The 67,505-nt window shown below is 42.4% G+C and overlaps 1 protein-coding gene and 1 long non-coding RNA gene across 9 annotated transcripts; one reads left to right on the forward strand and one right to left on the reverse strand.

The window, feature by feature from the left end:
* Positions 1–10,104: 10,104 nt before the first annotated feature.
* Positions 10,105–60,263, reverse strand: MFAP3L (microfibril associated protein 3 like). 8 transcript variants are annotated; one of them, XM_033215682.1, is made up of 5 exons: positions 53,233–53,871; positions 32,839–32,876; positions 32,446–32,757; positions 17,684–18,528; positions 10,105–12,028 (listed from the first exon to the last, which is right to left on the reverse strand). In XM_033215682.1, the coding sequence occupies exons 1-5, from the start codon at positions 53,277–53,279 to the stop codon at positions 11,960–11,962; spliced, it is 1,311 nt and encodes a 436-aa protein (XP_033071573.1). In that variant the 5' UTR covers positions 53,280–53,871; the 3' UTR covers positions 10,105–11,959. The 8 variants fall into 8 exon arrangements, with proteins under 8 accessions (XP_033071573.1, XP_033071574.1, XP_033071572.1 ...); XM_033215683.1 differs by lacking the exons at positions 10,105–12,028; positions 53,233–53,871 and adding exons at positions 59,349–59,537; positions 60,064–60,263 and having other exon boundaries at positions 12,799–18,528; XM_033215681.1 differs by lacking the exons at positions 10,105–12,028; positions 53,233–53,871 and adding an exon at positions 53,910–54,256 and having other exon boundaries at positions 12,799–18,528.
* Positions 30,772–37,796, forward strand: LOC117086120. The gene is made up of 3 exons (XR_004438207.1): positions 30,772–30,957; positions 34,235–34,389; positions 37,271–37,796. It is a non-coding gene; the product is annotated as an uncharacterized LOC117086120 (long non-coding RNA).
* Positions 60,264–67,505: the final 7,242 nt, after the last annotated feature.

The following is a 67,505-nucleotide window of genomic DNA, read 5'->3' on the forward strand; positions in this document are numbered from 1 at the left end:
TGGCTGCACTATCCTGTGCCAGTTTGGCAGTGTAAGGAGGGTTTGCTCTCACATTCTCCCAAGAATAAGTGTTAGCTCTCTGGTGACTTAGAATTCCCTTCCAAATGACAACTGTGGCTGGAGAGCCCAGGAACTTTGTGCCAATCAGTCCTCGTTTCTATGGCTACGAAAATCCCTTGAAACAGTGACAAAAAATAAGAGCAGATTCTTCTCAATTTCTGAATTCATTGATATGAAATGTTAACAAAAATCCACCCCTAAATTCACTCTCAAGGTGATTATTTTCTCTTTTGGTGTACTCCTGTGGTCATGCTCTCTCTCTCTCTCTTGCCTACTGTTGGGATTGTAGAAATATCACTTGTTGCTCCCCAAATGCATTCATCCCTCCTGTACCCCTTCCTCATGTAAGCCCTCATATAACCTCTTTTTTTTTTTTTTTTGACAGGGTCTTGCTCTGTCTCTTGGCTCCCTGCAGCCTCGACCTCCTAGGCTCAAGCAATCCTCCCATCTCAGCTGCCAAGTAGCTGGGACTACAGGCACATACCACCATGCCCAGCTAAGTTTTGTGTTTTCTGTAGAGATGGGGTTCTTGCTATGTTGCCCCGGCTGGTCTCAAACTCCTGGCCTCAAGAGATCTACCTGCCTCCCAAAATGCTGGGATTACAGGAGTGAGCCAGAGCACTCAGCCTGCCCCTTTTAGTAGCTATTGATTTCAGGGAAGACTGGCCCTAACCACAGGGTGTTTACTATGGTTGGTGTAAGCCAGTGACCAATTTAGGGAAGAGCATTTCACTCAGTGCTCATCAATGAGATGGGAGGGGAAGTCTGCCTGGCACACTTAAGAGAAAAATTTTCCTTCCTTAAAACAAAATGAGACAAACAAACAAACAAGAAGAAGCAAAAACAGTCCTTTTGTGTTTTCATTTCTAAATGGCAGGTGTGATCAGATAACACCTGTAGGTGCTTTGGCCATCTGGACACCATAAGGGAACCTAGTTGAAAGACCAAGGAGAAAATGAGACTGTGAAGGCTGGAGGAAAACCTTGGTACTTAATTGTGCTGATGAGTTTGCCAATCGGGAAAACTCTTTACTTCCAGAGTTCTTGCTATGTGAGATTAAAAAAAAAATCCTAATATCGTTTAAGTCATTTGAGTTGGGTTTTCTCCTACTGACTACTAAGCTCAAAGCATCCTAAACAATTTCATTTCTCCTTGTTTGCTCAACCTGTATTTCTAATTCCCCTCTCTTCACTGGTTTGGGGACTTCTGAACAACAATGAGACTTTCTAGTAATTATCATGTCAAGTTATCAAGATGTTAAGCCTCCATTTCCAACAGAAGTCTATTTTTAAGTGCTAGAAAACTCAGTGTTTTTGTATTGTATTTTCACTATATAACATGCCATTGCATATTTTTCTATTTCAGCAGGCCTTGAAAGTCCTGCCACATGAAGAAATCCAAGGACAAGAAGATATTTGATAATCCCAAATGTACTGGGAGAAAGAAAACATTTCTGTCAAATCCCATGTTTATAAATATATCTATGTCACTCTTAAGTAGCTAAAATGGATTTTTAAAAATCACAATAATAACTTATAACTGTTCCAAACATTCTCTTTCCTTTATGTTCTCCTCCCTATTTCTGCTAATGGTGCTATCATTCTCTTAGTCATCCATACTTAAAATCTCTGATAAATCTTTGGCTCTTCCCTCTGTCTTTTTTTTTTTTTTTTTTTTTTTTGAGACGGAGTCTCACTCTGTTGCCCAGGCTGGAGTGCAATGGAGTGATCTTGGCTCACTGCAACCTCCACCTCCCAGGTTCAAGTGATTCTCCTGCCTCAGCCTCCTGAGTAGCTGGGATTGCAGATGCATGCCACCATGCCCAGGTAATTTTTGTATTTTTAGTAGAAATGGGGTTTCACCATGTTGATCAGTCTGGTCTCGAACTCCTGACCTTGCGATCCACCCAACTTGTCCTCCCAAAGTGCTGGGATTACAGGCGTGAGCCACCGCACCCGGCCTGCTCCTCCCTCTCTGTTGCACCAGAAACCATCTGTTGCGGGGTCCCTGATGATGCCATCTTAGAAATCTCTCTTACAACCCTTCCTTGTGAACCACCTTGCTGCCACTAACCTAGGTCAGACCTCATCAGCAGCCTCCTGAACTGCCCTCTTGCCTCCACTTTTTCTCCATTCATCATTCTAAAGCTGGGGTCTCTCAGTTCCACTCACTTCTTAGTGAGTCCACACTGTCCAAGTGGTAGGGCCAGAGCTTGCTCACAGGCATTCAAGGTCTCTGAGCCAGCTCCAGGTGATGCTGCCCAGCGTTCTTCCTCACGCCGCCCGCATCACATTGCAGAGTCCGGTCAAGTGCAGCCTTGCCCTTATGACCATGCCCTCTTAGTTGACATTGAGTCTCTTTCTCGGAAAGTCTTCCTTCCTTACATTTATCTGTTCAAATCTTATCTACACAGACTATCTGAAATTATCTTTTTCTTCACAAGGTTCTCCTGATTCCTCCCAGTCAGAAGTTATGTTATGCCTTCCCTTGAATTTCACTAAGATTTTATCTCTTTATCAACGAAGGCATTTATTACTGGTAGTTACTACTTTCTGTTTATAATAGTTATTCGCTGCAATATCTGATGCAGTCTCCAAAAAGGTGAAGTCTTCAGGACAGGAACCATTTTTGTTCACTTTTGTGTTCTCTTTGGAGCATGTTATTTCCCTGACTATTGCAACCCCAATAAAGAAAGTTGAATCACTGCAAAGTGACTGGCTTTCTGCTTCTTCTGTGTGTCCAAACCTTATCATCTGATTAATTAAAATATAATAAAGAGAAAAGGAAAATTATTTTGCTCAGCTGATCAGTTATGAGGGAGATTTCTTTAAGGAGTGATGAATTGAGAGTTACGCCAGCTACAAAATAGGATACCTTAGTTCTCTGTTTCAGAGATAGTCTTAATCGGAAAGACATTTTTAATAACATAAGTGCTTCAGGATTATTCACCAAATTTATAAGTACTTTTATGGCTTTCATCTGAAGATTATTACTTGAACTTTATAAAAGGATGATTGCTTTGCTTCACTGAGAAACATTACTTTCTGGCGAGTCAAGATGTATCAAGATGAGGGATATTTTTATAAAAACAAATTTCTATTTTTTTCCTGACCAACTTTTCTACTCATCAGAATTAGTGCACTACTGTTCACTTGTAGGAATCCTGATGAGACATGCAATTACCTAGTTACCAATTAACATAAAGAACATCCTATGGAACTTCGGGAAGCCCTAATCAGCTGGTCTGCAGAAAAACAACGCAACACACAGGCAGGCATGGGGGAATTATGAGAAATACCTGGAATCACTGTCCATATTTTCTTATCCTTACACATTTTTCCAGCTATTTATCTTAAATTTAATACACTACAGTATGAAGTAGAAATAGACCCAGGGTTATTAGATCAGAGAAACTGATCAGGATAAATACGCCCTATTCATTTCTATGAACTGATTGCTTACTGGGTAAGAAGAGAATGTAACTCCATACCACAATAGGATTTGTTCCCACTCAGTTTAAGAACAGATTACAAAGTAAGCCCTTTTATAATTGGTGAAATTAAATTCCTGAGTATTTAGTAAGAACAAGGAAGATTTTATTTGCAAAATATTCTCATAAAAGTAAAAACCAATTGAGTCCACCTTCCATCCATATCTGGATCTAACATTCCTTCAACAGGTGGTGATAAAGAGGCCACGAGGCACTCAGAGAAGCACAGCAAGTAAGTAGAAAGAAGTGATTTACATGGAGAGTTCAAAAGAATTTCTACCATTTAGTTAAATAATACCTAGAGTCCAGACTCTTGTGACCCTGCAAATGCCAGGAAAGAGGATTTACAGCGATGTTGGGCGGGGCTGATGTTACATAAGAAAGCAGCCACTGAGCCACACACACTGCCAGATGCCAGGTCAGCCAGGAGCTCAGGGATCCAAGGCCCTTCTCAGACTCCTGGAGCAGTGATTATAGAGTTCAGTCATTTAGGAGAGTGTGACAGAGTGGCGGCAGATGGCCTCTAGCAGAAATAAGTTTTGAACCTGGCTCTGAATCCCACCCTCACTACTGCCTCTAGAATGTCATTAAACTTGAGGAGTGTCAGAACCAAGACAAAGAACTGTCTTTGGATGAGGGGGCGTTTCTGTCCACATGCTGTGCCATGCAGGACGTGAGAGGGGATAGGGAGGTTTCACATGTGTTGTAGGATGATGGGTTCTGCTATTATAAGATCAGTTCTCTTGATATAGTTACTGTTTCTGAGAACAATCAGAATGAATCACCAGCCTGTCAGTACTTCTTTCTCCTCCTTACCTGCCTCTGGCTGCAGTGAAGTGCTGGGTTGAAAATGTGTGAAGTGTGTGCACGTGCACACATGAACACGTGCAGGTATGATGGGAAGGGGCAAACAGGTGTGTACGCAGTGTCACATAGGGAAGCAGTTCAGGGCCCAATAGCTTGAGGCCTCTGAGATGAGTTTACTTGTCCTGAAGAACAAGGGTGAACAAAGGCAGGGTTCTCATGGTGGTGACAGCAGCGGGGTGCATGTCAGTGGAGGCTCAGAAAGGGAAAAGTTAAAATGAACTATGAGGTCCAGGGATCAGGACAATAAGAAGGAGTCAGGTCAGTGGAGATAAATTAGGCCTGATCCCCTTGAAGTTTGGGAAGAGAGGTGGAATCAAGGAGATACACAGGCTTATCCTTCAAAGCTCCCTAGAAAATGTGGAAAAATTAACTCAGCATTGAAAACGAATGTTTGGACATTTTCTGTGTGTTAGGGCGTGCATATGGTGACCAAGAATGTCTGGAGGTGACCAGAGATAACTGTGGCAGAAATATGAGAACCAGTAAAAGCCAATATTTCCTGGAGGATATCAGCAATTGTCTGTGTAAATTTAAGCACTGGCCTGTCTGTGAACATCTGGCTAACTTTAAGACATAAGGAAAACAAAGGAATTCATTACTGCCTGGGGGCTGAGGACAAAGCTAGGGATCTGGTCCAGCCTTCCCCATAACAAGACCAAGACAGAGAGGCATATGAAGACCAGAAACATTGTTCTCCAGTTCCATCCATGTTATGTTCAGATAAATAAGCCAGGAAGAGTATGGTAAACAGGCATGTTCTCACTCATATGTGGAAGCTAAAAGAACTGACCTCATAGAAGTAAAAAGTATACAGAGGAGACTAGAGGCTAGGAAGAGGAAGGGTAAGGGAGAGATAGGGAGATATTTGATACAAGGATACTAAATTATAGTTAAATAGGAGGAATAAGTTCCAGTGTTCTATACCACTGTAGGATGACTAAAGTTAGCAATTATATATTACATATTTTCAAATAGCTGGAAGGAGGATATTGAATGTTCCCAACACAAAGAAATGATAAATGGCCAGGTGCAGTGGCTCACGCCTGTAATCCCAGTACTTTGGGAGGCTGAGGTGGGTGGATCACCTGAGGTCAGGAGTTTGAGATCAGCCTGGTCAACATGGCGAAATCCTGTCTCTACTAAAAATACAAAGATTAGTGGGATGTGGCGGTGGGTGCCTGTAATCTCAGCTACTCGGAAGGCTGAGACAGGAGAATCGCTTGAACCCATAGGGTGGAGGTTGCAGTGAGCCGAGATTGCACCCCTGCACTCCAGCCTGGGCAACAGAGTGAGACAACGTCTCAAAAAAAAAAAAAAAAAAAAAAAAGAAAAAGAAAAAGAAAAAGAAAAAAGAAATGATACATGTTTGAGACAATGGATATACTAGTTATCTTGATCTAATCACTGTACATTTTATGTACTAAAACATCACTATGGTGCCCCATGAATACGTGTAATTATTATCTGTCAATAAAAGAAGACAAGGAGAAACTGGACTTCTCTGAGGAAGTAAGAGGTAATGGTAATTTCTTGGATAAATGAATTGGCAGCAAGGTGCAGAAGTCCTTCTTCTTTCCATGAGCGGTGTGAACCGTGCTCATGAACACCCACAGGCGCTGGCTGGGTAAAATGAAATGTGATCAATATCAAAATGCACAGGCTCCAGATTTTGGAGTCAATACATGCTTAAATTGGCATATCATGCTAGTTATGTCTATATCTGCTCCCGTCTCAATCTTGAAATCATTCCCTCACTTAATGAGTTGTATTTTCCTCTTCTTGCAGCAATGAGATTCATGTCCAAAGCTGCCCTGTTTATGGCCTGAAAGCAAATCATGGAAGATACACACCTTCTCATTTAGGAAAGGAAAACTTAAACTCATCAGCTGCTTGTGGGCTTTCTTTCCTTTCTCTCTCTCTCTCTCTCTCTCTCTTTTTCTTCAGAAAAGTCTCGCTCTGTTGTCCAGGCTGGAGTGCGATGGCATGATCTCGGCTCACTGCAACAACCTCCACCTCACGGGTTCAAGCGATTCTCCCGCCTCAGCCTCTTGAGTAGCTGGAATTATAGGCACCCACCAACACGCTTGACTAATTTTTGTCTTTTTAGTAGAGGCGGGGTTTCACCATGTTGAGCAGGCTGGTCTCACACTCCTGACCTCAAGTGGTCTGCCCGTCTCCGTTTCCCAAAGTGTTGGGATTACAGGCGTGAGCCATCGCACCTGGCCGGTTACTTTTCTACTGAAGGCAGTCTAGCTTGATGAGGATTGCAGAAAAGGCAGAACAGGGTCTAGAAACTGGATTCTGCAATTCTGTTTTCCACTAGAATTTTGCTTTGTTTCTTTTGAGGGAAAAGAAACCTAGAACACAGGAGGGGACCATGGGCAGTGAATGTGTTAACCTAGAGTCGCGGTGCATTTACCATCCCTGACAACATCTGCACTGCAGAAAGGATGTGGTTTTATTCTGCTCGACCCTCCAGTGACTGTCAAGTGCTTGGAGAGACTATGACATGTAATGACATGAAAGCAATTTCAGTGTCACAATTTATTTCTCTTGAATTCACTGCAGATTTCTAATTGTAGAAAATAATCTCGCCATGACAAAACTAGAGTGGACAAAAGTCTTTTAAACATCCCTTTCAAATGTTAGGTCCAAGTAACAAAGAAAAGAAAATGGTGGGGCGGGGGCGGGGGCGGGGGAAGTTACATTCTATTCTGGAAAAAGGAAATCTACCCAGAGAAACCATTGTCTTAGTCTCTCTGGGCTGCTGTAATAGCATAGCCCGAGTGGATTATAAACAACAGAAATTTATCGCTCACAGTTCCAAGGCTTGGACTGGATTGCTGGACTTGGACTGCCCAGCCCAAGGCATGCCAGTAATGTCTATATCTGCTCCCTTCTCAAGAAGTAATGTCTATACCTACTCCCTTCTCAAGAAGTAATGTCTATATCTACTCCCTTCTCAATCTCCCTTGAGCTCAAGGTGAGTTGTAAGTTGCTTGGAACTGTGAGCAGTACATTTCTGATCAAGGTGCTGGCTGACATAGTGAGGGCCTGTTTTGTCATAGATGATGACTTCTTGTTTTGTTCTCACATGATAGAAGGGGCAAAGGAAAGGGGTCTCTTTCATAAAGGAATTAATCCTATTAATGAGGGCTTCACCTCCATGCCCTAATCTGCTCCTAAAGGCCCACCTTTTTATTGCACTGGGGGGACACAGATATCCAGACCAGAGCAACATTCCAGGAAAAGGGGTCTGGACAAGCATGGTTTTAGATCCGAAGAGTTTCTTCAAAACGTACTTTTAACCTTTCACTGGGCCTTATGAATAAACACATTTAATCCAGTCCCCCCAAATCCTAATTAGTGGAGGACATATCGTTTTCATTTTATTAAATTTACTAAAGCCAGCAATCCTTAAAATTCCCTGGGAAGCATTGTGGAGATAGGGGTTTGATCTCTGCTTGTACAGAGCTCATAGCCAGTAGCTGCAGAATCTGTTACGGACTTGGGAAGATTACTTCACCTTTTCATTCTTTAGAATATGGAACTATCTGTTACTTGAGCTGAACTACCTGTAAGACAACGAGGAAGGAGAGTGAATATTGTTATAGAGGGTAAAGCAAAGACTTAAGGGTTTACCTGGCTTTATCTAAATACTCTTTGATACCAAAAAAATGATGGGAAATGTTACATCCTGCTGTTGATAAATGAGTATAAACACTTTTGCAAAACTGAAATACATCATGTGCAGAGAAAATAGAACAAAAGTTAGGTATTACTGAATAAAATTAAACGTCATAGTTGGAGTGTGAACTCTAGATTTTTGTGCTTAATCCTGAGTTTTGAGTGGAAAATACAGTATAGCAATGTTATTGATGCTACAAGTATAAAGAACATTTTTGAGCTTAGTGGAAATAAAATATCTTAGTTTATCACTTTCAAAATAAATGAGCATTTGAAGAATGCTTTAATGTTGCTACTTAACTAACAAGCGGCCCTCCACTATCCCAGGGAATAATTTCTTGGAAATGATTTGACAAGTTAACTTTTTTTGTTTGTTTTTCTTGAGACAGAATCTTGCTCTGTCACCCAGGCTGGAGTACAGTGGCATGATCTTGGCTCTCAGCTCACTGCAACCTCCACCTCCCTGGTTCAAGCGATTCTCCTGCCTCAGCCTTCCAAGTAGCTAATTTTTGTATTTTTATTTTATTTATTTTGAGACAGAGTCTCGCTCTGTTGTCCAGGCTGGAGTGCAGTGGCACCATCTCAGCTCAACTGCAACCTCTGCCTCGTGGGTTCAAGTGATTTCCGGCTAATTTTTATATTTTTAGTAGAGACGGGGTTTTACCGTGTTGGCCAGGCTGGTTTCGAACTCCTGGCCTCAAGTAATCTCCTGCCTCCGTCTCTCAAAGTGCTGGGATTACAGGCATGAGCCACCGCACCCAGTAACAAGATGATTTTTATAACAGGACACCAGATAGCTTAGACCAAAATGCTTTAAGGATTTGAGGTTTGTATCATTGAGGAGACAACCAAGATTCAGACTGAAGGGATATCTTGACTAGAAATTAGGTTAATGAGTATAACTTTCTGTGATTGTTAAGGATTAATTTACATTAAGTAGACAGATTATTTGCTGTATTTTAAAAATTCATTGCTATCCGGGCATGGCTGATCCTGGGGAGCAGGATGAAGTAGAAGTTATTTTTCAGTTTTCTCATGCTTCTCCTAGGCAACTCGTGTCCTGCGCTTCCAAGAGGTCCCCATTTCTGATGCTTTCTGTTTGTTCAGGTCCTCCAGCCAGGCCAGCCCTCTCAGAAGTCCTGCAGCAGTGAACATCCCTCTTCTTCTCTACCCTCTTCAACATCCCGGTCCCCCTAGGCTCTCTGATTTCAGTGGGTTGTTAGGTAGAGTCATAGGATTAAATCAGCTCATACTACAAATAAATAATTCCTGACAGGGGCTAATGGTGATTACAAGTTTAGAGCATTTGCATTTAAAGAACAACGTTCTACTGAAGAAATAAGTCTTTCATGGTGACATTTCAGTGGCTTTGAATGAGAACCCTTCCAGTGTCATTGTGACCCTGTTCCAGCGATCTCTCTCCTAAAGAAACATGTATAGATCACCCACCTGCTCTGCTTTTATAATCATACTGTAAATCTCTCATTGATTCAAAATGATTGGGAGTAAAATGTTTGACTAATAAGTTACTGAGAGTTTGTGAGCTTGTATGAAACACAGCAATTACCAATTTCAAAGGATTCAAAGAAAGTTGAATATATTTTAATCCAATCACCTCAAATTCATTATGGAACGAGATAAGGTAACAAAATAGTCAACATGGCCGGGCGCGGTGGCTCACGCCTGTAATCCCAGCACTTTGGGAGGCCGAGGCGGGCGGATCACAAGGTCAGGAGATCGAGACCATCCTGGCTAACACGGTGAAACCCTGTCTCTACTAAAAAATACAAAAAATTAGCCGGGCGTGGTGGCGGGCGCCTGTAGTCCCAGCTACTCCGGAGGCTGAGGCAGGAGAATGGCGTGAACCCGGGAGGTGAAGCTTGCAGTGAGCTGAGATAGGGCCGCTGCACTCCAGCCTGGGCGACAGAGCAAGATTCCGTCTCAAAAAAAAAAAAAAAAAAAGTCAACATGACACTAAAATATGTATTTTTAAATTTGGATTTTTTTTTCAGGATCTGACAGCGTTCAGAAATATCATTAGTGCATCTCAACTATTATTGTGAAAACAAATAATTTAGGCTGAACTGATACAGAAAGTTACTCTGCACATTAAACAATCTAACAATCACAGATTCCTCTTATTGACTGCCATATTTTCCCTACAAATAGAATGTAGACTATGCAATTAAATTTTCTGACGTCTTACCACTTTCAGATTATTTAAAACATTTTCTTTTTTCTTTTCGCAACAATCATCACAGATCAAATTTCTTATTAGATGAAAACACTTCCATAAATTTGATGCCAGGTCCTAGTTTTTGTAAGGTTTTAAATAATTTCAGACACACACAGCATTAAACTGATAAAGGGCCTGCTACACAGTAGATGAATTTTCTCTTGGATTCTATTCTATAACCAAGCATTTTACATTACGTATAAGAAGTTGGTCTGCTGGTCAGACAGCTGAGGTAATGCTAGCAGGAAAGAGAATAGAAAACACCAGCTAACTATGAGGGAATCTATGCAGCTGTTGCAGGATTACTTTACCTTCTTCAGACACATGTTTTTCTTTCCATTTTGTGTAAAAACTGGTGGTTTGTAGAATTATGACTCCTCGCAAAGCTTTGGGACTTTGTCCATGCATCTGACCAAGTGTCTAAACAGAAGTCTACAGCAGCAGCAGACACAGTAGTAAATCTGACTGAAATCAGAGGCACTCACCACTTAAGGGGTCGCCAATGTACATCAGCTTCATATAAATCATGAAAACTTTCGGGAAATAGATGCTGTGCACCATTTATGCTGAACAGCGAAAAGTCCCCTAATTTTGTTGGATTTCTACGCTCAGGTGATTTTTTGCATGGTTCACTGGGATTTCTACTCCATAATGAACTTTAAAACACAAATCAATGGCAAGAAAATCCACTTCGTTTAGTTAGCTGCAAGGGCTCACCAAAACTATTCACCTCTTTCAATGAACTGGGCCAGAGGTAGAAAATACATCAGTAGCGAGAAATTTGTTTTTGAAAAACTCATTATTACTGTATCAACCTTCATTTTAAAGATTATGTAATATTTGTTACTTCATATTTTAGGAAAATTATTTTCCCCTTGTGTCTTTATTTTATCTAACAGTGTAAATGCAATTGGTGCCGGCTATACTTCAATTGCTATTTTAAAATACGCCAATATGCCACTTCACACACATATGTATCTATAGCTGTATCTATCATCTCTCTCTCTCTGTCTCTCTATCTATCTAATCTGTCCTTCTTTCAGGAAGTCAATTCTAATGGTCCTTCAAAAACATACTAATCAACTGAGGCAATTAATCTGCTGGTTCACTCATTTTCTTCCCTGGTTACTGAACAACTCTTTAAGGAGCTGTAGCTTTACTGCATCTCAAGGGGTGAGGGGTATAACTGATTCTGTCTTTAACATCCCTGTTGGCAGAAACCATTCACTCAAAAGGGTGTTTACCACATGGCACATAACTAATGTAGTAGTATCAGGCGCACCCAATCTTTTTTTGTAATCTTTTATATATAATTTCAGTTTTGTCTTGACAGTAAAGACGATTTTATTGTGGCAGGACTAACTCATGCTTCCAGCTCCAGATGTCTCAGCAAGGACTGGTGGGGTACTACTATTAGGATTTTTGACTCAGCACTTAACAGCTAACAACAGAACACACATGAGATCATATGCTCCCCCTTTCTCAGAGATTTTCAGACAGAGCTGAACTAGTACTTGCCAGGGATATTGTAGAATAAATTTGTATAATACAAATCTTGAAATAAATCAGATACCCTCACATGTATTTTCCAACTCTGTGACTACACGCTTCTTTGAAAATCATTTGTTAATGTTAAGCCTGGCTGATACATCCCTTTTAGACCCACGTAGAACACGGCATTCCAAAACCTGAAAAAAAAAAAAAATTAGCAGTTTGTTCTGGTCTTGAAAATAGGGATCACAAGAATTTCCCGTTAGAACAAAAGTTTCCTGTTTCCTCGTTTGTGATGACACGCTGTTAATTTTGCCACTTATGCCAGTGAAATTTGCTTAAATCCTTTTTTACCTGAGCAAACCTGTGGATGGCTACAAGCACAGTTTATTGGATAACTCACTCAGCTATTTGGTTTGCCTGTTTGGTCTGCCCTGCCCAATACTGATTTGCCACCCATTTCTTTTGTTGCACTCTCCATTTGGTAGTCTCCTTTCTTGGTTCACTTATATACACTCCACAAAATCATCTCATCCAAGAGGAATTTCATTTCTGCTGTTTACTGATTGTCAAATGAACCTACTTAGCATGTTCTTGGATTTGGTACTGTTCAGGTGTTTTGTGGCATTTCTGCTACTGATGCCTTCTCCCTGTGGAATCTTTTAGGGATGTGAGTTTCTTTCTTGGATTCTCTAAACCTAGCTCGATGTGATGTGCTAAAAATTATTTCTTGATAGACATTAAAATCGATTGCTATAAGATTTGTCAGGACAGAGTTAGGCTTCTGTAGTGGGACAAAATTATGCAGGTTTTAAATACAAATTACTTCATTTTTCTCTTTTTCCAAGAAATGCTGCAGATGCACAGGGTAGGGGTAAGAACACACTGCAGGTTTTATACCACTGGAAAGAATGAGTCAAGAAACAGTTACACACCCTTCAGGTGGGACACAACACACATTCCACACACCTGTGCAAACCCTTTATTAAAGCATCAATCAAAATACAGGATGGATCACATGGTTTTCTGTTTTTGCTACTGTAATACCAACTTATGTATGAGTCATTTGTTTACATCTTTATTTTTAAAAGTGAACATTTTACAGTTCACAAAATCACCAGATTGACATTTCTGTCTAGAGGCATTTTTCCATTTTCCAATTTTAACAAAGGACATCCAGAACGACTGAAATACAACAAACGAAATCTAAGTACAAGCATCTTCCTTGACTCTCACTGTTAGCAGCTCTATGGTGTCTGAGATACACATTTGGAGGCTATTTTATTGGCTAAATAAAAATAATTTATGCCAGAATATTCTCAGAACTATTTACTTTCTATTTTTACATTCTCTAGCTTCAATTTTGATTGCAGTATTCTTAGTATTAGCCTCTTTATAAATTCCATCTCCAAAAAATCTGTAAAAGATCATTATCATCCTCATATGATATCTTCTTGAATAAACGATAAATGCTCAGTCCTTTAGAAAATACAATAAGCAATTGTTTTATTTGATTTTTCCCCTACAATTGATTTGTTTAACCCAAACCTGGCTGATCAATGAAGAAACCCTAAAAATGTCGTTAGGAAAATAAACGTGTTATCTACTGAAGGATTTTTTTAAATAACCAGTATCTTGATGCCCAAGATATGGGTGTGAAAATATAATGAGATTTGGTAGGTATTTAAAGACTATGAATAACTTGGTTTAAAAACCAAGAATAGAAACATTTATAGAATTACTCAAGTGACTGCCAAAAGGATATGTGAAGAGCGGTAAAGGAAAGTATCTGAACAATGCTGAGAAAACAGAGTATCTGAAATATAAGGTAAATGCTCCATTTTGGTACCAAACGAAACACTGAAAGGAAAAGAACCACAGTGTCTACTACTGAAGAGTTTTAGGACTGATCAACACTGTATTTCCTAGGGCAGAATAAAAGGTATCTGGTTTGCCTTTCTAAACCATTTCTTCCAGCAGCTGGAATTGATGTTTCTACAGTCAAGTCAATCTGTGTTGGCTGCACTGGGCTTAGAGCATGCTGTTCAAAATATGCAAATGTCCTTTGTACCTGACATTTTCGTCATGTACTAAAGAGCTGAGCAGATCCTAGATCACCAGTAAATAAAGATCCAAGCATTAGACTTGAAACATCTTACCAGTCCATTAAAATAATTTACATAGCCATGGTTAAATTCATCCAGTCTTTCTATCACATTGCTTTCTTGTTATCTCACACTTGCCCTTCAAAACAAAGTTTAGACAACATAGATTTGTGCAATTAAAAATGAAACAAATAATAAAAACAGATAAATGAGGAAAGGGGAATTCCAGAACCCCATGGTGTGAGATGTCAGGTCTTTCAGCCTTAGTTGTGAAAAAGGAATGCTCATAAGCATCCAAGACAAATCATTCTGGACATAATGACACAGCACAGTAATGCTTGGGATGGATGAGACATTCAGAGATTTTTAGAGTGATTTCTATAAGTTATATATCACATGTATCACATTTGGTTCCTAGAGATTTTAGTCAAGTATTAGTATTTCTTTTTGCTAAGTATGGTATACAAAAAGATGAGGATAGTAGATGTGCCCTAAAGATATGAAAATATAATATATAAAACAAAACCATTATAAATTACATAGATTTTCCATATAAAATTGTTTTCCCCATTTAGAATAAATACCATCCAAGTTTACGGATCATCTAAGTGAATTAAATATACACACATATTTGAATCATTTTCAGAATTTCAAGAAAAACATCGCTAGAGATATGACCAGGATGACTCAGAAGCCAGAAGTTGATTTTACGAATGACTACATACGACCCAAAGGACGAGGCTTTGGATTTAGTGTCAAGCTTTTAAAACTGCCCAAATGAGTCCAATGTGCATGAGTGTGTATGCATACACGTTCAGTCACGCTCACATGAATTACTGTGAAGCTGAACAGTTCACTTTATGTTTAAAAAATCAGCTGAAAGTTGTGAGGTCTTCTGCATTTCATATTCTAGCAGGAGGGCCTCTCTTATTTCATAAAGAAGCTGTAGGATGGATAGGAAGAGTGTAGCATTTTTGGAAGGAGAAATCCCCATTTTAAGTCAACCTCCCTTTATGTCAGCTATTATCAAAACTGAGAGCATTACGATGCCTTAAAGAGGGAGAAAGTTTTGAAAATCTACATAAGCTCTTCCCACTGCAGTCTAAAGCAGCAAAACCAATCGGGAAACATTCTTTGGCCACGTATTTCTGCTCTTGCTCCACTGAATATCTGCCCACTTTTAGCTTATTATCACTATTCAATGTCTAGGTGGAATGGATGCCTTCTCCTGTTGCTTCCATGTGGAAACCTGCACACGGGTTTGGGTGGAATGACAATGGAATAGAATGGGGTAACATTCATACATTATCACAAAATGAACGTAAGTCCTCAGTTGTCGCTTTGGGCACATAAACCCATGGTAAATAATTTGTGGACCTCCATGACAACTGGAAAATTTTTATCTCCTAAGAGGTGGCGTTAAAACGTTTCCGCAACCCAAAAACATACGATGCTAGTCCCGAGAGCCTGAATAGGAGTCATAATTTCTCATTTCTCACTGCTCATTTCTTTATGTGACTGCCCAAAGCACTTCTAACCAGAAGTCAACAGTTCAGTACTTTTCAAGAGATGTCTAATCAAACTCCATAACTAGTCCTATCACCTTCTACAACAGTTATCTATACATAAACAAATCAAGGCTAGGTTTAAAGCCAAGCCCACTGCCCTCCATTACAGAGCCAGATAATGTTTGTTGTAAAGTTTGGACGGCAAAAGCATCCAACTTCATGGACCCATTTTTGCTTGTCTCATGCAATGGGGGTAGGTTATCCTCGAAGACTGCAAACTTTCCATGAAACTATAAATGTTTCAAATAGAAAGGATCCTGTAGACCCTCGAGTACTACCTGCATATTTTACAGATGAAAAAGATTAAACCCCAGAGAGAGGAAAGGAGTTGTCCAAGGTCACTTCCTCAGATGGTGACAGAGTGAGGACTAAATATCTGGGTCTACTCTCATCACCAATGTGGTCCATGCAATCTTGGACATCACCACCCCACTACCTGATGTGGCCAAGGCCCCTGTGAGTGCATTAAGGCTACTGTCTCCTTTGCTTATAAGGGAAAATTAAATAACACCACTCATTCTCACCGATATTAAATCTTAATTGCAGATGTGGTCCTAGTGGTTTTTTTTGGAAGGAGAAGATCCACAATTTGTTTAAAATGCTACAATTTCTCAAAACCAACATATTTAAGTAATGCAGCATGAAAATGTTAGGTGGACCGAGAGATGAATGCAAAACACTTTAAAGTGATTGTGAAAAGGAGCAAGGATGTTAATATCAGCTTGGTTCTGTGAGACAGCGAGACCATTTCAATGGTGCTCAGAGCTCATCTCATCTGCCCCTTCTACGGATAAGGGACCTGAGGCCCAGACGTGTCCAGAGTCAGGTAGCTGGTTATTGGCACAGTAGGTATTAAGCCTTTGGATGACTAATTTTGTCTTCTTTCCATAAGGTCATGCACCTCACATATAACCACTTTCTTGCAGGACTGAATAATTATTCAACCATTTTGGCATAAAATTTGATGGCACAGTTCCCTTTGCTATTACCCTAACCTTTTGCTCTCCCCTTTAAGGACAACCAAGTCAGCTATGCAGTTCACAGAAAGTGGGCCTGGTTATACGTCATCCAACAGCATTTGGTCCCTGCAAGCCTGTTTGGAAGCCAACCAACGTTCTATAACCTACAGGAATACATTGAATCCTATGTCTTTGGAAGCAATACATTTTCCAGGTAAAGAACCAGTCTTTATTTGGAGGATGATGTAACTTCAACATAAAAAGTGACTTTCGTGGGTGGTGTGGGTATATTTAACCTTTTACAATCTCCCTCTACATCTCAGCTGAACTCACTAAAAGGCTCTCTGAATCAGACAGGTAAACGCATTTTTAACTATTAAAGTGCTATTCCGGGGCAAAGTTTTTCTCAGTTTCACAACAGCAGCTTCGTTGGAAACAAACAAACAAAAGCAATCTATGAAAATAGGCCTGGGGAATGAAAAAAAAAAATAACAAGCCTCATAACTACTTTGGAACATGACAAATGTAATGTGACTTGTAGATATCAGCCCTGGTCCTGGTGACTGATACCAAAGTCTCTGAGGTACGTGTTCTAGGGAAAAATGAGGACAAAAATGGCAATGAGGACTACACCAGAAAGAACAATTAGTATTAATAACAATGACCCCATTATAAAGGAACAGCGAAAGTAATTAAAACTGAGAAGAAAGTGCAAAAAACCCACGTACGTGCATTTGCTATTGTAGCAGACCTACACTTTTTAAAAGGAAAAGCAATGCAGGGTGCATTGGACAGGGTTCTTGAGCTCAGAATATCTTACAGTGGTGTACTCTTTGCCAAGAAGGCATCACCAATTAAGGTATTTGGCAGAGATCAGCCTCTAAAACTCATTATCACATAGACACCTTCTGTCTGATACCAATTCTGCACCCTGATGTTTCTCGCATCCTTTTCTACTGGGGAAATTCCAGTCCCATTCACTGCAGGCAGGTGTTTCTCCTTTTAAAGTGGCATCACTCCTACCTAAGGGATGAGAGTCTCCTGGTAAGGCTTAGCGGCAAGTGCGTACTACATCTGTATTACAAGGAGCAGCCCCTGATTTTCTTGATATGCATAGCTTTTCGGGGTTGGTATTAGACATGGCTTTCATAAATAATGCAGGTGTTTTTGTCATGTGTCACTGCTGGCTCTGTGGCTTCCAGGTAAGCTGGCGGCAGTACCTTATCTGGTACCTCAACAGGCGTTGGCTCTTCTGATGTTAGCTCAGTGGATGTGACATCAGTAGAAGGCTCTGCAGTTTCAGGGGAATGTTCAGCCGACGGTTCTGTCTCCTCTACATCTTTGACTTCAAACTGTCCAACCTCTTGGTCATCTGCATGCTCTTTTTTGGACTGTGGGTGAACTGACACCTTGATGGCAATTTGCTGAGGCTGCTCATGCAGCGATGAGGCGTCTGAGTCGGCGGCGGGGGAGTCGCTCCGCTTCAGAGAGTTGGGGATTGTGTAGACCTCATCCCTGTCTGCAGCCTCCTGGCCCTCTGGAGTATGCCTCACAAAATTCTGCCCCTGCTCCTCCAGCCCAACCACCTCCATAATCTCCTCCATGATAGTCCTGCAGTTCATAATGAGAGGCGGCAGAGGCACGCTCCTGGCGAGCTCTTCGATGTAGCGGGCGAACTCCATGGTTTTGAACTGGGTGACTTTGGCAAGCTCTAGAGTTTTGGCAGAGGTGATGATGGGGATGCGCTTGGCAATCTCGAACGCCTTCTGCAGCTTCTCTGCACCTTCGGTCCTAAAGAACTCATTGATGGCCTTCTCGGTCTTCTTTAGGTGGCTGCTCATCATGCACAGGCGGGTGATATTGAGGACCATGACGATGGTGAAGGCCACCAGGCACACGACCATGTAGTAGACACCCATGTCTCCAGAGGTGAAGATGACGCGCAAGGTCACCGTGTTGTTCACAGTGCCATAGATGTTAGAAGCCACGCACGTGTATTTACCTCGGTCTGAGAAGGATACCTTGGTGATGTTCAGAAGGCCGCTGTCGTGCATTTGCCATTTTCCTGTCGGAAGCGAGAGAAGAAAATTCAACTAAGGACACAGAGCTCCCATGACTACAAACTGATATGTTTCTAAGAATATCTACTACTATGAACATCTACTTCACGTGCTTACTATGTGGCAGGCAGTGACATGCATCAGCTCATTGAATCCTCACAATAACTCTGCAAGGTGGCCCCTGACACTGCCTCTGTTTTACAGGATGAGGAAACTGAGGCACAGTCAGGTTAGACAACATTCCCAAGGGCACCAGCTTGGAAGCCATAGAACTGGAAGATGAACTCAAGTTCCAGAGGCTGCACTCTTAACTACCAAACCATATCGTCTAACTCCACATCCTCGTGAAAAAAGAGAGAAACAAACAATCTGGAAAAAACTGTGCTCTTATTGAAGAACTCCTTAACTTTAAAAGCAACTGATTCTCTAACCTGCCAGTAAGCATGCCTCTATTGAATATATGTTCACTGGGGAGGTCAATGCAATTAAATTGTTTACTTGAGTTTCTCTAATTTAAGACTGAAGTAATCCTTGTATGATCTCAGTTAATTAAAACATAATTTGTGTCATTCATTTTGAGACTCCGCAATTATCTATACTATTTAAAGTTACAAGCTAACAATGTGAGTATTCAGAGGCTGGATAGGAATTAATATCAATTTGGTTTAGCCTTGCAAATAAATTACAGATCCATCAAGTTGAAAATAAGCTTGACACGAAGGAGGACACATATTGATAATACATGCGAGTTTTCTTACCCCCACTGCCCTCTCTGGAAAGGATCTAGCATCGCCTCAGGAATGATATTTTGAATCCAGTGAAACACTTTGGTTTGAATTTAGCCTGCCCATCTACCTGCAGGTCAAAGACCGCTGTGAAACATGATACTAGCTGTGGCTTCAGGGTGTTAGGTCTGAGCCATTCTGAAACCCTGCTACCTCCCTGGACTGTCCCATAGAGCAAATGAAGATCCCAGTTAGGTTTCTGGGGAGTTCTAAGGAACAGGCAGATATTTCTCCATAAAAACATTCTAGTTCCCGGAGCTGACTAGAGAAACCTCTCCTGAGAGCTGGGGCAACTGAACACATAGTTTCCTTTTAAGTATCTATTATTGCACTGGATACTACTTGTTTGCTCTCCTTATGGTACTGTTTTAATTCTAATAGAAGGCCTGGTAATTCCCAAAAGCATTCCTTTTGTTGTTTTGTTAATCCAGTGTTCCAGTGGACTAGGGAATAAGGCAACAGAAGGCCTGTTTTCCCGCAGTGTCCTCTGCTCCAAGGAACTTTCTTAAGGAAGCTGGAGGCGCCAATGAGGTACCTCCTGGGGTTCTACAGTTCCTCCTGCCCACTGGCCAGGGCGAATCCGGCGGGAGCCTCTTGGTGGATGTTGTCACATGATTGTGCCTTCTGAAAGAACATCTGTGAAGAGCAGTTTCTGGTGTCCCTGAGTAACCCTCTTCTAACAATTCAGTCAGTGTATTTCCTCCAAGAGTAGAAAACACTGGTTGGGAAAATTGAGTGAATTTTCAGCTTCTTGTGAATGTGTATGAACAAACCAACCTACTCGGTCTGTGAAATTCTCGCTAATTCAGATGGGGCATGGGCAAGGCTTCTACCACTTTCATTCCAGGAACACAAATTTTGATATTTCAGCTGCAGATTTATTCAAATATACAATGACCTGAGGCCAGGAAAGTTACCCTGTCAATTTATTTTCTTATAATTTGCATGTCTCATAAAAGTAGACTGCAGCAGGCACGGACAAAAACAGAACAAAACTCTAACTGATTGAAAGCTTATTCCATACAGAAGACATTGGGTTCTAGAGACTTACAGGCTATGCTTGCAGTTTCTCATATTTACCTTCCTTTTGTTGGAAAATATAGCAGAAAATAGAGTGGAGGAGGGTGAGAAGATGAGGTTATTTGTGTGAAGAATGGTTAGGATCAGTTTGTTTACCTCCTCCCCATCTGTACCACTTTTTGGAACAATTATCTATAAATATAAGGAAAAAGTAGCCTGAACCTGGATACAGAAGAACAGAACACTAACAAGACAGGCATCTGATGGTAATATCAACAGCTTGTCCCCCAAACCTAAGTAACAACTTTAGTAATAATTATGTTCTAAGTGTTACAGAAAAATAAAATGTGAAAATACTAGTTACAACATCCCAATGCTTTTCTCTATTGAATATTTAAAAATGTTTCTGAACATGAACTTTTAGAGTTTTCAGATATGCTTTTGTCTACTGATATGTATTCATGTAATCTACAACCAAACAGTTCAATTCAGACAACTACTGATAGACCCTTCAAACGTTTTTTGTGACATTGTTAAAAGGGGCATAGCTTGGAATCAAATGCAGTCTAATTCGGTGACATGTGTAGTTCATTTTGGGGAAATCTGTGAGATGTCTAACAGATAAATTATTACTTAGGAGTATATTCAGATTCTTAATCCAGCACAGTGGGTCCCCAGACTTAATGGTTTTCATATACTTTATCCAATACTTAATTTTATTTATTCTGAAAGTTTAAAGCCCAGCCATGTATCTGTGAACTATATTAACTATAAACCACGACAAATATGAATGCACATATTATAATCCTAAAGCACTTGGGTTATTACCTATAGCGCTGTACGCTAACAAACTAGCTAAATGAGATCACCACAGCTCTCTCTGCCAGCAATTTCCTGTTTCCAATGGAGGACTAGGATACCAACACGTCTCTTTTGTTTTCAGTCCATTACTAGATTCCTCTTGAACAATCATCTTTATTTTATGGGTTAAGGTAATTTTTTTTTTTTGAGATGGAGTCTCACTCTGTCGCCCAGGCTGGCATGCAGTGGTGCAATCTCGGCTCACTGCAAGCTCCGACCCCCGGGTTCACGCCATTCTCCTGCCTCAGCCTCCCAAGTAGCTGGGACTACAGGCGCCCGCCACTACGCCCGGCTAATTTTTTTGTATTTTTAGTAGAGATGGGGTTTCACTGTGTTAGCCAGGATGGTCTCCATCTCCTGACCTTGTGATCCACCCGCCTCAGCCTCCCAAAGTGCTAGGATTACAGGCGAGAGCCACCACGCCCAGTCTTTTTTTCTTTTCTTTTCTTTTTTTTTTTTGAGACGGAGTCTTGCTCTGTCGCCCAGGCTGGAGTTCAGTGGCGCGATCTCGGCTCACTGCAAGCTCCGCCTCCCGGGTTCACGCCATTCTCCTGCCTCAGCCTCCCGAGTAGCTGGGACTATTGGCGTCTGCCACCTCGCCTGGCTAATTTTTTTGTAATTTTAGTAGAGACGGAGTTTCACCGTGTTAGCTAGGATGGTCTCCATCTCCTGACCTCGTGATCCGCCCACCTCGGCCTCCCAAAGTGCTGGGATTACAGGCGTGAGCCACCGAGCCTGGCCAGGTTAATGTAATGTTAATGTCACTTAGAATTCTGTTGGGTGAGATATGGTAAAATGAGTATGTGACCTGGATGAGAATATACTATTACCAGACCACAAAGCAAGTCCAACTCTTTGCAAGTCAACACAGTTCTAAGACTAGCATAGAAGGAAACTAAGGTCCGGCAGCCTCGAAGGTTATGTATGTCTGTATTCCCCACCCCCTTTTTTTGTAAAGGCCAATACATTAATTTGTTCCGGGAACTAAGACTCCAAATATTTCCTCTCAGCCTCAGCCTGCCCTTCTATTAGTGAAAAATAAAGATTTCTGCACATTCTACTGCCATATACAGCTCTGAAAACTAAAGATGGTGCAAATTGTTTGGAGACTCCTCCCACATCAGCTTTGGACTCATGCTCAAGAAGAATCTCCATCCACACGGTACCTGTCCAGACAGGAACGTCTCGAAAACGCTCTTGTTGCTGTATGTTACCATTTGCATCCGTCTATAAATACCTGGCCCTGCGACTCATTCTAGAAGGGTCCCGACTTCAGCTGCCAGAAAGTTATACAAACACCTACGGTGACTATCACACATCTTCGGTGCTTTACACATGAAGTGGGGATACACAGTGCAGTCCCCATGTAGTTTAAACTGTAACTGAGTGGGAATGTCAAGCATATGCACTGAATGTTCATGAAGCTGCATCACTTCAGCACAAATAAAATCCAAAATGTCAGCAGCGGATGCCAACTCAGTTCTACATGCGATGATTTTGGAGGAAACAACAGACGCAGCCATTTCGCTATGACCTTCTGAATAGAAGAAGAAAGACTCTCACGCTCCTCCTGCACTTGGGCTCAGTCACACACTTCCTGTTCCTTGCGCAGACTGTAGCCACGCCCCACCCCCAAATACCCTTCTTCCATCCCCTCTCTCTCTGCTTCTGTTCTGGAAGGTGATGCACACCTGAGGCTTTAGACTAAAATGCTCACACAAGCTGCAGGACAAAAGCTGCTGCATCTCATGTCTCCTGGAGACTAGAAATTGCCAGGGACCTGTCATAGTCTTCACCAAGAAACTCCAGGCACAAGAGTTAAATGTGAAAATCTCCTAGAGGTGGATAACAGTGTTGTGGTGATAGTCTCTTCTTTGCAAAGACAAAAGCTAGCAGATGTTGTTTCTGAGCTGTACTGCAGTATATGGGTTATGCCACACAACAAAGCTGACATTTGTAGAAGGGCAGTGATATTTTTTTATCTTGTTCACTAATTCAGTCAACAAATATCATTGAGCAAACTGTCTACGTTCCAAGCTCCATGCTGGATGATGAGAACACAAAGATGAGTGAGACATGACCCCTGACTGCAATAAAAAAAATCAAGTTCCAAAAGAAAAACAGACGCGGAGACACAACCACGGCATCATGTGGTAAGTATAATGGCATCTGGGAGGGACCAAAGGGGACAGAGAGCAAGGGCTTCCTACAGGAGGCCACTGCTAACCCAGATCCGCTGGCACAGGTAGGGAGAGGAATGGGAGTAAAAGAGAAAGAACTTTTGAAGTCACAGGGAGCACATGAGCACAAGAGAGAACACTGTGAGCCGCTGGAGCTGACCACTAGAAAACTGAGAAGGGCTCAGATGGAGGAAGGCAGGGCCGGATTACAAGAGGGCCCCCAAATGTGCAAGAGCTTTATATCTATCCTGCAGGAGAACGGGAGCCCCGCCTGCTTCCCAACCTCATTTACATGACTTTTACCCTGACAGGTTTGCCTTACTGTATTTCTTAAGAAGGGCCACAGGACCTTCCCACATGCTCCCTTTCGCCTGCAAGGCCTCCTTTCTCCCCACCCCAAGTCCCAGGCTCACACACTTAGCCCAGTTAAGACCCCATCCTCAAGTCTTGCTCCATTTCCCAATAAGGCCTTGTGTGAACTCTGAATAAATCAGTGGAGGAAACCCGAAAGTCCAGAAGCAGATGCAGCCAAGCATAGGAAGTTTAAAGATGAAGACAACTGCGTTTCAAATTGCGGGGTTGGGGAGGTGGGGTGGAAGACTATTGGGATAGATGACTGTTCATCTGCAAGAAAATAAAGGCAAATTCCTCCTTTATGTGATACATAAAAATAAATTCCAACTACTCTGAAGATCTAAATGTAAAATTAAAAGTATAAAATTAATAGAAGATATAAAATATTTTTATAACCTTGAAATAGGAAGTCCTTTTTAAAGCATTTCAAGCACCTCAGAAGCTGTAAAGGAAAACACCAGTGGATCAGATTTCCACTAAATTCATTTTTTCCCTATAAAATATGCCATATTAAAATTAAAAGCAAATGACGAACCAGGAGAAAATCCTAGAATGTCTGACAGACAAATGCTTAATGACTCTAAAACATAACGAACAGCTATAAATCCAGCAAGTCAAGACAAACCCAAAAGAAAAAACAGGAAAAGGCTATGAACAGATCATTGGCAAAAACAAGAAATGTGAATGGTGTCTCTGTGTAGAAAATCACTAATATGTAAATTATGATTACATTTATAGAGATTACAGTCATTTTTAAAACAACTTTTTCATCTTTCAGGTTGCCAGAATAAAGGGGAGTCGCTAATGACATTGCCGGCAGTGGAAAGTGACGGCTGCCTGGCTGGGTAGGTGTGAGGGGCAGGCCCGGTAACTCATGGCCCTTCTATCACACACAACTCACCGCAGCCTGGATGGCCGACTCCTGCCTAGCTCAGCCTTCTTTCATTAATGCTTTTCCCTTTTTTTTTTTTAATGTTGCTGAGAATGTAGGGTAAGGGACACTCCCATGTGCTGCAGGTCATCGTCAGGCTGGTAACACTGTTGGAAGGCTGATTTGATCACAACTTAAAATGAAAGTAGCCTATGACTCACTCTTAGACTTCTTGAAATTCTTCAAATCAGGCAAGCCTAGGTTGACTGGAAAAACAGTAATGATGTAAACAAACCAAGGTAATATAAAAATATCTTTTTAAGAACAGTGTTTCTTCCCAGGGACATAGTTCAGAGCTTTCCTCCCCAGCTCACTTTCTCTGGGAGAAGCCATAACCTGGTCAGTTCCACACCAGGAAGGCAGCTGACCTGAGATGCCCACGTGGTATGGCCCAATATCTCCTCAACAGAACAGTGCCAGGTAGCCCATCTAGCAATGAGAGAACAGATCAACAGCATCCTATGGTTACAATTAAACCTGTAAACAGCAAGAGATTCTACAGTCCAGGGGTGACTGTGACTTAGTGTGAAACCAACATACAACAACATGAGAACTAACGCTCACACAAACAACTTCAGAGTAAATTATTGCTGTACAGCAAGGAGCAGCAATGAGCAATGCATTCTGAACTGAGGAATCACAGGGGAAGTGAGAGCACAACCTCCACAGATCCTGTAATCATAGATTTTCTCCAAACATCACTTCTACCAAAACCTTAAATCTTTCCAGGTTTACCTTAGGATCACTGAGCATTAAAAATTACATATTCAACTTGAGAAAGCTGACTGAAAAAAAAAATTAACATTATACCCAAATGCTAAGCTCTTAAAATTTCCAATCACTTATTTGAAAAAAAGGACCTATTTTTCCTCAGAGACATCTTTTTGTGAATGCATGCGTGTAAACAGTGATGGACGTATGGTTTGTCTATATTCCCAATGAGTGGGATAAATGGATTAAAACTGTATTAACGATCCTGTTTAGACACTTTGGCTCTTAAGCCTCACACACCCATGCTTTCCCAGGAGAAGAATTTAAATCTGCCAAAACAAGTATGTTAGTTTCTTGAAACCAACTTAAAAATATTCAGATAGTGAGAGTTCCAATAAATGTTTATGCAAACAATAAATGAAATACAACATTCACTCAAACAAGGATTTCGTAGAATCAGCACCCTTCAAAGAGCACAAGATGTGTGCATATGTGTTTGTGTCTATAAATGTGGCACATATTTTGTGAAATATAGGCTACTGAAGAGAAAGGATTCATGCCTTTTTACCAAACATAATTGAAAGCAAATTTAGCACCGCACGGCTGCACCTGTTACAAGGCTTCTGCAGAAGACAACAGCTCCTTGAAGCCACTGCAGCATCAGGTTATGAATCCCAGAAGCTGCAAGTGCTCTTGTGCCGTCCCAACCCCACCCACAACCCTCCCAAGAGACCTCTTCAGAGAGGACTAGGGCAGCTCTAACAAGCTATTTCTTACATCATGCGGAGCAAAGGTGGCCTGGGATAATACAGGCTTAGCTAAGCTTTCAACTCAGGAAGGTGGGGATGGAAGGATTTTGCTGTTCAGAATCTAGTTCTGTTCTACTTCAAGGTACTAATATCTGAAAAGAACCTACTGTCTTTTTATTTCCTGGAAAAGAAAACATCTGTTCCTCTAGCTAATTTGATCTGGTAATCTTAATATTTAAAGTGCCAAGTATGTAATTCCATGTGGGTTCATAATAGTCTTTTCTAGAGAGTAGCTACAGGTGGTCCTCCAAAATAAGAGCACCCTATACTTAGTTCACATAAATCACTTCCGTTTCGGGAATCTTAGCTGTCATCATATCTGAGATGGATCTGGAAGGGTCTTTTCACTGCTAAGACTAAAGCTATCTGGGCTCACATCCCAAGTGGAGCACAATTCACTGAAGAAACACACACATGGTGGTCACCAGGTTGGCACTTGATATGGCTCAATTCAGAAAATTAACCTTAGTAATGTAAATTAAACTGCTTCTATGGATCTACTTTGGAATGATTCTTCAGTTAGCCAAGGGGTTGCTCCTTTGGGTTAGGAGCAGAGTTTCTCATCTCGGGTACTATTGACATTTGGGGCTGGATCATTGTTTCTTGTAGGGGTCTGTCTTGTGCAATGTAGGCTGTTTAGCAGCACCCCTGGCCTGTACCCACTTGAAGCCAGGAGCACAACCTGCCTGACCCCACTGGTTATGACAACCAAAAACGTCTCCAGACTTGGCCACATGTCCTCTGTGGAGAAAACAGGTCCCAGCTGAGGACCACGGGGTTAGGCAAATGCAAAGTTCATCTGCTGCATAATACTTCATAATTTCCACATACACTGCTGTCTTCTGAGGTAGAAGCACATTAGATATCAAAGGCCCTTTGTACGCAGAAGTGATGCACCAGGAAAGGAGACCTCTGATGAGAATCCCAAACTCACTGTCATAGCAGTCAGGACATTATTTTGAAATTTCAAATAACATTTAAGGGATACGAATTTGTTTTGCATTTACTGAGTTTTGAAAAGGTTGAGAAATTGACAGAATATTAAATTTTACCCAGAAAACTCTTTCCTTTCTTTACAAAACACACTATATTAAGAAACAGGGATTTTAGCAATTGAAACATATTATTGTGAGGATATAGTACAATATTAACAATAATAATAGCAGTGCCACTTACTGAGAGCTTGCTATGTTCCAGGTACCTCTGCTAAAGCATTTAAGACTCACAATCCCACTTTTAGTAAAAAAGGATTATCTCTATTTCCTAGACAAGAAAACTATGGTTCAGAAAAGTCAAAGAACTTCCTTAAAGACTATATAGTGTGATTCTTCTGAATTTCCAATCATATATTCATAATTACATATTTTCCAATAATATATAAATAATATGTTCACAAATCATAAATTGTGTTTGGTACCATTTGATGTTGTGTTTTTGAGATAGGATCTTGCTATTGCCCAGGCTGGAAAGCAGTGTCGTGATCGAGGCTCACTGTAGCCTCAAACTCCCAGGCTCATGCAATCCTCCCATCTCAGCCTTCCCAGTAGCAGGAACTACAGATGTGTGCCACAAGGCCCTGCTAACTTGTTTTTTTTTCCCATAGAGACAGGGTCTCACTATGTTGCCCAGGCTGATCTTGAATTCCTGGGCTCGAGTGACCCTCCCATCTTGGCCTCCCAAAGTGCTGGGCTTATAGCCATGAGCCACTATACCTGGCCTTGATGAGTGTTTTAAATCTCAAATATTTAATATACTAAACAAGAATTCAGTATAACATGTTAATATAGGATATATTAGAGGTAAAGGATAATTTACATTTAATGCCATGGACACTGACCTCTTGATATGTAAATATTAAGTAGGGGGGTGATAACTACAGTCTTAACACTGGCTGACACAGTTTGTCATGGTCCCTTGCAGAATTAGTTAAAAGGCATATTACAATCTATTCAAAGAAATTGCAAAAGTAGAGGGATAAAGACAATAGAGCAATGTAAACTAGAGGCAAAATTTATAATAATGAATTCCCTAGCACTATAGTAGCATTTGTGACAATTGTGGACTCAGTGCTTAATTTTTTTTGCCAACCAGACACTACAGGAGTACAGAAAACAAATCCACAAGAAAAGTAAAAAACCTAACTTAATGGAAGAATTTCAAACTTATACAAGGGCTGAAACCAGTTGATTTCCTTGAAACCCTTGTTACTTATCTTAGGTGCTAATGTTAATGTAAATGGTTTAAAGTCACAGTAAGAAGCAACAGTGAAAATACACTGGATAATTAGTGCCTGAAATAGTTAGGACTTAATTCCTGGCTACTATACATTTCTACTCACTTCTAGCAAAAGGAAAACTGAAAACAGTATATTTCGTGGCCATTTGTGGTTATTGCTTGTTGCATGTTGTCTGCTTTATGGTGGGTGGACTACCCCAAACAGGATCTTGCTGAACTACAAAAACAAAAGTCTTCCAGATAGAGATCACACATGAGCCTCTCCTGATCCTGTGGAATTGAAGTGACAGCACCAGGCAAGCAAAGCAAACCAGCTGCTGCTCCTGCCAATGACAGGAAATAGCCCCATTCTCTCTGGGCCTGGAGGGGCCGGCATGAATAACAGCTCTCTCAGCTTTTCAGCAGAAACAAGACATGAAATTGCTCCTTTCCAGTCTAATCACAAAGTGAATGGCAGTGTGCTCCCTGAGTGACTCACCGATGATTTTGAGCGCCTTTTTGTGCATGTGCATGCCATGTACACACACACGTTCCGGCACAAATCCTAACACTGTCTGACCTTGCTATTGGTAGTGAGGATGCCTTTTCCATCTAGGAATTCTTCTCACATTCACTCAGTCTGGGTGAGAGGCTCTTCAACATTTTTCACCTATGGGAATCTAAAGGATGATGCGGTGGGTCACGGAGGGAAAATGAACACCCGCTGGCCACACTCTGGTTGTGTCATATCCTCTGGTTTCACCTGGTTTCTCATCTGTATACATGAGGATTAATAACACTTCACTGGCGGGCTTATTGTAAGGATTAGAAATAATATATGTCACTTGGTGCAGGGACTTAGTAAATGGCAGTTGTTAATGAAAATTATAATTTTGTTAGTTTGGTTCTAACAGTAGTCTTAGTGTATAAGGTTCTAGGATATTAGTATCATTTTTCTTTTCTTTTTCCTTTTTTTTTTTTTTTTTTTTGAGATGGAGTCTCACTCTGTCACCAGGCTTGGGTGCAGTGGCATGATCTCGGCTCACCGCAACCTTGGCCTCCCAGGTGCAAGTGATTCTCCTGCCTCAGCCCCCTGAGTAGCTGGGATTACAGACATGTGCCGCCACACCCAGCTAACTTTTGTATTTTTAGCAGAGATGGGGTTTCACCATGTTGGCCAGGATGGTCTCAATCTCCTGACCTCGTGATCTACCCACCTCGGCCTCCCAAAGTGCTGGGATTACAGGCGTGAGCCACGGTGCCTGGCCCAGTATTTTTCATACTATATTCAATCACCTCTTTGTTGAGTTATTAAAAAAAAAACAAAAACAAAAAAAACAAAAACACTGCTCCATTTAAACTCCTGCCTATTGGCCTGAAAAATGGAAATCTATGTCCATGTTATAATATGGGCATTTCCCCCATCAAAAATGAAAAGTTAAAGACTATGGGTTTACCAATAGGCCATTCCAGCTCTCAGATTCTGATATTTTATGCACAAGAATCTCTTGTTTCTGTTGTTTTCTGCGTACTGCCTGGTAATGTTAGGTACACTGCTTTGTATATTACCCCATGTTGCTTATGCTCTGAAATTACCATCATGCATTGTAATTACAAAAGCTGAGCTGGAACATCAAGTACTAGTGTCACGAGTTCTTTTTAAAACTTGAAAGTTTTAGAGAGATTTAAAATAGCTAACCGATTTATCAGCAAGGCGGCTGGCTACAAACCAGAGTGCTGAATTCTGATGGAGCGGTTCTCTGCGCCAAAGGCTTTTGACTGGCAGCCACTAGCCTGGAGTCTACTGACAGGCTACTACTATAGTCCATCTTAGCACCCACAAACAAAAGAAAATGGAGCCAAATACGACTACCAACTAGTTCAACGCCCTCAATATACAGATGAAGGAAGCACGGTGCAGAGCCAGCTTGCCAATGCTGAGTCAGCAGTTCCAAGGACCTTTTCGCTAAGACACCACATATGTAACTCAGAAGCAGTAAGATACTACACTTTGGGATAATCCTCAAAATGTTGGAACTGAAATTCAGGCCCCAGCACTATGCTGTTCCCACAGTTCTCTTCCTCTGTAGGACTGAGGAGTTCAGTGCCCCAACCCAGCTCTTTAATACCCAGGGATAACCTTTGCTTCAGGGTCCATGTAAAAGGGAGATCCAGGTCTGGGGTCTTTGTTCCCTTTGATTCAGTTGCCCTGGGTTCCCTAGCGATGGCTCAGCCCTGCAGAAAGACCTGCTAAGGTACCTGGGCTGCAGTGTCTTTGTTACCATGGCTACTGCCCCCTGTTCACAAGTGTGACATCACTGCCTTCTGACTTGTCCTGGAGGAAAGGGCTATAGGAACCAAAACCACTGTGGGCTAGGGGCTGTGTTCCCTCATCTTTCCACTGTCCGTAGTAAAGGTTCTGGTCATAGCCACTTTTTAAAATTGAGACAGAGTCTCACTCTGTCACCCAGGCTGTAGTGCAGTGCCGTGATCTCTCCTCACTGCAACCCCCACCTCCTGGGTTCAAGAGATTATCCTGCCTCAGCTTCCTGAGTAGCTGGAATTACAGGTGTGTGCCACTGTGCCTGGCTAAGTTTTGTAATTTTCGTAGAGATGAGGTTTCACCATGTTGGCCAGGCTGGTAACAAACTCTGGATCTCAGGCAATCCGCCCGCCTCAGCCTCCCAAAGTGCTGGGATTACAGGCCTAGTCATAGCCACTTAATAATAGCAGGACTTTGGGCAAATTTCAGTAAAGGGGCATTTGAACTATAACATCTCCAAGGTGCCTTCTAATTTACCTTTGCTATGGTCCCACAATTCCTCTTGGTGGGTAAAAGTTCGACTCTCCTGGGTTAAACACGATTCATAATATATAATATTTTTGACTTAAAGGAAGAAGCTTTATAATGCTCTACAACCTTGACTGGCTAACCAAAAGCAATGTGAGTGACAGCACTACAGCAAACCCCACAATCCGGCCAATTAGACAGCTAGCAGCCTTAACCATTCGGAACACAGCTGTGAACCAGAAGTAGGCAACTGCAAGAAAACTCCATTCACTTAGCTCCTAAGGAGATATACAGCATTAGCCTCTATTCTTTTTTTCAGGGCAATTAAGATAACATGAGGGAAAGAGATCTAAAATGTAGGTTTTCCTGGAGCAGAAACTCTTCTGGGGATTGCTCATTGGTTAAAGAATTGTGGAACAGGAGGCCAATGTGAATGGAAGAAACTAATAAGCTGCTACTTCAGAACAATGGTCTTTTCACTCCCCCACCCCAACCCCTCTACTTCACACAGTAAATGCCTAGGAAAGCAGATTAACTCCTTCTGGTCAATCTGACCAGGCTTGGGTTTTCAGACAATTACTTCTCGCATCTAAAACAAGAAATGCACTGATTCCCAAAGACCCAATCCTCTCTCTGGCTAGTCTTTCCCAGAGTGAGGTGATTCACACTTTTTGGTCACAAATGCATTTATTAAAAGCCAAGCAGTCTCCTGTTGCCCCACATCCTTCCTTGTTATTGCATCGTCCCTCCCTCCCTGCCTCAGCCTAGAAACTGCAGCCAGGACTCCAGGAATACAGAAGGATCCCAGCCAGTGGCTGAGACTTGCCCTGAAGTTTCTTTTCAGAAGTGTGGTCTTTAAATCCACAGCCAATGAATTAAATGAACATTTAATGATAAACAATGGTTATATTGTTTATTCCAGCCATCTCCATGAAAGAAAACAAAACTCCCTTAAAAATTGAATATATTACTTAGGAAAATCCATTTTACATTTGTCTCTATAATGTATTGGATGTATTACATTACAAAATTCCAAGACGCCTTTTAAAAGACTTCTGTGTTTGTCCTTTGTGTCAGTGAATGAAAAAAATGAATTAATTGCTTCTTTGAATCCTTAAGGATATATATTTGCTCTCCTGCCTTAGAAAAACAAGACAAGATGAGATCTTTAAATCATTTGCATGAGAAGAACTAACATCATGGGTGCTGGCTCCAAAGCTCCTGCTTGTATTTTATTATGACATTTGATACAACTTTAAAGCCTACCTCCTCCTCTCTCCTTCTCATCCTCTTCTTCTTTCAGCAGCTTGCCAATGGAATTATACCACTTGAACTGTGGGTCAGGGATGCCATAAACACTACAATTAATCAAGGCACTGTTCCCTTCCTTGACTATGATATGGTCAGTTCTGGCAATGATTACGGGCACAGAGCCCAAGACCACGTTAGTGCCATTTAAAGTGCTGTTAGTCACACTCTTAGCGGTGGCTAGAGTGGATACTAGGATTAAAAAGGGCACAGAAGGTAGAAAGCACACAGTCAGATGGCTCTTCAATCGATCCATCTTCTTTGCTTGCTCTGTAAGGCAATAGAGAGATGGTTTGCCAACCGAATCTTCTATCAGACAACACACTGTTCACAGCAGGTCATGGGACAAACCTGTCCTGGGTCCATAGAGTTGGTACTTGAGCAAGAACCTGTTTTTAAGGAAACAAAAATACATATACATAAACATTAGCATTCATCCATTAAAAATACTATAAAATGTTAGCAATGCAGCTAAAATACAAACATCTACATACTTTTTTTTTTTTTTGAGATGGAGTCTCGCTCTGTCACCCATGCTGGAGTGCGGTGGGGCGATCCTGACTCACTGCAACCTCCGCCTCCCAAGTTTAAGCAATCCTCCTGCCTCAGCCTCCCAAGTAGCTGAGATTACAAGTGCCCACCAACATGTCTGGCTAATTTTTGTATTTTTAGTAGAGATGGGGTTTCACCATATTGGCCAGGCTGGTCTCAAACTCCTGACCTCAGGTGATCCACCCGCCTCGGCCTCTCAAAGTGCTGGGATTATAGGCGTGAGCCACCGCACCCAGCCAAACCTATATACTTTTTAAACGAAACACAACCATAAGATGTTCCAGATGTGAATCATATTTCTCACAGAAATCATAATTTTGTTTTTTGATATCAAAACATATAGTTTTTATAGGAACAAATATATTTTGTACATTAAATTTATATTTTACTTCATAGAGCTCAAAAATGGATTCAGGCTGCTTTCATTTACCACGACAAGCTCTCTTTCCTCCACATTACCTGCCTTCATTGTGGAGGACCTAATTGTTCACCTAGGTGCTCTTTAACCTCTTCTCTCCCAATAAACGTGACTTCTAGTCTACGTCACTGGTCATGGCTTGGGCTCTGCCGGCATTTGGAAGGACTGCATCAGATCACTCTGGCATTCTCCTAACTCCCCATTACAGCTTCCAGAATGTTCCTTACTGTCTCATTCAACTTCCCACGCTCCTATGAGCTCCACCTCATCTAGCGCTCTCCGCTCTGTTACACTTACGGGCTCCAGATCACTCATGTACGCCCTGGTTTCAATCTCATCTGCCTTCCACAGGCCGGGGAACATCACCAGACATTATGGTTGGCTGCACTTCTATATCCAAAGATCTAACCTTCACCTAGTCCTCTATCCTCCATTTCATTCTAATCCTATAGCCATGCCTTCTTCAAAGGCAGAAGTTGTTATTTCAATTCTGCTTACAGCAACATTGAAGGGGCACCTGGTGATGATAAATTAGCTTCAGATCATATTTTTTTCAGTAGGAAAGAAAAGAGTTTTGTTTTGCCATAGATTTCCATACACCCCACTAAACTGGAGTGCTTTCCTGCCCTAGGAAGCCAACACATTACGCCACCAGCGGAAACCCTGTGGCCAAGGGAGATAGCACAGACTGCAGTGGCATGATAGACACCCTGCCATGACTTTACAAATGTCTTTCTTTACTTGGCTAAACTTGTGGTTTCCTTTGTGGTTGGAAAGCTGACCTACTGAATACAGAACAGCTGTGAAGAGCATGGCCTCGGGTGAGAGAGAGACAAGGCCAGGATTCCGGACAGAACCACTTTCACTGGCTGTGTGTCTTGGGCAAGTACAAGACAATTATAAGGATTCACAATCAAATGTATATCAAACATGTATGTACTGTTGCCTTGATAAACAAGAATGATTAGCACATTGTATAAACCATCCTTTATTGAAATTATGCTTCTTGAATCTATTTTTAAGTTATGTCTTCTAAAAGCCAGACCTTGAGTTTTCTTTAAAACTTTATTATAAATTATAAATAATTATAAATGACTTTCAGCACTGGGTCCTTTGCAGGGTCTCAAGTCTGAGAATGCATGAGCTGCCCCCTTAGGTGTATTCTGTGGTGAGCATATTGAGGGCAAGAGCTGGGTCACTCATTATTGACTCCCTGGTGCCCAAGCCATAGCAGATGCCTGGCTAAATACCATGGGGGAGAATCAGAGACAAGACAGGTTGGGAGATGGGTTCTAATAAATATGGGTGGTAAATACAACTTTTTCCCCCAATTAAAGAGAATGCAACAAATGGAAAATCAAACTGAATTTTAAAGTGCATATCTCAAGATACTCTGTTTTCAAACAGAGGCTCTCCATATTTGGCTTTCTACTTGCAAACACATTGTGCTAGCAGAGTAAAGAGAAGGGGACACTGCTGTGCTATTATATTTTAATAATGTCAGTAGGTGCTTTGGGCTACAAACACAGCAACTGTTCTGAAATGGAATCTAGTTCCCTTAGAGACCTTATGAGATACAGAAGCAGAGACTTTCATTTTATGCAGGAATTTCAGTTAGCAAAATAGTTTCCCTCTTCCTCATTTTTACTCTCATCCTCTCCCATCTGGAAGAGTTACTAAGGTACAGAAGACATAATGCATCATTTACAGGTTGTTTGTATAGAAGCATTTTACTCTAAAATTCTGTGAAAATTGATTCAAAGTAAAGTACCAAATTAACACTAACGAATTAACAGTTTCAGTAAGAATTCACTCTCAATTTACTCTTTCACTTCAGATTTTTCAAAAGGTATTTATTATGTGCTGGGCACACTGCCAGGATTTAGGGGATGGGAAGTGCCACAAAGCTCAATAAACCACAGACCATGTCCACTCACAGTCTAGTAGGGGAAAGATGTACAGATAACTTCAATATGTTCTCTAGATGCTATGGGCTTGGAGTTGGGTAGGAAGGAGGGGCACCAAATAGCTTGGGTGCCACCTACAGATGATGTTTGTTGACCACCCATCCAGCCTCCAGGCCCTTTTCTGCCTTTCCTTTCTGCAAGTCCCAGAGCTCACAGGGTAGAAACTTCTAGTCTTTCTCATCACCCCACGGCATGTGCACCTATCAAACTTGACACTGCTCCCTGGTGTATGATCTTGCACTTTTCTGTTTTGTGTTGAGGAAATTCCTTCTCGATTATAAGAAGAGCTCCTGGATAGCAAAAACTTATACATATAGTTCAGGAGGATTTCCATATTGCTAGGCACCCATAATCATGTTTACACACTTGCTGTATGAAGCCATGCTTATATGGAATCCAGTGGCAATTATTTAAGAACAAATTACAATGTGTTGCCGGAAGAACATAAGATATCACGTGACTTTGGATGCTGGCAAAATATTCTGCAAATGTACTTTTTCAGCTTGTTTGATTAGGATCTTACAGACAGCACCACGAAAAGTTTGGCTGAGCCAGGCATAGTGGCTCACTCCTGTAATTCTAGCACTTTGGGAGGCTGAGGTGGGTGGATCACTAATATGGTGAAACCCCATCTCTACTAAAAATACAAAAATTAGCCGGGCATGGTGGTGCACTCTTGTAGTCCCAGCTACTTGAGAGGTTGGAGCAGGAGAATCACTTGAACCTGGGAGGTGGAGGTTGCAGTGAGCCAACATGGCACCACTGCACTCCAGGCTGGGCGACAGAGCGAGACGCTGTTTCAAAAAAAAAGTTTAGCTGATAACAATCTAACATTGTGAAAGACATTTGAGCCAGCAAAGAGTAAAATAACAATCTAACATTGTGAAAGGGATTTGAGCCAGCAAAGAGTAAACCCTAAGTACTATAATCCAGCAGCTTAAAATGCAGTCCTTCAAAATACAAGAACAAAGACCACAGATTTCAAAACCAGGCTTAACAAAAGCTACAATGGACAAGTTGTTAAACCTCATAATCTTTGGGAAAACTCTGAAAGACTACTTTATTTTCTATAAATAGAACAAAAGAGAAATATTTAGCAAATATCAAATGTTCTTTATTTTGACCCCTTCCCTACCTCCCAGCCATTGTATTTTATCTAAAAATGTTTAATAAAATGCTTTGTTCAGTCCTATTTCTTCTTTCTCCACCTATAATCAATAAGACTGTTGCCCATGTATTTCTGGAGCTAGAAGGAAAAGGAACTCTTGTGTAAGGGGTGTTTTGTACTAAATGAATATTATTGTTTTTCCTTGGCAGAGTCAATTTGGGTATTGCCCCATCTACTCTGATGAATAATTCGTAGAGTGATACAACTGGGTTTTGTTGCAACACCTACTGAGAGTTACCCCTATTTTAATTTGCGTGGGAATGATGCCACAGGCACATAAGCTACCTTCTACATGAAAACACATTCTTCATAGGGTTACACTCATGAAGCATGGAGTTGGGAAAACCCAATTTCATATGAATTGGAAAGTGGCAATAAAATACTCATTAAGACATGAATGCTATCTTTTCAAAACTGGTAGTCAACTCAAGCCATTTCAGTTATGAATATGTTTCTGCTACTTCCTTTCCCATATATCATAATGAATTCAAAATATCCATGTCTTTTTTAAACAAAAATTAAAAATTTGTTTCTGCAATTAAAAAAAAGGGAACAAAATTCTCATAAGCCCATTCTATCCCACCTAACATCTTTCAGGATCAGCATAGAGTCTCTTGAACAACATGGGTCTGAACTGCTCAGTCCCTTTATATGCACGTTTTTTTTTTTTTTTAACAGAAGTTACACCGAGTGTGCCTGCCTCTCCTTCCACCTCTTCCACATCCACCACATATGAGACAGCAAAACCAGTCCCTCCTCCTCCTCCTCAGTCTACTCAACTCGAAGATGGCAAGGCTGAAGACATTTATGATGATCCACTTCCCCTTAGTGAATGGCAAATGTATTTTCTCCTTCTTAAGGTTTTCTTAATAACATTGTCTTTTCTCTAGCTTACTTTATTATAGGAATATGGTATATAATACACATAGCATACAAAATATGTGTTAATGAGCTGTTCATGTCATCAGAAAGGCTTCTGGTCAACAACTGGCTATTAGTAGTTAAGTTCTGGGTCAAAAATTACACAAAGATTTCCAACTGCATGGGGAGGGGTTGGGTGCCCCAACCCATATTGTTGAAGCATCAACTATACTGAATTTTAGGTAATCAGGGTGATCTCTGAATATAAACTATGGTGATACAATTTGGCTGTGTCCCCACCCAAATCTCACCTAGACTTGTAATAATCCCCATGTGTCAAGGGCAGGGCCACGTGGAGATAATTAAATCATGGGGGTGGTTTCGCCCATATTTTCCTTGTGGTAGTAAGTCTCATGAGATCTAATGGTTTTATAAATGGGAGTTCCCCTGCACAAGCTCTTTCCTTGCCTGCTGCCATGTAAGACATGCCTTTGCTCCTCCTTTGCCTTCCGCCATGATTGTGAGGCCTCCCCAGCCATGTGGAACTGTGAGTCAATTAGACCTCTTTGCTTTATAAATTACCTAGTCTCAGGTATATCTTTATTAGCAGCATGAAAACAGATACATACGGGAATCTAAAGTCAAGGGCCAAGAAATCTATGGAACAAGAATGTTCCTTTGGCCATTACTGCAGTCCAGAGTCAAATCATTTAAGTGATAAATCAGCTAAGTCTTATCTCAATGTCCAAATTCCTACTACAGAGATTCATATTGCCCTTTCTTGTCCATGTTCTAGAGTCTATTTCTGTACAGAGATTCTCGAAGCCTCTAATCACACAAAGGTAATACCTAATTCAGATGGCAAATGTGATAATCACAGGAAAGTAGGAAAGGGCATTGCTTTTAGGTTACTTTTAGAAGCATCTAGGGGATCAGTTCAATCCAAATCGATATGCATTACCTGAGAAATGACCCTGTGCTGGGTGCACTGCCAGGGGCTGAGGCGCACAGAGGTGAGACTCAGGCCTTTCCCCTCTGTCAGAATCTGGCAGGGGACAGAGGAACATACATGGACAGTTATAAGACAGTGTGACAGCTGCCCATCACAGGGTGTCAAAGATTCACTGGGGCACCAGACAAGAGATCAAAGTATTAATATATAGTTTGGATGAGCCAGGAAGAATTTTCTGGAAGTGATTCTTTAAAGAAGTCCTCAAGTGGACCAGGGGAGAGAAGCTGACCCAAAAGAGGAATAGAATATTGAAAGAAACGGTGATTACAGAGAACCTGGGGAAATGTCTGTAATTAGGCATTGATGGCCAGGTAGTGTGTGCAAGAACAGAGGAGGGGGAAGTAGGCTGGAAAGGCAGGCTGGCCCAGATAATGACCAGACAGTATGCAATGCCAAGGATGGGGGCACTCATAGGTTTTGAAAAGGAGAAGTGGCAGGGCTAGTTCTGTGTTTACAAAGATCAGCTTGATCCTCGTATGGCTGCAATGTACAGCTGGCTAGGAGACTAGTATTATACAATATCCAGGAAGGAAATGAACAGGGGCCTGAACCAAAAGCAGCCGGGAAGGAAAGAAGTGGGCAGATGCAAAGAAGTACAGGAATTAGAATGTACAGAATGACTATCTGATAACAGGTTGAAGTAGTACAAGACCTCCTGACCAGCAGTACCTATGATTATATAGACAACTCTTAGGAAGGGAGTGCCTCATTTGCTAAAAACCAATGCCTGGCACTGTCAGTGGAATACACAAATTAAGAAATTCAAACAAACCACTCCCTTGGGCAGCACTCCGCTGCCACTCTCGGATGAGGGCCTGTCTGCTAGCAGCGACCTGGCAGAGTACATGGTCGCTCCCGCCTGGTTCCTCATTGCTCCTCCTAGCTTCACCATCTCCTCTCTCTGTATCCCTGGCTGATGGATGGTGTTGTGATGACAAGCCACAGTCATGACATTTAAATATAAAAACTCACAAATTAAGAGCTATACAGCAGCACACCATGAGAAGAATTAGAGCCTGTCTTTTTAAAGTAGTTGTCCCTCAGGAGGAAAATGAGACTCAGGAGAGACCTCATGCATTCTTGGTACCACATGCACTTATTAATTGTGTAGTGTTAGGAAAATTTCCAGCTACTTAATGGGTAGAACTAAATATACACCCAGACTTGCTGGATTGCTGTGAACAGCCACCAGATGAACTGTTAAAGCCCCCAGAACAACTGAGAGGGGCCACAACATTATTACTCCAACTATACTAACGTTCGGCCTCTACAGAATTTTATTTTATGCTGTTATTATTATTTTTTTAATACACAGAAGGCACATACTTTTTCAAAAACTGATCTGTGTTAAATCACTGTTTTTCAAACCTAAAAACAAACTACAGGCCCAGAGATGCCATCTTCACAAAACTTTATTTTTAATGGAGCATAATATTAAGAAATCATTCTTGAATCTCCACACTTTGTTCACATGGTATGTTTTTCTGATTAAAAATAATACAAAATAAGGCTCTCAGAAATATACTGTTTAAATTGCCAGGGTCATCGAATCATTATTTTAAAAAATCACTCTAATATGGAGATGACATACTGCTGATATCCTACTAAACATAAATGTTGGTTAAGCCTGATCATCAGAAGGGAGACATTCAAGGGACCTTTACTACAGTCTTTTTTTTTTTTTTTTTTTTTTGAGACGGAGTCTGGCTCTGTCGCCCAGGCTGGAGTGCGGTGGCCGGATCTCAGCTCACTGCAAGCTCCGCCTCCCAGGTTCATGCCATTCTCCTGCCTCCGCCTCCCAAGTAGCTGGGACTACAGGCACCCGCCTCGTCGCCCGGCTAGTTTTTTGTATTCTTTAGTAGAGACGGGGTTTCACTGTGTTAGCCAGGATGGTCTCGATCTCCTGACCTTGTGATCCGCCCGTCTCGGCCTCCCAAAGTGCTGGGATTACAGGCTTGAGCCACCGCGCCCGGCCTACTACAGTCTTTTAAAGAGAAAAAGAGAATCACAAACCCTTATAAAGGAGCAGGGAGAAATTACATTAAAGGTTGCTCTCTATAGATATATAATTACTAAGCAAGATAAAAACACGTCTACACATCTCTTCTCAGAACTAGAACATTAGACTTGGAAAAACTTGGGTATCTTTTCATAAAGCTTTTTCTTTATTCTAAAAAATGGAGGCCTAGAGAAGGTATGGTATTGCACATGGTCATGCAATTAATTTAGTGGCTTAGAACCAAAATAAAAAGACTATGATGGCTAATAATAATCCCAGATCAGGACTGGGATTGTTTTCTTAGTTCCATAAAGGCAATTATTAAATTGTTCTAGCACTTGAAACATGCAATGAAGGCTATTCTAATCACAGGTATATCATTTGGAAGAGTTTATTGATGTTTCAGCACATACTTAATGTCAAATTCTTATTCTTATTCATTCATTCACGTATTAAGATAGCATCTCACTGTTACCCAGGCTGGAGTGCAGTGGCACCATCATAGCTCATTGTATTAATTGGGTCATCCTTAATTGATCAGAGAGACACTTCTCCAGAAATCTGATGATCCAAGGAATTAGTCAAATCTGGAAACTGAATAGAAATGGGACAGACACACTGGTGCATGGGGCCTTTATGCTGCCAGACCAAGCCTAAAACGGATCACAAGGCACATCGAAGGGTTACAATGCTGTATTCACATTTTTCTTTGATCTTTGACACCATCCTTATTAGAGTCTATATTCAATTTAAGCTGGAACAGAAGCATCTCTAGCTGCTGTCTTTCTTTTCATTAGAATATTTTTCCAACACTTCCCTCCTTTAAAAAATTATGTCCTTTCAAAACATTCTTCCTACTCATTTGGAGTATGCACGTAGAGATTTGAATTTTCATTCCAGTCCAATGAATTTATGTCACCTGCTAATCTGTAGATGGCACTACTTCTGCCAGCTTTCAATTATTTTTATTTGATCTCAAGCCCATTTTCCAAGAAGTTCCTGATGTATTTAGTGTGAAGCTCCTATATTCAGAGTGAAACCAGGCAGGAGCTGATGGATGTCTGGAAGCCTGGACACATCAGTGAGTCAGAACTCTTCTTTGGCTAGAAAAATGGCTAGAGGATGCCATGTACCAGGGAGGTGCTTTATGGAGGTGCTGATCCCTGGCTGCCTGCCCACAAGTCCACGCTGCCCACGCTCTGCCTGGATGGAGGAAGCAAACCCTGTCCTCTCTGCAGCCCACACAGCACACTGTCTATAAATCAGAGGGCAATCTTCTTAATATGCTTTCCTAGTATGACTCAGGACCTGAAATAATTGTGAATTTACATTTTCTTGCTAATTCTGGATCCTTTGATAATGCAAGTGCCTTTCTCAATTCCTACCTCTCCCACCTATTTGATTGTGCACACATGGCTTCCCAACTGGCCAAACAAAACCCCCTTTTCTGGAACTGGGAGGGTAATTTCACATACAATCTTACAAAGGGTGGTTAATTATTTTGTGGTGGGACAGCTCAGAATAAAGCTACTTAACTCATCATGAGCCTGAAAGATAGTATTAATAGTACCCAATCGAGACACAGAACAACTTCTAACAGAAACATATAGAGTGTTCTTAGCGACAGTCAGTGTGAAGAATTCACTGCAGGTCTCCCTGCAGTTGTGGAGCTGAGATTATAATACAGCAAATGGATAGGATCAGGTGCCTGGGATGAGAGATGGGTTGGGCTCTGAGGTTAAGGTCAAGAACAGAAATTCTGGGGTGACGTGTGAAGAGTAGACCAGCTTAGAATTTTAGGATTAAGACCCACAAGCTGGGAGTGAGGATACTCACTCCTTTCCTCAATTTTTTATTTACAAGATGACCCCTGGGAGTCAGCTGATCTCTCCAAGCTGTAGACTCATCTTTTAGGTCCTTTCCAAATTTATCATAATATGATCATGACAACCAGGAGTAAGACTGCACTGGCAAAGGGAAGAAATGGTGAGGGGTAAAGAGAAAAGGGAAAGAACAAGGGAGTTCTTGGTGCACTGCTAAAAATTCCATTGCAGTAAATACAAATAGGGCAAAGCACTGTGATGGCCAAGCCATTTGTGACTTGGCAGATGGCCACAGACACAGCTTGTGCACCACGCAGCCCGTGAGAACTTGCCTTCCACAGGCAAGACAACTTCTTGTGTGTCCCTTACATTCTGGACAATAAAATGAGGGAATAAATGGATTCAAGCTCTCAAAGTATTAGGACGCTCCATTCATACCCTCTCCAGATGCCCTCATCTCACTGCAGATGTGAATCAGCCCAGATTCCTCTAGGACTTCCTATATGGAGGATGGGCCGGTCCTCTTGGGCACAGCTGCAGGTTTCTCCCTCCAACTTCACTTCCAGAGCAACCTGGAGTGAAGCCTGAGCCTCACTACTTTTACCTTGTTACCTGGACTAAGGGCAGGTGATGAACCGAATGCCTGTGGCCGTGCCATAGACCCAACTTTTCCTCTTTAGACCAAGAACTGCTGGTTGTGTAAATCTGAGCTGTTCCACAGGGGGTCTGACCAAGGCCCGTGTCTTTGGGCCTCGAAACCTTCATTTCACTTGATAATTCAGAGAGGCCTTGTGCCTACTCTGGCAATTTGGGAATGTAATTTTTATCATCAACAAAATTCTCCCATCAAAAAAAGGGTTGGCATTCAAATATTTGTTGATGGTGCTTAGCACCATGCATTCATTACTTTTATTATTTAATGATTAGTAACAATCTGTGCATGGGGAATGCCTCAAAATATAATGAAAATAAAACGCTAAAATTCTTAAATTATTACAACGTACATTTTCCCAGCAGTTCATCATTCAGTGTAAAAGTCAGAGGCAGCCTTGCTATGGCCTGACAGAGTAGTAGGCCTCTGGCAGACTCACAGCCTCCATATCCAACCTCTCTATGCTCGCTCACTCCCCACCAGCCTCCCTGGGCTCTGCTAATCCTGGAATGGGTAAACCCTGGAATCCTTGAACTTACTATTTCCACCATCTGAAATGAGTTCTGGGATACCTGGAACATTTCCTTTGGAACCCTCAGGCCTTTAATCAGCGAGGCCCTTCCTGGTCACCTATGTGAAACAGTGCCCACCCCATTATGCTCTATCTACCTTGACCCTGCCTTTGTCTTCAGAGCATTAACTACTACGTATTTACATACTGCGCCCCCATTAGGATGAGAGCTCTCAGAGGGCTGTGCTCCTGTCATTGCTGCTGTTTACTGATGTATTCCCACTGTTCAGAAACACACTTTGCTCAAAACAAACACCTGAATATCTGCTGAGTGAATTTATTCTACTTATATGCCCTTTAAGTTAGACCTATTACTAACTTACTGCTCGCCTTGGGTACAAATTCTATTCATTTCTTAGACAGTTTTAGAAAACGTCTATTCTTTAACCACAGAACTAAGTATAAACCAAGATTTCTTTAAGTGAGTCCTCAGAAATGCATCATTTGCTTACAGTGGAATTTGAGAGCCTGGTGATAAAGACAGGCCTGAGAACAGAGGCTCAGGGTAACACAGAAGAGGAGGCGGAGATGCCGGAAATGTATGTTCTTGTTATTGTTGAAGGGAAAAGCAATCGCCTACTTAATTTATATTTCAAAATGTCGAACTGTCCCTCACTCCTGTGTCTGTGGTTGTTTGATTAAGACCATTCAAATTCACAGCATAGGAACTGGATCACCTAGGGTTTCCTCTTTCATCAGGATAACATTTCATCTATTTGAAAAGATGCACTCAATAACTGGAAAGGTAGTTAAATAGCATTTCCTCCTTCCTCTTTACCAGTCCATTATCACAAAGTGGAATTGCATCGTGAACACTTCCCTGAATCTCCCATGTAAAGTGTCATTATAGGCTCTTTCACTAAGAACTGGATCTCGGTGAAAAACAGAAGAGATCCTGTAATTCAAGCCCTACTGGATTTAATTCTTACTAAGAGTGCTATGATAACTTCCCTTACAATTCACTTAGCATTTATGGCTTACAAAACACCCCGACGGATGATATCTCATCGGAGCCTCAGCACCACTCTAAGGTCGGGACAGGCCTGTGATTCTGCTCACACAACAGTGTAAGAATCCAGGGCCAAGCCACCAACGCTGCAGAAAAAGCCCCTTGCAGAGCCCACATCTTCTCTCAGTCCAGGGCTCCTGTTACCTGCACATGGTGGTCACTGAGTGCATGCCAAAGCCTCGGCAACCCTCATAACAGTGTAACTAATTATTTTACAATTTTGCTCATAAAAGTAATCTTTTTCAGAATTTGATTCCATCTTAATAATCTTCTTCCTGACTTTAGTGGTTAAGGTCAGTCTTCCACCTAAGTGTTTTTCAGTGTGACAACATGGCAAATTGTTGCAATTAAACAAAACCACCAGAAGAAAGTTGAAAATAGGGCTTTAGTGGTTTCCACTTTGCTTTTCTCTCAGCTTCGATGGAAAGAGGCCCTGTTAGGCTGAGCACGCTTTCCAGGTGATCTCCACGATCTCTCCACTGGGCAGTCAACTTTATCTAAGTGATAAACACAATTAGGAGCAAGTCATATCAATTAAATGAACTCAAAGTACTTATGAGGCCACTATTATCCATTAGTACCAATTACTATGGGGATTAAAAACAGTTTAAGACCAGGCCTTTATCCCAAAGGTGCGTAGAATCTTGGTGACACCTGCATACAAAGCAATATGCAATCATGCGCTAAACTAGGTAAATGCCATAGAAATTCAGAGGAGGCCAAGCTGGGAAGATAACAGAATGTATAAAAGGAGACCAGACAGTTCTCCTAGCAAGAGTAGTGGTTTAGTCTAGATAAATAAGGGTAGAAAGAAACACAGCATGCCAGTAATAAAAACCTAGGTGGCATTGGTTTTTGCAAGCATCATGCAGTGGATCTGCTGTGGAAGGCTGTCTGGAGAGCTCTGGGACAGCAGAGAACTCCTTCAGAAATTCTATTCCAGAAGAAGGCCTCTGGGGCGTCTCAGGAGAAACGACAAAGAGGACTTTGGGACATTTGATCCACTACTTAGGCACAAGAACTAACACCCCAGTGAAAGGAGGAGAGGCAGCCATAACTTGGAGGTAGAGATGAGATGCCTTACAAAGGAAAGAAGAAATCAAAAGTCCACTGCAGGTCCTGGGTACAGAGGCACAGGGAGAAATGATCGGCCCCCATTAAGGCAAAGGATCGGTAATACTCAGATGTTTTCTGGAAATGAATTTCAAGCTCTGCAAAAGTGTTTTGAAATGGAGAAAAACAGGTTACCTTTGAGAAGTTCTAACCAGAGCAGGACTCAAAGACCAAGTAATCTAGGATTGTCCAAACCTTGAAGAAAAACAAAACAACAACAACAACAACAAAAAACCACCTTCCCATCAACGTAGGGCTGCCAGCAGAAATGGCAGGGAGTCGGCAGACAGAAGTGCAGGCCTGGCCGGGGGTGGGGCAGTGAAGCCCAGCACCTAGCTTTAGTAGGTAACCAGCAATTTTCAAGATGAACTTAATAACAGCAGCTGAGAAGCAAGAACGCTCACTGGTTACTAAACAGTTGATGCTACCCACAGCCATCCTGGACAGTAAAGACCTAACAGGAAGTGCTGGAAGTCAAACACTAACTTAGTCTTCACTCAAATATCTTTCCCTGCCTAGGACCAGAGAAAATGGGTTTTGAATCTTTAAGCACAGTCGCTGTATATCTACCTACTTCCTTGCAGGGGAGTCTGGCCTTTGGAGAAGAAAGGAGTTGGCTGATCTCCTCAGGGTGGTCATTACTGCCACAAATATAGAGCCCTTGCTAATTTCAAGAAGGAACAGAAAGATACAGATGCAGCCTGGTGCAATGGCTCATGTCTGTAATCCCAGCACTGTGGGAGGTTGAGTCTGGAGACAGCTTGAGGCCAGGAGTTTGAGACCAGCTTGGGCAATATAGCAAGACTTCATCTCTACAAAAAAATTAATTAGCTGGGCATGGTGGCATGTGCCTGTAATCCCAGCTACTCTGGAGGTTGAGTTAAGAGGATCACTTGAGCCCAGGAGTTTGAGGCTATGGTGAGCCATGATCATGCCACTGTACTCCAGCCTGGGCAACAGAGCAAGACCTCATCTATATACACACACATATGAAAGGTAAAGACTTGAGAACAGATGCATTCTATCTTGTTAAGGAGACGTACTGCTTTCGTAAACCGATGAGAATGATTTGAATTCGTCTCAGCCTGCACCTGAACTGAGTGGGTCCCAGAAGTGGACAATTCTGGAGCACTTTATTCGAACCCATGTATTTCCTCAAGGAGCAAACCCTTCCCTTATGCTCTTCCTCACACCATCAGCAAACTCAAATCCTCAGTGGAAGGAAGGGGTTGGGATTATATTCAGCATCTGCTCAGCAAGCTTTCCTCTTTCCTGTTGACTTCAGAGTCAATTTCAGCACAGCCTCTAAGTAAGTTACCCTCTCAATCCAGAATTAGGGAAGCCCAACCTACAACAATTTTCTTTCAGTCTCATTAGCAAGTCCCCAATGCTTCAGTCCAAAAGGGACCATCAGGGAATTAATTTCTTTTTTCTTTTATGTCTCTCTTACAAAGTCTGTGCCCTGTGATAAGGTTCTGACTTCTTTCCTCACACAGGGTGCTGTGTGTGGGCTTTGCAGCTCCTCCCCTGCCTGAAGTCTTCTGGTTAAGTACAGGCCGTGGAAGTTAGTCTCTCTGGTGCTGCAAAGTCTTGCCTTTGGTAGAAAAACCCCTGAGAGATGCTGTGACCCCACTATCCCTTGAGACAGATGGGCCTTCCACATTTCTGCTGTACCTGAGACAGAATCCAATTCACTACAAAGGCATTGTTTAAAATGTCCCCTTTCCTTCCCTGCCCTGAGAAACAAATCAATCCCTGAGTTCTAATGATTCTCACTCCTCAATATCGGGCTGCCACATCCTGGGCTTCCCCTGGGTTATGTGCTCATCATCTCTACTGGACTCCTTCCTTGCTGACCTGCCTCCAATCCACGTACCATGTCACTATTAAAGTCAGCTGACTCTGAAAGATCTAAAGCATATTCCATGTCTTCGTTGTGTAAACTGTGTGAAACTCAAGTCCTACGAAGGACCTAGGTGGTTCTTCACATTTTGACTCCCATCCACCTCCCTGACTGCATCTCTGGAGCTTCCCTTTCCGGTTCTCCCTCCTCCCATCCCCCCAACCCCAGCAAGTTCTCTTTCCCGAATTCCCAGTAGTTCCCCACAGCACCACCTCCAGCCAAGTTCCCTTTCTTACCTTGCACATCTGGCAAACCCCTAGCTTTGAGGTCTTGGTTCAATAGCCCTCCAGGACTCCCCAGGTAGCCCCTGACACTCCTTTTCTCACCACTTTTTACTCATAACTTCCTATTTTCACTATAATTGTCTTTTTGCACATTTGACCCTTCATTAGATTAAAATTTCAACCTGTCACTACTTGTTGAATGAATCAATGAATGGATGGAATATGGACTTGAGAAAGGCTGGACACTGGTGCATGGGTGACTGATGCAGTCATGAGGAAAAATAAGTCAGCCAGAAAGAACACAGGGGGCCACAAGCAAGACAAGAGGACCCAGGTTAGAACCCAGGGAAAGCAGAGGACAAGCCCTGAGAGAAAGAGCAATAAAAAACAAAAATTGGGAATAGTTAAGGGTACAGTATTCCAAAGGCCACAGCAGGTAGGCCCTCTGCACTTCTGCAGAGCCTGACACAGATAACCCAATTAACTACATGGGAGTTGTTTAAAATGCCTCCTTTCCTTCCCTGCCCACAGATAGAGCACAACTCTACCACAGAGTGCTGGTGGTTCTCACTCCTAAATACCCGGCTACCACATCCTGGTTTTTCCCTATTAAAATTTAAGAGAGAGGGAATGGTTTACACTGACCTAGTACTTTACAATAGAAAACAATTATTTTTGCAACATTCTACGAGAACATTTGGGTAAAAGTCTCATGAAGTTATACAAATGGATGCTAGCTATACAATATAAAGTTTTGTTTCTATTAGGATAAATGTTAGTCAAGTCTTACTGTTGTTTCCAGTATCAGATACTGCTAACCCAGCGCTTCTTTTACCGCATTGTCTGAAAAATCTGATTTTCTTACATAGAGTTCAGTTTCAATTCAAAGCCACTCATATAACACTAAGGTAGATGAATCCTTCAGTTTGGGTTTTTCGGACACAAAGATGTCAATTTAACCAGGAGACAACACATTTTTTGCAAGGTAGATATTGAGGCCTTGTACATAAAAGAGACTAAATGAATATGTTTGAAAATAATTACTACATTTCTAATATTCAAACCCAGAAGTTAGTTCATCTAGTATTATAGCTGTCAACTCCCACATCCCTCAACGCCAATGTCAAATATGGAGCCCATCCCAACATTGGTGATTGATTGTGGCAATTTCCCAGCTGAACCAATACAAGCCCTTGACATTGCAATCAGCTATTACCAACTGATCAGAGTTGGCCCATGTGAAATCTCATCATTCTCAAGTTAATTATGTTGAATTTTAGCTTTCACAGCCCCTTGCTCACATGTGCATGGTACACAGCAGAACAGCTGACTACTGTTAGAGGACAATGAGCAGAAACAAAGTGAAATGTGACTTGCCTCTGCTGCTTTATGACGTCCTTCTTATTGTGAATCAAGGTTTTAAGCTATTAATTTCATACATGCATACAAGTGCTGCCATTTCAGATGAATTCAGAGACCTGAATTACAGCATGCTGGTTCCAGACCTCTACTGGCCACTGACCACCTCTGGCTAGACTTCCTTTATCTAGCTGCCCTGTGAAACCTGGAGTTTAGTTATTCACCGTGTTTTTAGGAAGTAAATTTGGCATCAGTCTGTTGATTTCATGTTCCGGTTTCCCATATTTTATCTATGATAGGACAGAATCCAAACTCCTTCACGTGACACTGAGCTCATCACAGTAAAAGGACCACTTCGTTCCCCTCCTCCCGCCCTTGCCTATTAGTCCATCGCACCAAACCTTTGGGTGGATATAGCTGTATTTGCTTTCCATGGCTCCTGTAACAGATTTCCACAGACTGAGGGATTTAACACAAATTTATCTTGCAGTTCTGGGGAATGGAAGTTCAAACAGGTCTTTAAGAGCCATCATTCAGGTAGGGCCAATGTAATCACAAAGGTTCTTTCTTGTGAAAGAGGGAAGCAGAAGTCAGCGTTAGAGTGATGCCCCATGAGAGAGACTGGACTGGCTATTCCGAGCTTTGAAGACGGATGGGGCTACAAAACAAGGAATGTGAGTGGCCTCTAGAAGGTGGCAAAGGCAAAGAAACAGATTCTCCCTTAGGGCCTCCCGAAGGAACAAGGCCCTGCAGAGTCCCTGACTTTTGCCCACTAAGACCCATGTTGAACTCCCACACCACAGAAGTGCATTGGGCCCAGCTATATAATCCTGAATAACCTCCCCATGGCAAGACTATTAACTGATTCCAAAGTGGACACCTTTGGTAGGGGGCATTATTCTGCCTATCCCAATGGTGTTCCTTCTTCCTGGAGTGTCTACTTCTCTGCTTAGAAGACTTCTAACTCTTCGGGCATTCCTTAACGAAATACCATTTCCCATGGAAATGTCACTCCAAATATGAGGTCCTTTCCTCCTCCAATCTATGGGGTTCATTCCCCCGCCTCCTCAGTCCCATGTGCGTACCTCTCTGGAGCGCTCATCCTGTACTGTGTTTTATTTGTCCTCGAGCATATCTCTCTGACTCGTCTGTGAGTTACTCTTACTCATTTTTGTGGCCTTAGGAGCCTAACTATAAAAGTCTGTGGAAAAAAATTAATGTGATATTTTAATGAGTAAAAACCTCAGGTGGAAGCAGAGGCAAGACCAATAAATTCACAGGATTTCTGTTTGGAGCATAACTTATAAACTACTTCTGATAGCTCTTAAGTGGTTAGTTACACCAAGACACATCAACCAAACCCTTTGTAACCATCTTTTAACCATGCCAGGGAGGTATTATGCCAAACTTAAAATTAACCAGTGGCATTTTAAGGCCATTTCTAACCATAATGTGATACGCCATAGATTGAAAACATTGTCAAAGTTTTAAGTGTCCTCCTGGCCTTGGCTAGAAAAGACAAGTCACACCCCAAGTGCTGGGTTAGATGCCCACTCAGGGGAGTGACAGTATCAGCATTTCTAAATTCCAAAAACTAAATTAACACTTCTTTAACAAATCTGACTAGGCTGTGTTGAGATTAAAAGCAACTTGCCTACAATATTTATTTGTATTCCAGTATCTAAAAGTTCTTGCATTAAAAAGTAGAATAAAAAGTCCAAATTAAGCACAATTTAAAATGCCTTGAGTATTCAAATTGCAAGCAAAATAGGAGCTGGATAAATTAAGGTCACAGGGATTGGGGGTAGATCTATTTTTGAAGGGAGTAATTTGCTGTAAATGTCTAATGTCACCAACATCATCATACAGTATAGAAATCTAAACACATGGAAATAAACCTAAAAATCATGTGCCTAGCAAGTGAGCTGCAAGAACCCAACAGTTAACTACAAAAGAGAAGAAATGATCACCTTTTTTTTGTAACATGCCTAAAAGGCTATTTTTTTCTTCACGAGCAGTAATAAAACCCCTTTTCAACCTAACTCCGGTTGTTGTTCGAGTTTTAGGTTAGGGAAATGTGGACTTTTTGAAGCCAAGGGCAGTATGTAAATAAGCCTTTGATTAAATTTCATCGTGTCTCTTAACACTGAGAAAATACGTAGGATTTGTACTTAGGATTTCTGGATCGAGAAGGGGGCCTATTGATCTGTATTAAACCTCACATTCACAAAAAGTAAACTGAGGACTTGCTGCTTCCTCCAGGTCAGGAAGAACCCAAGGCTAACGAGAGAGACTCTAGCTACTTCTACTGGAGAATGTCACCTGAGGATATGAGACCTACTGTACAGGCCAAGGTGTACATCCAGGCAGTACTTCATGAAAGATTTTAATCTTGATGCATTTTTATATAAAAGAGAAGCACAGTTATTCAATATTTGTGTTGGGGTTTTCAAACTTCTTTTTCTATAAATGTATTTAGAAATAAATTTAGGAGCAGTGAACATCACAGACTATTTGGGTAAAATGGCTAAAATTGGCTAAAATGCAGGTTCTAATTCATAAAAATGGTAATCATGTTGTTGCTACTGTTGTTGTTGTCTGGACATTTCAAGCCTTTCCTATTATTAAACCTCGGTTATGTAGCATCACAGGACAGAGCGAACTCTATACTGGGGGAAATCACCCCAGAGAGTATCCAGAATTAGAGCTGGAGTCATCTCAGGCTCGCAAGCAAGCACCAACCTTAAAGCCTACCCACAACTCAATGAAAAGTCAATGCATTTCTAAAGTCTATTAAGGTCTATTAAGATTGTAAACTAGAAGTTTTGTAATAAGTTTAATGAATAAAACAACTGAACCCACTAAGTGCTGCTTATAGAAAGAGGCTTGAGAATTTAGCTTTAGTTAGCAGAACTCGTTCCCACTAGAACAGGATTGTTTATCTTGCCCCTATTAGACACAATAATCCTAATAGTGTTAATGGTACTAAATGCTTCAGGAAGAAACGACTGTAGAAACCACAGTGGGACCCGCAAATTGCACTTTCTGTGTAAGTAAAATGTCAGAAGAACTACACTCTTGTAACTTATGGTCTCTTGAAAAGACAATTTTTTCCGTCTTGTATTTCATCCTGAAGGATTTTACTATGTTCAGCATAGTAGCAACTGAAAAAAATGTGTTTCATCTAGAAACAAAAGTGAGAAAACTACAAAAAACACTGAGCTTCTGCAATGCTTGGTTTCCAAGTTTTTAACATTAAATCGAAGATAACGCAAAACAAAGATTGCCACAGTAACCAAACTTTTCTGCTAAGTATCCTTAAAAATAATGACAGTTCGATCGTATCTTGTCTTCTACAACGTGAGCAGATAATACACCTACAAACCTTTTTTTGCGAGCTTGCTTTATAAATCTTGCAAGATAAGTTTTTTTTTTCAGGGATGGAGAAGACCGATTAATCATGAAGCTTAAAATAAATCGGTTCTGCAATCACTCTGTATTTTAATCCGATGAAGCACGTTTCCCCATTCCACGCCATGAAGCCATTCGATGTCAACTTGTTATGGAGTCAAATGCGACAAACTCCGAGAGCCTCAGTCGCGAGGCGGCGGCTCACAGCACCCACAGCCGCCCGCACTCCTGCGACATCAAGACACGGCGCCCTCCCGACGCGGAACCCGCATTCACGTTCTCCGGAGCCCTGGCCAGCTTACCCTCCTCCCTGTCCGGGGAAACTGAGGCACAGTGATGCGAGGGATCCGGAGCCCAGCGAAAGCCCTCACAGCTGCTCGGCGTCCCCTTCCCCCAGGACATTCAGGAGGCTCGCCGGCAGCTGGCAGTGGATTCCGCGCTCCTTGCCCTCGGAAGGTTACGGTTCGATCCCGGGATGCGGCCGTCCCCAAACGGCCAGCCCCCGCCCGGCACGGATCTCCAAGCATCCTGCGACCCCCTGGAGTCTGCTGCCGGGACCATGCGGCGCCTCGCAGCGCAGCCTCCGCCGCAGTCTCAGTCAGCCCAAACACCTGAAAGTTCCGCGGCCCCGGCGCCGACCCGGTGCGGAGCTGGCCCCCACCTGTGCCCCTCCGCCCCATTCCGCCGGGTGCCCCCAGCTAACCTGACACCGCCGCGCCACTCAGGTGGCCGCCGTGCACACCTCGCCATGGCCAGCCCGACAGCGGCCGCTGCGCCGCACTCTGCGCCGGACGCCCGGTAGCGCCTACTGCGGTCGAGCCGCCTCCGCCGGCGCCTCACAGCGTTGCGGGCTGCGGCGCCGGCTGCCGGGAGCGCGGAGCTTCCCACCTACAGGAGCCTGGGCCGGCCGGGGCCGAGCATGCCCAGTGCGGCTCTCCGGGCGGCGCGGAGGCGCGGGTGTAGCCTCCGGGTTTTCGCTACAGCCGCGGGCGGGGGCAGGGGAGCGGGCGGTGCGGGCGGTGCAGGGCGAGCCAGTCGGAACAGCGGACCGACCCAGTGGAGGAGCCAGCGTAGGCTGTTGTTACCGGGGAGTCCAGCGTTCAGTCCGCTCAGCCTCTGGGCCGGGCCTTGGCGGCCCCCTCAGCCCGGCACCCGCAAGCCCAGGGCCTCCGCGGCAGTGCGGAACTCTCACTCCGCTGTCTCTCCCGCCGGGGCGACGTGACTGACCCTCGTCGTGGGGCGGGGCGCTCCCGGGGCTTCCACCGCAACTTTTGTGGGCCCTCTTATCGCACTCGTGTTCAAGGACACCCAGGAAAAGGCTTCTTAAGGTCCCATCCTGGGACACTAAATGGGAACCAATCAATCCACCCCCAAGCCTACCCTGTCTCCTTGCAATGAAATGCGATCAAGAGCAAACCACATTGCATCCAAAAGCTTCTCAGGCCTTCCCGGGCGACTGCGCTGTCAGTCTTAAACGTCTCTTAAAGCAAAGTCCACAGATGGAAGAGTCTGGAAGAAAACCCAACGGGACGTTCCCTGATGACTTATGAGTGGTGGGGTTCCAGGAATTTTTTTTTTTTCATTTTCTTTAAAAATATTATTTGTAATTTCCACGTTTTTCTGATGAACCATAAGTTGATTTTTTAATTAAAAAGTAGAGTACTCAAAAATTATTAAGTACCTACAGAAGTTTTGCTGCACGATCCTGCAATGTAAGTGGCTTCCTCCCCTCTTTACCTTCCGTCTTTTTTTTTTTTTTTTTTTTTTTTTTTTATTTTAAAAAAGAGAGAGACTCAATTTCTGGGGCGGTACCAGGCTCCACCCCCAGCCTTTTTAGTGCCCGCCCCCTTGGCCACGCCCCACTCCCGTCCTTTTACTCCGGTTCCGCCCTCTTCCCGGTGGGTTGCTGCGAAGACCCGGAAAGGTGGATTTTGCACATTGACGCTCCTGGCGACTCCGGCAGCCAGACTGGGCATGTTCCGCCGCCGGGTCAGGGATTGCTGTGCCAAGAGAGGAGCTTTAGCAACTCTCAGTCTCTCTGCTCCTCTCTGTTCCTGGCAAACTGACAAAGTAATGCCTCTGACCCCACGCCCCGAGGTCGGACCTGCAGAAGTGGGTCAGGACCCGACTGAGCATGCTCCGGGCAGTGCCAGGCTGCTGCACGCGGCTGCATCTGGTTGCTCAAGGTTGATGTAGCGGCGGTCTCTCGTCACGACATTGAAGCTCGGGAAACGGATGGAAGCAGGGCTCTAGAGAGGCACGATTGCATCGACACGTGGGCAGGTCGCCCATGCCAAGGGCCATGTTGGTGGGTGGGTGCGTGGGATCTGTCTTACGAGTGAGTCAAAGCCTGATTTTTTTCCCCAAAAAAGATTGAAATGAGATCTCATATTTTAACAGTTTTATGGCATCTCGAATAGCAACACATTTTAGCTCAAGGGATTTTTCAGCTGTTCTTTCGAGAAACATAAATCTTCTTTGTTTTTAAGTATTTAATAAACATTCTTTACAATTGCACCAGAGCACAAACTTTCCACCTGCTTTATTGATTGTTACATTTGTGTCCCCACTATGAAAATATTCCGCAGTATTATATCACGTTTTCTTCTCCAGCATTTCTGCATTCACTCTATTTCCTCCCCTCCCCCGTCTCTTAAATTCTCAGAACCTGCAAAATGCACTCTTGCTGTCTTAGAAACCACTTGAGGTCGGTGTGGGGAACTTGATTTTAATTCTCATTTAGAGAAGACAGCACTGAAATGGAGAAAAGTCACAGGGAAAATACTTTTACAGTTTCGAGATTAGTAAAGAACCCAAAGAGAGCCTTTCATTGAGAGCAGGAAGGCGAATGGAATTCGCCTTCCGTCTTAAGGAGGGAGAGGATGAGCAGGACAGCTGCCCAGTGGGGCTTGGTATGATAGTGGGGGTCACCCTTCATTTGAACCTCTCTGCCTTGCCCAGCTCCAATTCAGCTTCAGCGTGGTCAGAGACACTATCTCTATGGAAGGTCACTGGAAGAATACATTTACTTAGCTGCTTCCACCATGGAATCCTAGCGTGTGCTGGAGTGTCCCCTCCGTCCTCCTCCTGTGCTTTGAGAACCCATTGTTGCTGGTATGCCCTGAGCACTGGCCTTGAACTTGCCCAGGTGTTCCTTGACATTCACACCACGAATAGCCTAGCCTTACAAAGGTGGACAAGATGTCTTTTCAACAGTCTTTACTGCCACTTCTATCCATCTGAAGCTTTCTGTTGCTGAGTCTGTCATGACATTAATCTTTCTTGGTTCTCCTACCTCTCTCTCTGACTATTTCTTCTCATCCTCCTCCTCCGGGTTTTCATCCTTTGCACCACCCCATTGTAGGTGTTCTGTGGTCTCTTCTCCCTGAGGGCTGTCATTCTCTCTGATGATTGCCACTGTCAAAGGGGTGTTAGCTGGTATGTTCTCACATGGCCATGCTAGGTGTTCGTTTCTGGAATCCTTTCTGGTTGATCAGGTAGATGTTCAGATTGGTCAGCGTCTTCCCTTTATCCATACTCTGTGTGTGTGTGTGTGTGTGTGTGTGTGTGTGTATAATTATTATTTTTGAGATGGAGTCTGACTCTGTTGCTCAGGCTGGAGTGCAGTGACACGATCTTGACTCACTGCAACCTCCGCCTCCCAGGTTCATTCAATCACTTCTCCTGCCTCAGCCTCCCAACTAGCTGGGACAATAGGCGCCCACCACCATGCCTGGCTAATTGTTTTGTATTTTTAGTAGAGACAGGGTTTCACCATGTTGGGCAGGCTGGTCTAGAACTCCTGACCTCAAATGATCTGCACATTTCAGCCTCCCAAAGTGCTGGGATCACAGGCCTGTTTGTTAATATTTTGGATGTCATCTTTATCCTAAATCACATCTTCCTCTCCACATCTCCCCGAGTTCAGATTTTCATATGTGATCTACCAAATATCTTGACTGGTATGATCCTCAAGAAACTTGAACGCAGTATGACCCAAACAGAACTCATGACCTACAATTACTCTTCTGCTTGTATTTCCTAGCTTGGTTAGCAGGTACCCCTTTCTTCTCAGTCACTTACATTACGAATCTTGGCATTACCCTCGATTCATTCATCTGCCTTTCCCCCATCATCCAGCTGGTCGCCTGGCATTATCTATCCTGTCCTTATTAATCTCTGAAAACCTCCCTTCCTTGCCTCATCGCCTGTCTTGCTCACTTCAGTCCCCATCATCTTCCTAATCAACCACAGACCAACAGACTCCTAGATAGATCCTCTCTCTGTCTCCTCCAGTCCATCCTCCATAGCTCCTCAGACTTTTCTTTTTAAGCAAATTATATTACAATATGTCTGCTAAAGATCCTGAAGTGAATTCATAATGCCTTCACTATAAGGTCCAAACTTGAAGCATAAACTGGCTGCTGCCTTCCTTTCCAGATTAGTCTCCAGCCTGTGTCTCCTAATATCCCATATCCTCACCAGTCCAAATTACCTGCCATGTGAATTCACGCCTCCTTATGTCTGTTAGATCTTTTGTCTCTCTTTCCGCTTTGTTCACCTGACAAGCTGTTAAGCCTTGGAGATCCAGTTCAGGCAGGGTGTCCTCTGATCTTCCCAAGGTGAACGCCTCTTGAGTATTTCACCTGTTTTCATTTGACACCTAACCTTGATTGATTTTCTTTCATCTCCGCTACACTGTAGGCAACCTGATTGCAAGGGCTGTGTCTCAGCCATCTTTGCATCTTCCTTTTTAGTCTTCAATAGAATTTTACTTAATAAATGAATATTAAACATATGGACTGATATAATGTTTAAAGTTTATTAATTAAAAAAATTGTTGCTGAGAATTATAAACAGATTGCAAAGCAAAAATGCCAGAATGAAGTCACATCATATACAACTTGCTGAATGGTTATGCTCCTAACCCTAAGTTAGAAGACTAAGAAAAGTGAGCTCTCAAATTTGACCTCCTTAAGCCCAATGAATTTTCTTCAGCTTCAGAAATCAGGAAGTATTTTGTGAGCCAGTCTGATGTGCTTGTTTTATTGGTCTGTAACTGCATGAAGCTCAGCACTGTAGTACTAATTAACCTGCAAATTCCATTGTTCTTTATCACTGTATTTATTTCTTTCCACAATGTAGTAATAACCTTCTAATTATGTGGTTACTCCTTAGAACAGATTTAGTTTATTTTTTTCTGTTGAAAGCATGGCACCCCAGGAGGGCAGACTAGCCTTTTGGGAATTAACATAATTTTTACAGTTCTATCAGCTCATAGTGTCTGCTGGGGGCACCTGGTACTAACTATGGGTGGGCAAACTGATCACCAGCTTCAGGATCACCTGGGGGATGAAGTTCCCATTCCAGACCTCTGGATAGAGTAGTCCAGGAGGCAGTGATTTTTAACAAGTCCTCCTGGTGACTCTACACACTCTTTGTGAGAAACAGTTCTAGGTCATATGGATAAAAGGAAGAATAATAACTCTTGGTCAAAAACTTCAAGTAGCCCCTGTATTGGGTTTTCTTTGGCAGAGAGATCTATGTGGGTGGGAGAGGTATCTGCCCATTAATAAAAGTGTTATTTGTATCTGTGCTTATTACGTAGGTGTGCATTACATATTAGAGGGTCTGGAGAACATAGAAGAGTAACCTGGTAAAGTAGTTGCTTGTTTTTCCACTTGTTGAACCATAGAGAGATTTTACTTGGTAATCGATGCAAGGCCCAGTTGTACTCTCCAGTTTCTCCTAAATTCTAACCCCTCCAACAGAGAGTGAGTGGAGCATTGGAAGTTTTGACCTCACTCTCTTCCTGGAAGAGGACAATAAAAGGTGTATGATCCTACCTACATTAGGCTTTCCCTTATTCCTGGGAGTTTGAAACAGCACAATTAGAAGGAGGGTTAGGGGAAGAATGAAAGAAAGCTAGTACTTCTCTCTAGTCTTGTGATGTGCTGGTTAAGGAGAGCAAGGCCTCTTGAAAAGGCTGAGTCAATACTGTATTAGGAAGATATTCCCCTTCCTCATTCTGGGTTTGGACTCCGCATTGACATTGGTCCCTTGGAGGGGTGTGCATGTGTGTGGGTTAAGTGGTTATCCAGCTGGAAGAATCAGGAGATCAAATTGTATGCTTGCAACTCACAGCGGGCAGAAGACCCAGCGTGAAGGGTCACATCCTTCCTGGACCTCACTCTGAGACCACACCAAAGCCCTTGCCTCCTGAACAGTTTGCCAGCTTGGGACACTAATGACCATCACAGCTGAGCCTCCCACCCCACCAGGGTTTCATTTTAGTCAGTAACTCAGACGTGGGGCCATGGATTATTGGCAGGAGGAAGGATGCATCTGGAACTTTGCCTCCTGCATGTAGGGGTGGCATTTCTTGAAAGGTGGGTGGATATTTGCAGAGGAAGGTTAGAAAAGGAATGTCTTGGTGAGAGAAGTACGAAACAGAGCCCTGGAGACTCCGAGTAGGGGGATGGCTGGGCTCTAGAGGGGACCCCTTTGTAAAGAATCTGACTTCACAGTTACTTTGCTTTTGGATTCTGGAAAAGTCGTGACTTGTATTTAGCTTGGAGTTTGTTCTTCTAGTTCATCATTTCCTCAGGAAGGAAGGAAAGCCAGACATCCACTTTCCCACTATACAATGGAGGATGTTGGAGTTGGGTGACCCAAGTAAACAAACAAGCAAGGAAACAAATATCAGCAGACAACATATGGGAAAAGAAACATACAGAGATGCCAACATATTCTCCAGGAGTGCGGCCCACCAGGTGAATCCTTCGTCCCCAGACTTGACAGGGACACCATGCCACTCACCTCCAAATGCTGCTCAGTAGAGGGGGGCTCTTAAGCTCAGGGGAGGCTCTGACAGCGCCATTGTGATCTTAGTAGGAATAACTGTGACTTTGCTATTGCATGATGAGAAATCCAAATGAAGCTCGTGAAGTTGATTGTAATTTTCTAGGCTGGTAACTTTCATGGCTCTCTTTTTTGAGTAGTTGTTTACTAGAATTAAGAGAGAAGAAACAGAATTCTGTTTGTTTGTTTGTTTGTTTGTTTGTTTGTTTTGAGACAGGGTCTCGCTCTGTTGCCCATGCTGGAGTACAGTGGTGCAATCATGGCTCACTGCAGCCTCCAAGTTCTGGACTCAGGCAATCCTCCCACCTGGGCCACATAAGTAGCTGGAACTACAGGTGCACACTGTCATGCCCAGCTAATTTTTCAATTTTTTGTAGAGATGGGTGTCTTGCTGTGTTCCCCAGGCTGGTCTCCAACTCCTGCCTCAAGTGATCCTCCCACCTTGGCTTCCCAAAGTACTGCTGGGATTACAGGCATGGGCTACTACACCCAGCCTTGTCTTTTCATCGTTTGGATAATCGTGACACCAAATATCCTGGTGTGGGCACAGTGGCTCTTTTGAAGGCAGAGGCTGAGGAGAAGCCCCAAGGTATGGCCAAGGCCAGGAGGGATGAGGCTGAGGTGGATGGTAGAGGTGTACAAAGGCCTTTATAGTGGTGTCTGGGGGACTTACAGCGATGAGAATGGGGAGAATAAGATGATGGCTTGGCAGTAGGTGGAGCAAACTGGCTTTCATTTGGTAAGAGCTGAAGGACCCTGGAAAGCTAAGCAGGCTTGCTTTATATGGGTATCTGGTTTCTCTTCTTGGGACCTCCCTACTGCTAAGTGAGGCTTTGCTAGAGCATGGAGCCAGCTACCCAAAGCCTGGGTCCACTGTGAGAGGCTCCACAGTGTGGAGCCCAAAGACCTAGGCCATGTGCAAGTGGATTGTCACAATGGGAAAGTGTGTTTGACACTAAAGTCTATTTTAGATGATGTCACAATTTTGACTTGATCCAACCCCAGAAATGAAGTTTCCAAACAGATTGAACCTTTTTTTCCCCATCATAAGAGGCCAAATGCTGTCACCTTCGGTATGATGCTGGCTGTGTCTTCCCAAAGTAATAAATACCATTTCTATCCTTCATTCCAGGAATGATTGGCTGGTTTGTTTTGTTCTCCATCATGGAGAAATATGCTTATCAGTAGTTTTTCTTTATTTATGGATTATGTGGAGCATATGTCATAACTGTAATTATCCAGCTGAGGAAGTAGGTTTCTTTATTTGGACCTAATTTCTTAAGAAATTATGTTTCTTTTATGATATTCAGGCATTTATAAGCTTTGCAGCTTTTCTTTAGAAGTCTTTTTGGTCTAATCTAGTAAAGTTTCTGGCGCACAAGAGATGCCAATACATTTTGTTGAATTATCTGCTGGAAGTTGGTGGTAGAACCTCGTGCTGGAGAATCCTGGAGGAAGGCATTTTAAAATACAGATGACCATCAGTCCACTTGGTTTGTCTGAAATATCATTCAGACTTTGGCCTCAAGTCTATTTGGTATTGATTCTGCTTTTCTCTCTAGTGACATGTTTCAGATCTTTTACCAGCATGTTTCTCCCTGACTTCAGTCATCCAGCAAAAAGACAAAATTGATTAATCCACGATGAATGTATGACCTAATATACAGATGACCTTGAAGCAATGGCTGTTTTTTCAGCATCATGGTTTATGGGCTCTCTCGTCATAGGTGGGCATTTCTTCTGCTAATTCCAATGAGTCTTCCTTGCTGCTAAATCCAGTGAGCCCTCCTTGCTACTTGTTCCAGTGAGCCTTCCTCACTGCTAATTCCAATGAGCCTTCCTTGCTGCTTTAATAGGAATTTTAAAAGCATGTGGAAATTAACCATCCCTAAAATTTGAAGAATGTTGTCATTGTGTTTATGAATGAAATGGGACAGTTTCCTAAAATGAATAGAAATTACAACTTGCTGCTCAGAAGTATGGAGCGTAGGGTAGGAAGGGCAGTTAAGAATTGTAAATAAGCATAATGATGTGAGTTAGCAATGATAGGGAGAGAGAGAAAGTGAAGCATAAAGGGACCCTGCAGATCTCTGTCAATGCAATTGATTTCAGTGATGTATACTGCTGTGTGTGTATGTGCTTTTGGCCTGTAGTACTAATTACTGAAAATGGACTAAGATTAAAAAGGGAATTGCCAGATGCCTTCAGGAATCGTGGACTGTTACATTAATATTACATTTAATTATATTGAAAGCCAGCTGTAGCTTATTGCCCATAAGAGACAAGGTAGGTAATGAGTTTACTCCGAGCAAAACTGCTGGTTATTGCTTAGCCATTAACCAGCCTGTGATTTACCTAGCACCAGGCCCCCGTTCTGAGGGCACCAGAAAAGCAGGAGAATCAAAGACAGCTCTAAAAAGGTCAATATTACAAAAGAGTACCAAAATAGTCATCACAGGACAATCATGCGCCTCCGACCTGCCTTACACTCATTTTATGGCTTGGACTTGTTTGCGCGTTGACTGCCTGCTTGTTTTGGTACTTGGAAGCTTCAAGTTCTAAAGGGCTTAATCTGGTTTTCTGTCTCTACCTCTTGTTTTTGCTCACATTGACTCTCATGCTACTTATTTTTCTTGAGAGCATTATTTGCCCTCTTTCATAATATTATGGGAAGACATGGGAAAATGAGGAACCAAAACCATTACTAGAAGCATCCAAGAGACTTCTCAGATGTAAGCCAGGTTGTAGCCTCCAACAGCATTCCTGTCGGCCTGACTTCCAGGACAGTTTTCAAAGGCTAAAGGCATAAATGGTTGATTATTTCCTATAAGACATTGGCTCAGGCATAGATTTGCTTTAAATAGCAGTTGTTGTCTAACCTAAGGCATTAGACATAAGATATGATACAAAGTCAGGAACACATAAGTTACATAATTCAAGGATCTCTGACTCTTTGACTCACCATGAATATACCATTTGTTTATCTGTGAGATCAACCTACAGAATGCATTTAACTGTTAAGAAATCAATATTGCCTGCTTCAAAGAGGCTGCTGTATTACCAACTCCCTTTTAAGGTGTCCTTGCTTAACCTCCCCAGCTTCCCCTAAAGTGCCTCTGCCCCTGGCTCCATCAGGGTCTCATTTCCTCAAGGAGAAGGCCATGGTGTGAGTATACCTTTCTGCAAGTAGTGCCTGGGGGCCTGGAAGCTGAGAAGCAGCCCAGGAGGATGGAGGCCTATTGAGTGCTCAAGGTCACCTTTGGTCAGGAGTGTCCTACCCTGCTTCATGCTCCAGCCACTTCCTGGCCCCTGTCCTTGGTCACCAGGGTTGAGGATGATGGAAGAATGTGGTAGTCATTCACCACTGCCCTTAACTACCCAATGGCCTCCCAGCTCCTCCTGAGGGCAGAAGAGGTTCAGCCTGGGGTTGGGGCTGAAAGGACTCTTCCACTGTCCTCTTCCTGTCCCTGCTTCCCCGAGCATGGGCTGCGGGCTTGCGAATTTCTTGCCAGTTTCTTCAGGCACTGTTACACCTGCCCCAGTTTTATTCAAGATACCTTGGGTGCTATGGATGACCCCTGGGAATTTCCTCAGAATCCCCTAAAATCTAGTCCACCTCTCAGAATTGCAGCTCTGTCTAGGGTGACAGTTAGAGCAAGAAGTTGCTTGAGAGAGGCCTGGGGGTGGGACCCTGGAATGACAGGAAACAGACTTTAAGAAGCAGGTAGGTATGTCTTCATCTTATGCTCTTGTCAACCAAGTGTAACTTTTTAATGGAATCAATATATTTAATATAAACAAATGCATATTGATTGTTTTGGGGAGAGAATATTTTTCATTTGTTGCATATTAACTCTCAGACTGTATCATTCTAGACATTAAGATGACTACACATCACCACCGTGTCTCTGAAGTGGTAAATTGGGAAATATTGTATGAGCTTCAGTACGATTTGCTCTTAATGTCACCACGAGAAATTAGCCATATGATTCATGCATTTTAGAATGGATTAGATTCAATATTTCGGACCAGTGAAACGAGTATTGTGAGTAAGTGGGGAAATCTAGTCCATTGCATACATTTTAATTCATTTAAAATAAATATGCCAGATTTGTCTAACAGTTTAGGAACATTGCATAATTTATTGTGACAGTTCATTTATGAAAGAACTAGAGTGCCTTTTTTTCAAGCCGTAAAATAAATTGGATAGTGACTCTTATCCCATGATTTATTTATGGTGGAAGATTAATAAAAACATTAAACGTGATGAATGTATTTTCAGTGACAGAATTACAGAAAAAAAATACCAGCAACAATAAAAATAAAATGAATTTTCCATTTTTAATCAGTCTGAAGAATTTTGGTGCACAACAAAATAAGTGATATTGTTTTTATCACTCACATTAAAATTGTTTCATTATGCAAACTATATTAATGTACATTGGCCATCTTCCCAAACAAGGACTAAAGCCCCTTGAGAACAAAGGACATATCTCATGTTCTTGCAGCTGTTGCATCCAGGTATTGTCCTACACATAAAGGTATTGCTGAGTGCCTGTTAATGAAAATATAAACTTACTCTTGATGTATACAGTTTTCAAATAAACTGTTCTATGTTAGGAACTAGATATGTGAAAGGCAGGCAATGACTTCATTTTGAGTAGCTGTTCTTTCTTTCTTTCTAAAAAGAAAAAAGAAAAGATTATTTGGTTAGAAGCCAGTTGGTATTCATGGAGGTGGCTTCTCAGGGAAGTTTAGGTTCCAAAGTTAGTACATAGTAAAAATGAATCTAGAAAATCCCTTGCATTGACCATAAAATTTAACATATGTTTGAGTGTATAATATATGCAGTAACTCTTATGCACACAAAAACTTCCAAAATGAGGGATAAAAGGAAAGTCCCTATGCCAATGGCTGGGTGACAATCAGAGCCATCTGTCTTGAAGGGATTTGTCAAATTGCCAGGTGAGTGAAGGCTAGGGCGAGATGTCCCAGGGGCTCCTGCTTGCCCACAGGATTTACTCCATTCAGCCTTAATATTAAACTGTGATGGCTTTAATATGTATCACTATGAGGTTTAAAACTGATAAGGAGTCGCCTTTTCTGTGTGCTATGGAGGGAAGGGCCAGATGCTGAAGTCAGGGAGCCTGCTGCCCTTTATCTCATGAATATGGTTTTATCTGATGTGAAAGGAGCCTGGAGATCCATGGCCGTTTTTGGATTCAGTTCCATCCGTTCACAGTTGCTAGAGCTTCATGCTTTAGCCATCCTGGAGTGGGGTTTGCTCAGAGACGTTTTAATCCTGTAAAGAATTGCTTGATGAAGTCCTGTTTGGTTGGTTACTGCTCTCAGATCATGATGAACTACAGTGTGATCTCAGATCATGATGAGCTACAAAATATCATTTATGTTTGAAATTTAATTTCACGTTATTCTGGGTCTTAGGAAGACTTTGTCCAACCATCTTAAGATGGTCATGGGAGACCGTATAAGGCATAGTGCAACGAGTCACCATGATTGGGGAAAACATGCAAAATCTGGTGAGCAGTCTAAAGTGGATTATGCATTCAAAGTTCATCACTACTGTTTTTGGGCAAAGATGTAGTATTTCTGTCCATTGGTGTGAGCCTGCTATACATTTCTCAGCCTTTCTTGTAATGAGATCCTTACTAATTTAAGGCCTATCCAGGGCCTTGTTTGTAACTTGTTTGTATTTCGGGGCAGGAAGAACCTGTAGGGTCAAAGCTGGTGCAAGTTTTATCCTGAAACAATGGTTTAGTTGCCAGGAATGCTGACTTAAGTTCGAGCTCCAGATATCAGCAACCATGGTGACCTGACTGAGCAATGAGATTTATTCCTGAAAATTCCACGCAGAGCTTCAGCTTCAGAATGGTTTCCTGGGGGTCACAAGAGCACTTTCATTTGCCACACTGTTGAGCAAAAACGAAGTGATGGAGAGCATGATTCTATGGGCTCCATAAATTTTTGTGCTCTTCTCATTTTAATTTCACTTCATACCTCCAACCTAGAGTGCAATGTAATAAACCCCTTTCCAATGGGCTGGCATTACATGGAGGCAGAGTAGCTGCCCCCCAACACACTGAATTACTCAGGAGAAGGAGTCTTCTGCAGACGGCCCTCCAGCCAGCATCCTTGGCCAGCCTGCAATGCACCCTTCTCTCCTCGCGCCTGTGTGTTCCCACCTTTTGCGTCACCACCTCATTTCCACAACGGGGATAATGGTCTTTCTCTCAGATGCTTGTGACCTCATGTATGTAAGTGTGGAGTGCACCATTTGAAAGTGAAGCTCCATATAAATGTGTCCCATGACTTTAGTGGTGGTATAGTTAGCACAACCACAGCCTGGGTTGCAGATTCAAAAGTCATGGGTTCAATTCTGCTGGATTTGTGTGACAACTGTGCACATATGAGCAGAAGAAAACTTTCATCCAGCCTGGGCAATATAGTGAGAACTTGTCTCTACAAAAAATATAAACAATTAGCCAAGTCTGGTGGTGCATGCCTGTAGTCCCAGCTACTGGACAAGATGAAGTGGGAGAATCCACTTGAGCCTAGGAGGAGGAGGCTGCAGTGAGCCGAGATTGCACCACTGCACTCCAGCCTCTGCAACAGGGAAAGACCCTGTCTCAAAAAGAAAGAAAGAAATAGAAAACATTCATCCAAAACAGACATAGTATCATCCTTCATCAGTCTTACTGTGACTCAAGTCTGCCAGTACAGAGGAATTGGCTTACAACAAGACAATTGATTAACAATTCAAGAAGGGGCCATTATTATTGTCATGTTAGTGCAATGGGCTGCTGAGATGACTGGCTGAGTTTTTCTTTCTGCAAGGATGTGATTTAATGAAGCTTTCAGAGTAGAGCTTGCCGTGTTGCCATGGAGTAATGTGTAGGTGGTACATGTGGAATTGTGTTTCAAATGCAACCCTACTGTATATATATATTTGAAGAATGGTTCTTTTTTGTTAGTTTGTTTTGGGACACTTTAGTATAATTCAAGATATCTGAGAGAAAAGGCCCATGATCATTTTGCTCTTTCTAAAATAAATTGTTGGGCTCTGATTTCTTCTTTTAAAATCAAAATTAATTTGTTAAAACATTTAAATTACATAAATCATTCCCCACCCCTACCTCTTTTCTTGAATTGTGTTTGTAGTGCTTGTATTGTTATTTCCTTAGAAACAATTATTTATTCACTGACTTAATTCATTTTTATTTCTACTGTTTTTTTTTCTGTACTCCTTGTTTTCCTGTTATACAACTGGTTCAGATTATAGTTTTTTCTGTGTCTTGTTTTTTAGTGCTGTCACTTAGGAGTACATACAAATGCCAGGCATGGTGTCTCATGCCTGTAATCCCAGCACTTTGGGAGGCCAAGGCAATAGGATTGCTTGAGCCTAGGAGTTTGAGACCAACCAGGGTAACATAGGGAGACCCTGTCTCTACAAAAAATAAGAAAATTGGCTGGGTAGGGTGGTGCATGCCTCTGGGGCCAGCTACTCTGGAGGCTGAGGTGGGAGGATTGCTTGGGCCTGGGAGGTTTAGGCTGCAGGGAGCTGTCTTCATGCCACTGCACTCAAGCCTGAGCAAGACAGTGAGACCTTATCTCAAAAAAAAAAAAAAAAAAAGTATATACAAGAGCAATTTAGAAACACACATACATGAAACATTTTTCACAAAGTGAGTTTTCCTACATAAGGAGTTATATTTTGTTATTGAGCCTGGTATATGGAAATATGGTTAACAGATAATAAGAATGAGAAATGAGAACTTCCCCCCACTTTTCCTGCCATTATATTGACCAATTTATCTTTGATTAGCTGCTCTATGTAAAAAGTAATGTCATGGCAGACAGAACTTCTTTCAGGCTTTGAAAGTGATGGCAGCAGCAGCAGCTGTCTGGTGCGGCTACCATCATACCAGCTGCTGCAGGGCATGGGGACAAGGCGGACGTCCCCTCACTTTCCCCCACAGCTTGCAGGGGGGAGCAGCACAACAGGGGAGCAGGGAGATCAGGCAGAGAGGGATCCCAATGTGCAGCTGGGGGCTCTTAAGGGCTGGGAGAAGGTAAAGCCCGCCGTTGCTCCTATCT

Source organism: Trachypithecus francoisi, unplaced genomic scaffold, assembly GCF_009764315.1.
Source record: "Trachypithecus francoisi isolate TF-2019V2 unplaced genomic scaffold, Tfra_2.0 Lachesis_group1, whole genome shotgun sequence".
Taxonomy (NCBI): Eukaryota; Metazoa; Chordata; class Mammalia; order Primates; family Cercopithecidae; genus Trachypithecus; species Trachypithecus francoisi.

What these genes read in the sequence shown, in the direction of transcription:
- MFAP3L (XM_033215681.1), bottom strand. Translation starts at nt 53,956, where the DNA reads ATGCAATGTGGTTTGCTCTTGATCGCATTTCATTGCAAGGAGACAGG. An exon ending in ACTCTATGGACCCAGGACAG is followed by an intron (nt 32,758 to 32,838) that starts GTTTGTCCCATG and finishes ATTGCCTTACAG; the next exon opens with AGCAAGCAAAGAAGATGGAT. An exon ending in TGAGAAGGAGAGAGGAGGAG is followed by an intron (nt 18,529 to 32,445) that starts GTAGGCTTTAAA and finishes CGCTTCCGACAG; the next exon opens with GAAAATGGCAAATGCACGAC.